The 72,089-nt window shown below is 43.5% G+C and overlaps 1 protein-coding gene across 1 annotated transcript; it reads left to right on the top strand.

Moving 5' to 3' along the window:
- The first annotated feature begins 12,630 nt into the window (after window positions 1-12,630).
- Window positions 12,631-54,592, top strand: LOC126263176 (phospholipid hydroperoxide glutathione peroxidase-like). The gene is made up of 4 exons (XM_049960227.1): window positions 12,631-12,733; window positions 21,998-22,181; window positions 40,332-40,490; window positions 53,778-54,592. The coding sequence occupies exons 2-4, from the start codon at window positions 22,023-22,025 to the stop codon at window positions 53,967-53,969; spliced, it is 510 nt and encodes a 169-aa protein (XP_049816184.1). The 5' UTR covers window positions 12,631-12,733; window positions 21,998-22,022; the 3' UTR covers window positions 53,970-54,592.
- The last annotated feature ends 17,497 nt before the right edge of the window (window positions 54,593-72,089 follow it).

Genomic DNA, 72,089 nt, shown 5'->3' with positions numbered 1-72,089 from the left:
GACAGAATTACAGTGTCATCGGCGAACCTCAAAGTTTTTACTTCTTCTCCATGAATTTTAATACCTACTCCGAATTTTTCTTTTGTTTCCTTTACTGCTTGCTCAATATACAGATTGAATAACATCGGGGAGAGGCTACAACCCTGTCTCACTCCTTTCCCAACCACTGCTTCCCTTTCATGCCCCTCGACTCTTATAACTGCCATCTGGTTTCTGTACAAATTGTAAATAGCCTTTCGCTCCCTGTATTTTACCCCTGCCACCTTTAGAATGTGAAAGAGAGTATTCCAGTCAACATTGTCAAAAGCTTTCTCTAAGTCTTTAAATGCTAGAAATGTAGGTTTGCCTTTTCTTAATCTTTCTTCTAAGATACGTCGTAAGGTTAGTATTGCCTCACGTGTTCAAACATTTCTACGGAATCCAAACTGATCTTCTCCGAGGTCCGCTTCTACCAGTTTTTCCATTCGTCTGTAAAGAATTCGCGTTAGTATTTTGCAGCTGTGGCTTATTAAACTGATAGTTCGGTAATTTTCACAACTGTCAACACCTGCTTTCTTTGGGATTGGAATTATTATATTCTTCTTGAAGTCTGAGGGTATTTCACCTGTCTCATACATCTTGCTCACCAGATGGTAGAGTTTTGTCAGGACTGGGTCTCCCAAGGCCTTTAGTAGTTTTAATGGAATGTTGTCTACTCCCGGGGCCTTGTTTCGACTCAGGTCTTTCAGTGCTCTGTCAAACTCTTCACGCAGTATCGTATCTCCCATTTCATCTTCATCTACATCCTCTTCCATTTCCATAATATTGTCCTCAAGTACATCGCCCTTGTATAAATCCTCTATATATCCATCCCTGCTTAGCCATTTTGCTCTTCCTGTCAATCTCATTTCTGAGACGTTTGTATTCCTTTTTGCCTGCTTCATTTACTGCATTTTTATATTTTCTCCTTTCATCAATTAAATTCAATATTTCTTCTGTTACCCAAGGATTTCTAGCAGCCCTCGCCTTTTAACTACTTGATCGTCTGCTGCTTTCACTACTTCATCCCTCGGAGTTACCCATTCTTCTTCTACTGTATTTCTTTCCCCCATTCCTGTCAATTGTTCCCTTATGCTCTCCCTGAAACTCTCTACAACCTCTCGTTCTTTCAGTTTATCCAGGTCCCATCTCCTTAAATTCCCACCTTTTTGCAGTTTCTTCAGTTTCAATCTGCAGTTCATAACCAAGAGATTGTGGTCAGAATCCATATCTGCCCCTGGAAATGTCTTACAATTTAATACCTGGTTCCTAAATCTCTGTATTACTATTATATAATCTATCTGATACCTTTTAGTATCTCCAGGAGTCTTCCAGGTATACAACATTCTTTTATGATTCTTGAACCAAGTGTTAGCTACGATTAAGTTATGCTCTGTGCAAAATTCTACAAGGCGGCTTCCTCTTTCATTTCTTCCCCCCAATCCATATTCACCTGCTATGTTTCCTTCTCTCCCTTTTCCTACTGACGAATTCCAGTCACCCATGACTATTAAATTTTCGTCTCCCTTCACTACCTGAATAATTTCTTTTATCTCGTCATACATTTCATCAATTTCTTCATCATTTGCAGAGCTAGTTGGCATATAAACTTGTACTACTGTAGTAGGCATGGGCTTTGTGTCTATCTTGGCCACAATAATGCGTTCACTATGCTGTTTGTAGTAGCTAACCCGCACTCCTATTTTTTTATTCATTATTAAACCTACTCCTGCATTACCTCTATTTGATTTTGTATTTATCACCCTGTAATCACCTGACCAAAAGTCTTGTTCCTCCTGCCACCGAACTTCACTAATTCCCACTATATCTAACTTTAACCTATCCATTTCCCTTTTTAAATTTTCTAATCTACCTGCCCGATTAATGGATCTGACATTCCACGCTCCGATCCGTAGAACGCCAGTTTTCTTTCTCCTGATAACGACGTCCTCTTGAGTAGTCCCCGCCCGGAGATCCGAATGGGGGACTATTTTACCTCCGGAATATTTTACCCAAGAGGACGCCATCATCATTTAATCATACTGTAAAGCTGCATGTCCTCGGGAAAAATTACGGCTGTAGTTTCCCCTTGCTTTCAGCCGTTCGCAGTACCAGCACAGCTAGCCCGTTTTGGTTAATGTTACAAGGCCAGATCAGTCAATCATCCAGACTGTTGCCCCTGCAACTACTGAAAAGGCTGCTGCCCCTCTTCAGGAACCACATGTTTGTCTGGCCTCTCAACAGATACCCCTCCGTTGTGGTTGCACCTACGGTACGGCCATCTGTATGGCTGAGGCACGCAAGCCTCCCCACCAACGGCAAGGTCCATGGTTCATGGGGGGTATAGCTCATATGGAGGCATATAGACCGTTGTTTCCCTCGCTCCGTTTGCGAATGGAATAGGAAATGAAATGATTAGTAATGGCACGGAGTAACCTTCGCCAGGCGCCGTACAGTGGATTGCGGAATATCTATGTAGACGTAGATGCAGGTACTGTCATTTTGTTATATAAACCGAGATTCATACGCGAGAAGGATGGTCCTCCACAAACACGCAGTGCTGTGGCTTCGGCGAATGGTTCAAATGGCTCTGAGCACTATGGGACGTAACTTCTGAGGTCATCAGTCCCCTAGAACCTAGAACTACGTAAACCTAACTAACCTAAGGACATCACACAAATCCACGCCCGAGGCAGGATTCGAACCTGCGACTGTAGCGGTCGCGCGGTTCCAGACTGAAGCGCCTAGAACCGCTCGGCCACGCCGGCCGGATTCGGCGAATGCTCCACTCTGAGACAGGCTATTTGCCTCTCATATATGTGGGTAGCTTACTTGACTAAAGAGTGGTGTGCTTGAATTCTGAGTAAAAATTGTCAGCAGTGGCGGTAGAAGTAGAAGAGGATGTGACGTTTCCATTGAGTGAAACAGGGGTGGAGCGCAGTCAGGAAAGAATCATGGTTCGTGCACCTTCGGATATGTAACAAGGTATATTGGTCATTGGCGAGTGTCGTAGCGCCTGATAATCCTCGGCTGCACTTTCTCGATTACAAACTAGTGATTAGTAATTATTGGCGCAAAATAGAGAATAAAGTGGATATTCCGATACTACATGTCAAGTTATGCCAGGATCAAGGCTATGTAATCAACTTGGCGACTATGGCATCATTTAAACCACGAATGAAACAGGCAAGTTTCATAACCCAAATTTTGTAACTCGGAAAAAGATAAAACCACTACAACACTCAGTCACAAAGTAATAAGAGGCGTTTATTGGGAAGACCACTAAATATCGTGGATAAAGATATATACCTAAACTGAAAATGGTTCAAATGGCTCTGAGCACTATGGGACTCAACTGCTGAGGTCATTAGTCCCCTAGAACTTAGAACTAGTTAAACCTAACTAACCTAAGGACATCACAAACATCCATGCCCGAGGCAGGATTCGAACCTGCGACCGTAGCGGTCTTGCGGTTCCAGACTGCAGCGCCTTTAACCGCACGGCCACTTCGGCCGGCACCTAAACTGAACAGCACAAATAAGAGTACGAAGTTTGAAAACAAATTGTCACAAAATAATCAAAACCAGTATCGTAAAACTAACTCAATGACGTACAATTACGAACATAGGCGTGTGTAAGGAGTAAACTTAAAATGTTACTGCAAAAATAAATTTAACTATATTTACCGGAGAGGGAACTCATCTAATATGCAAAAAAGCTCTACAGTTGTGGTGGAAAACACTGTACTGTGTACGATATAAAATAATAACTGTTCCAATATAATTGGAGCTCGTAACGTAAAATAAATATCGCAAAATAAACTTAAGTTAATAAATCAAATAGAGCGTACGACACCCAGATAAGATGTTTTTTCGAAATCGGTGAAAATATGAAATCGATCTTTAGTGCATAACTCATATTCATTTAGAAATACAATGCAAAATACGCACCAGGAAGTTTTCCAGCACAAAATACGGTTACGTCACTGGTGATAGCGAATAAACAGTATCGCAAATTGCTATTGACTGAATCTATGAGCAGGAGAAGGACGTATACTTAAGCCGTTGGCCACCTCCATTAAGCTTGACGTACGCGCAGAGTGCTAGTGGTGTACATCGCATTTCATCCTGTAAAATATTCTTCGGCTTAATACGCCAGCCTAGTCGTCCCACGTAGTTCCTTCTGTGGAATCCAGTTCAGTATAATGTAAACAAAACAGACAGTCAATCAGTGACATGAAAACAGTCAGAAAATGAGAAGGACTTGGAAAGTCACAAGCGAGCTGACAGGCTGCTGACTGCGTGCCAGCCAGGAAAAGGCGTCCAGTCACAAAGTCCCCGTTGACCGTATCTGCTTCCAATGACAAATCTGTCACGGTTCTTGAGTCCGCACGTAGAACCGACAAACCACTGTAACGTGATTAATGCAAGACATAAATGGAAACAACTCCAAAAAGCAAAAAATAGCAGGAACGCCGACTTGGCTGTCCTTAGGCGGAAACGACTGAAAGGAACGACATTCCTCCCTTTTACACCCTATCACAGCCGTTGTCTGCTCATCATTGTTCACAGTCGTTGTTCTGAGTGAAGTGCTACTGATAATGATGAGCGCACACTTCGATTTTATGTCAAGTAAATTTTTATTGTTGTAAGCTGTGCTAAGGCGAAGTATTAAGCTTTAATGTAAACAAATTATTAGATACTTTCTAGAGTTCTGTTGAGCATAGGCGAAGAACAGGCTAATCACACTGGAGAATGCCAAGCTTGTTCCCGGAAAGCAATATCATGCGCCGAACAGATATTCAATCTAAAAAGCATTCTGCGTACAAGAACTCTAAAGAGCTAGAACACTTTGGTGATCTTCGGCTATTATAGAAAGCATACGCCACGAAATACGCTGGAAGAGTTTGGAATTGACAAAAAAACGAGAGAAATCACTGAACAAAAACTGAGAGATACCATCTCGAAAGTCAAGTTCTTCGGAGAAATTTCTGATCAGTCTGAAATTAAGACAGGCATCAGACAAGGTGCTGGATCCTCTTCAACGTCGTACTGGAGAAAATGGTGAAAACCTGAGAAGAGGCTCGTAATTTGGAAGAAATAAGAGGAATGTGCCTTGGGGAGGGGAAGACAGAACCTTTGCGGACGAGCTTGGTCTGTTAGCCAACACCCTAGAAGACGCTCCAGAGATGCTTAACAGTTTTCATGAAATCGCAGAAACATTAAACATCCTACGAAAAGAAAGAATATATGGAGCACAGGCACCGAAGTGAGAGATGCATGGAAGTAAATCATGGGAGAATCAAGAGGAAAAAGAAATTTAAATATCTGGTAGAATGATCCAACTAAACGGACTGGATAAGAAGGCAAACAAAGGAGGACCCAGGAAAAGAGAAGCGAAAGAATGAAGAGGTTCTGAGAGGAGAAGAGAAGAAAAGTCAAGAAATCTTAAGTGCTTTGCGGTACATAGTTCGCTATATTTAGATTGGTTGGTTGGTTGTTTCGGGGAAGGAGACCAGACAGCGAGGTCATCGGTCTCATCGGATTAGGGAAGGACGGGGAAGGAAGTCGGCCGTGCCCTTTCAAAGGAACCATCCCGGCATTTGCCTGGAGCGATTTAGGGAAATCACGGAAAACCTAAATCAGGATGGCCGGACGCGGGATTGAACCGTCGTCCTCCCGAATGCGAGTCCAGTGTCTAACCACTGCGCCACCTCGCTCGGTCGCTATATTTAGAAATAAAAAAGTCCTTTACATATTTCGTTGCTATCATTATTAGTTACTAGGTAACATTATCACCCAGTGAATGATTTGCAGTGTAACACTCCCGTCAAAGTCTGTTTACCTGCTCCATTTGTCTCTTAGCAACCATGATTAAAGCCCTGGTAGCGACCCCCAGAATCTCTTTACTGTTAATGGCCACATTTCATTGATAGGGAAGAAAATTGGTGAAGTATTTTGTAATAGTGATTTGTAAAGTTTTTATATCCGTGGTCTTAAATGCTTTCTTGTCAAAATAAATGTTTGTGACGCTCTAGTTAACATTCTTGTGGCTGGGTCTAACAGTCCCCTTATTTGTCATGCGAATGCTGGACTCAAGTAAAAATTAAATTATAACTAACAAATGTAAAAATAAAAACCAGTCAGTACAAGTTAAGTCACTAACTTCTTTTCTGTGACTATTAATTACGCAGAAAGGTCACAAGAGCTATCAGCGCTGCTCCGAATTGCAAGACGTAACGAAATGGTTCAAATGGCTCTGAGCACTATGGGACTTAGCTTCTGAGGTCATCAGTCCCCTAGAACGTAGAACTACTTAAACCTAACTAACCTAAGGACATCACACACATCCATGCCCGAGGCAGGATTCGAACCTGCGACCGTAGCGGTTGCGCGGTTCTAGACACCGCGGCCGGCCAAGACGTAACGGTTCATCAATTTCTATTGGATCTTTCTCACTGGGGCGATATCTTCGAGAGCTGGCAAGTTGTTATATTTTTGACAGCTAATTTAATCACTAACACAGAAAGGTGGGAAGAAGTGCATTGTCATGATCATGTAAGTAGCTCTCTCACTGTGGCAGATTACGGTCGCCACTGGAAATATTGTGCTTAACCTTTGAGACACTATTAGAAGCAACGACAACGTGCCGACGAGCACGAGCTTCAGAACGAATCACAAAAGATAGACGTCTGCGTTTTCTCAGTATCAGGCAAGTGCGTGAGTCGTCGCACGTAACTGTTGCTAGCTTTTTACCTGATGCAGCGTCATTCCGTTTAAGTGAGGGAAGGTTAGTGTCTCCACCTTGTGCCTTTCCAGAGGGGAAAATTGATTCCATTTTCTGATCTCGGTTTTGACTGCGTTAGACAATCGAATTTGTTCCTTCTTGCAAGGGGTTTGATTAATTGAGAGTCTGAGGAGGTAGATAGAATGTACGACATACAAAGGAAAATGTTACTATTAAGATAGTCATACATTAGAACCTGGATCTTTCACATTGACAATAATAGCCTTTGCAAAAATATTGCTGCAACTAAGAATTCACGGCAGTCGACAATAAGCGAAATATTGACCCTTAAAGAGAAACGGGTATCGTTAATAAATTACTAAACAAGTAATGGTGTAACTTAACCGCTTGTTTGCTTCTTTCTCTCTGAATGAATCTTCCTAAATCTGTCTACCAAAATTTCTCAAAGGAGCTTACCAAGTAAACTAATTCCTGACTTAAACTCGTGCACTGTGCAAATCTCTGACTATACTGAATTGTACAAGAACTTAATATGATTTGCTCACACTGCCTGCAAATTGAAGCTAACTGTTTCCGTCAAAATGTAACGCTACCCGATATGTAACCTGACTTGCGCAACTGAACTTCCAAAGAAATTCCTGTCTCTAGGTAAACTATATTTTCAGATACCTCGTGCCTTCACAAACACTTTTTACAGATATTTTAAAAGCAGCACGAAGCATACAGAAGAAAAGCAAAATTAAAAACTGGAACTGAAAATTCCGTATCACAAAGTGCAATGTGTATACATAGATAATAAACTCAGTGAAGGTGGCAATTTAAACTGGCAAGAAATGACTTCTGAAAAAAATCAGATGAAACTCTATATTCAAAGGTAAGGCTTTAAAACTCAACTGAATGTTCACAATAGTATTTACATAACATGACTTTAAGAAGTAACTTTAAGCAAGGAGAATCTCATCTTCCTATCAGAGGAATCCAAATAACAATCCTAACATCTGAGCTTCGTTACTGCTCTCCATAACTGCGTCAAAAATATTTATGCTTCAATTCTTTCATCACATATCACACTTATAAAGAAAATTTCCCGATCATTCTTCAAAGTATCACCTGCTACTCGACACTGCTTTACTTAGAACACATGTAGCACTGCTAGCGCTCTCAGGCAGAGGTGGTGTAGCAACACAAAGATATTTTAGCAATAGTCAAAGAGTACTCAGCAACATGATTTGTTCAGTCTGAGCTATGCATACCGATATTTACAATTATAGTATTAAATCTACACAGTGACCAAGATAATATGCATACCTCACAGTGCCCGCATCTCGTGGTCGTGCGGTAGCGTTCTCGCTTCCCACGCCCGGGTTCGATTCCCGGCGGGGTCAGGGATTTTCTCTGCCTCATGATGGCTGGGTGTTGTGTGATGTCCTTAGGTTAGTTAGGTTTAAGTAGTTCTAAGTTCTAGGGGACTGATGACCATAGATGTTAAGTCCCATAGTGCTCAGAGCCATTTAGCCATACCTCACAGTGAAACTTTCTGGCAGATTAATACTTTGTGACGGACCGAGACTCGAACTTGGGACCTTTGTGTTTCGCGGGCAAATGCTCTACCATGTGAGCTACCCAAGCACGACTCACGAGAGTTCTGCAAGGTCTGCAGGAGAGCTTATCTGAAGTTTGGGAGGTAGGAGACGAGATAGTGGCGGAATTAAAACTGAGAGGACGGATGGTGTGAGTCGTGCTTGGGTAGGCATAGGGATATGCACATAAACAGATGGCGACAGTGTCGCTTATACGAGCTATGAAACGGCAGTACATTAGCGGAGCTGTCATTTGTACATGCGAAAGGGTTTCCGACGTGATTGTGGCCTCATGACGGGAATTAACGCACTCTGAGCGTGGAATGGTACTCGGAGCTAGACGCTTGGGACATTCCATTTCAGAGACCATTTTCAGCCATTAATGGACTTCATGTTCCCAAACAACGATGGGATTTTATGGATGACGATGCACCATGTCACCAGGCCCAGTTGTTGCGATTGGGTTGAAGGACATTCTGGACAGTTCGAGCGAATAATCTGGCCTCCCAGATCGCCCGACATGAATCCCATCGTACATTGATGGAACATAATCGAGATGTCAGTTAGTGCACAAAATCCTGCATCGGCAACACATTGGCAGTTGTGAGTTGCTGAGGAGGTAGCATGGCTCAATATTTCTGCACAGGACTTCCAACCACTTGTTGAGTCCATGTCACGTCGAGTTGCTGCGCTATGCCGAACAGTATTCCGAGTTATTCACGACTTTTGCCACTTCAGTGTATAAACCTGCGTTTCACAAGAGTCTCTTTTGTCTGGAATTATCGATCTGTACTGGATCCACGGAGGATAATTTAAAAAAGCTGTTTTTGCAGAGACAACACTTGTGTAGTACACCATTAAATGAAAAAGAAACGAGTAAAATTTATCAAGTTCTTTGTTAATAAAACACTAATACGAGATTATATAAAGAAAAATACACCGATCAGGTGGGTTACAGAAACCTGCAATATTCGAATGATTAGAAAGAGAAAGATGTGCACACACGCACACACGCACACACACACACACACACACACACACACACACACACACAAAGACAGAAAAAGAGAGAGAGAGAAAGAGAGAGAGAGAGAGAGAGAGAGAGAGAGAGAGAGAGAGAGATAGAGAGAGAAAGAGAGAGAGAACCCTTCTTTTGCCACGGCAAATGGAAAAGTCTGCCACACGTAAAGGATGTCAGACTTAGTGCTGATCGCAGCCTACATTTGCACACGCGATGAACAAGATGGGCGCTGTCAGTTCATCTGATCATGGCTATGCCCTTCGCATGAGATATCACATTTCGAGGCCATACTTGCACCGGACCGTGCCAAGCTGGTTCCACGGGTACATCGATTTAGGACGCTCCAGTATACAGATGCAAATGCAGTTTTTCTTCTTGCCTGCATATCTTGCACGCTCTCGTTTGTATATTAGATGTACAATAATATCGCGCGTGTATACTGGTCAAGTGCCTTCGAGTGAGCTGATCCAGACTCAGACAGAATCGATAGGGGTGGGGGGTGGGGGGGCACATTAACGCCCCTTGGTCTGTGACGCCGGTCAACCTGAGTGTTTCTATGCGGTTTTCCACGCTCGTTTAGGCAAATGCTGGGCTGTTCCTAAGCCCCCATCTCCGAAAATATGATAGAGAAGCAGTTAAGTACGATTAACACACATAATATTTTTGCAATTCGACAGATGAGGGACACGGCCTCTCTGTCCTCGGTTACTGACGACAGTGTTGACAAGAACAGTATCCGACCACAAAGCTAATGTGAAAGAGATTTTCCAACTCATGAAACCGGCAGGTCCCATACTACAGATAAACGCGAGGTAAGAGAGACACATTACTTGTCAAGTTAAGCCTGCAAGTGTGCTCCCAGAAGTCACAGCAACATCGCTTCGTCACTAGAGAAAGTACACAGACGTTCATGAACAATGTGATTATCCTAGTTATTTAATTGCCTGAGCAAAGAAAGTGACCAGATGAAACGCGTTCATAAAAAGCTGGAACACCTTAACTGCCAAAGCTGTTAGTTAACTGAGATTCAGACAGAAAGACTGCTTAAGAGAAAGGCGACGAACGGTGCTTCAAAGATGATAAAACCGTTGTAAAATGTCACCAGGAACTAGCAGAAGTAGCCGCTCTGTCAGTAGGCAGAACCCCAACGATAATTCTATGAAGGACCGAACTCTCATGTACGTGGGCCATTCCGTAACTCATGGCAACTGTGGCACATCTTACGATAAAGCGACAACATGGGAATTCCACGTTGTGAATTGAAGCGGTAAGGCAGTGTATCTGAACGCCAACATAAAATAGGTTTTCAGTACAGGAGGTCACGGCAAAGGTTGAGATGAAGCACACTCATTGGAACTCAGTGTAGATTTATTGTGCACGAATACAAATGGAACAAAAATGAACTACAATCAACTACAGCCCTTCAAAGTACTCCCTCCCCCAAATTGCCATCAATATGTGCCACCTGTCACCGAAATGCAGTGAAGATTTTGGCCCTGTTTGCAAAGAGCCTCCCATGAAATGGTTTCTCTGTTCTGGAACGAGGTCGAAATCGCGTGGACTGAGGTCTGGTGTTTAGGATGAGTGGGAGAGGATTCCCTCCCCCACCGCTATACACAATTCTTGATGACGCCTTCAGTGTGGGTTGTAGTGTTATCATGGAGTAAAACTGCATTATTCAGCAGTGCCGAGCGTTTTCGTCGAAGTATACATGTCAGATGGCACAGCAGAAAGTTGCAGTAGCGCTGACAATTTGGCCGTCCGTAACAGGGTGACACTCCAGATTGCCGTGGCTGTCAAACGCCAGAATGAACATGATATTCGTTGTTTTTGCCTATAACACACAGCTGCTCGTAGTTCTGTATGACGCTGAGTAGCATTTGTGCCAGCCAGAATGGCAATTTTCACATGTACTCACTGTTCCACTCTGCTTATATGCACGTTGTAGGACGGCCAAGTTTACACTGAATGTTTCATTCGCTGGTACTGAGCCATCCTCGCATGCAGTCACAACCTGTTGGTCCCGGTACTGTTTGTCATTGGCTTTCGGATGTATTTACTGTGATTACGGTGGTGCTACATTTTCGGACCATATACCAAAGTTGCTACGACTTTTGGGATGACCCTCGTATAAGACAGCTGCAAACGCGTGATCACTTTACAAATGAGTTGATGTGTTAAATATCTGCCGCTAAGCCTGTAACCTAGAAAAAGTTTGGAAAAGATTTGGAATTATGTTTAAAGTTTGTTGGAACTCACTGAGTGTTCTCGTTATCAAACATTGAATTTAGTAATTGCCGCTCCGTTTCAAACAAAGCAAAACTTAGTTTCTCATGCATCCCAGTGTTGATGATATCATATCTAGTGATCAACGAAACACCCTCTTGTTCAGAAAAAAGCAGAACACGTTGAACGACTAGACATAGGTTTTCATGTTAATATGTTCTGCAGAAATGATTAACATTTGGACCATGTCGGCCCGGCGGTTCAACATCGATATCTCGACGCAGCACCACCTACCGGCAAAATGTGCCTGCACCTCTCGTTGTCGCTATAAACCGAAGGTAACTGATCAGTGTGAGTTGAGCAGATGTACTTACGCCTCGCAGACGTATACGCGAACCATACCGTCAAATCAATTACTTTGGAAGAGGGTGCATTATAGGCATGAGTGAATGTGAGGCATTCATCTGGGAAATTGCTACTCGTATGGGACGAAGTGTTTCGGCAGTGCAACGGGTGTGTGCAGAATGGTTTACGGAAGGCCGTAGAACACGACGAGATGGGCCAGGTCGCACCACCGAGACCTCTTCCCGAGAAGACCGACACTTCATTACAGTCATCCCCTGTCCAGTGACGTCGCTCTTTACAGCACCTCAAACGTCACGTATCACCGACTGCAGAAAGTGTGACTTATGAGCAGCTGCCCGACCGTTGTACCCCAGTCTATGCAGAGTCATTGCGCTAGCTGGACTTCTGGGAGAACTTTGCAAGTCACGAGTGACTCCTTCCACCGATTTCACGCGATTTTTTACAAACCAACCACAGCAATTTTTTACAGTCTCTGTCTGTTAGTAGCAAAAATGTGGAGAGGCCAACACTGTCAAAATCATAACAAGCTACGTAGCGGAATATGCAATGAAAGAGAAAAAAAGGAGAAGTAGAAATGACAGAGCGTTGCCAGTTGTTACGTAACGGACTTTGATCCCCCCCCTCCAGCGTCTACCGGTCCTGCGTGTCAGCCTGACTATCACATCCTGTTGGCTCACGTGAGACGGCAGCGCTTTTATCTGCCGTCCCGCTGCGTCCAAGCTGTCAGTGAGTAACGCACGCCCCGAGCAGTCGCATCGAATATCATCATTTCCAGGTTAGTGCGTATTTCCGAGTGAAACTGATCTATTTCGTGCGTAGAGGCGTCGCAAAAATATGCTGGAGCAGGCCGTTTCGTAAATGTAGCGCCGCTGAGTACTAGATTTCATTCAGGCTCTATTTATACTAGTCCGATTACCACCAAATTGTGTGTGGCATATAAAAACAGCGTCCTAATTCCAGGTTTCAGCGTCCTACTTATTTGCGGGTTCTACTTCCACTAATTATTCACGGCGAGCGTATGTTTCTTTGAAAATTAAAATTTTGCGGTGTTGAAGGTACCTGAATATGGTCACCAGACCTCCCCCGTGGGCCCACGAAGCGACGCTCTCCTGTGTTGTGTCGATAAATTTCTTATTATTAATGAAACAATCACCGGAATATTTTTTTTGCAAAGTCATCAGGACATGGGTTAGGTATCTTCTAACGCAGAGAACCAGAGAGCTCTTGCGTCAGAAGCTGTGTATTACACTATCTCACCAACTTAAAAGTAATAACAAATATTTAGTTTCTCACACTTTCGCGTACGAGTGGTGCTGTACACGTAAAGCGCATTGTTTTAGTTTGCACGGTTTACAGCAGCAGTTTATTGTTTTCAAGAGCGGATGGTCCTTGTCCGCATCCTTAGTCAAGAAACTTTTATTTTTTCTTCGTGTCCAGTTCTCTTCGAGAGAACGACTTACCTCTTCTCTAAGCGGCAGGTGTGAAAAAACTGTGAATATGAGGTTTTAATTCGCTATTTGTCAGAGACGGCAAAGGATCTAGAATCTACGAATTAGACAGTGTCTTGGAAACAGGTTATACGATGAACCTTACCTGAAGTAAAAAAAGTGTTAATGGAATGCAGTCAAATTAAATCAAATGATGCTGATAGAATTGGAGTAGGAAAGTTAGGAAAGGACACACTAAATGAAGTAAACGAGATTTGCTGATTGGGCAGTAAAGTAACTGACAATGACCGAAGTAGAGAGGATATAAAATGGAGCATGGCAATTGCAAGAAAAGAATTTCTGAAAAAAGAAATTTGTTTATACCGAATATAAATTTGAGTGCTAGGAAGTATTTTCTGGAGTTATTTGTATGGAGTGTAGCTTTTTGCGGAAGTGAAACGTCAGACAAAAAGACAATAGGAACTTTCGAAATGTGCTGTAGAAGAGTCACGAAGATCAGGTGGGTAGATCGAGTAACTAATAAAGAGTTACTGAGTAGAATAGAGGAAAGAAAGAAATTTGTCACACAACTTGACCAAAAGAAGAAATCGATTGATAGCACACAATCTCAGGCATCAATATCTCTTCAATATGGTTTGGTTTGGGAGGTCGGTAGTAAAACATGGATAGAGAGGTCAAGGCTTGATCACCTATCACATACCTGTTTCATACCGCGCCTGTATTAAGGGTTATGTGCTGCCTCAGTACTCACGGCTAGCAGGTAATTACCATTATTGAGTTTCCCGATTAATGTTACCGCGGTTGGGCGACAAGGGGGAACGGTTGTCTGAAATTTATGTAAGTAATCCCTCACAGTATGTGGTTTCTCTTTCAGTTTTTACCACATTTTACATATCTCATGATTCTGATAACATGCGGTTTCCGGTCGTGATGTCGGTTTTTTCGGATTTTTCTAGGTCCCACATTTTATTCTTTTGAGACGGAACATTTGTTCCATGACAATAGGATGAGGATGACCTCAGATGGTTAAGTGGTGTCGTCTATAAGCAATATCCTGTTGTCTTTATAATTTACTTCATTTCATTTTAGAAAATTTAGCTGCATAGTTCATTATCTGAAATTTTTTAAACTTGAGGATCCCCTCCCACAGTCTTGTAGCATAATATTTTCATTGTTTCAGTTTACACCAGATGATGGAATTGTGAGTGTTCAGAAATTGGTCGTGGTCGCGTGCGAAAAAGAAAGGATTGTAGATTCAGCAACTGTTGCACGGTTTCACCATTAACAAAATAAGGTACAAACGGCTGTAGGTTGCAACAGTTACGGAGAGGTGAATAGCCTTGCTCAAGATAGGACTAGCGTGAACAGCTGCAGTGTTATCACTGAAGACGACGATGACGACAACAACGACAAGAACAGCAACAACAACAACAACACAACTCTCTCGCGTGAGGAAATTTCAATACGAGTTAAAATGAAATTAAGCTGATGAAGGCTTAAAATGGTGAGAGTCAGTAGGGACCGTCAGAGGAGGAACGAAGATTTTCTTGCTAGAAACAATGAGATTCAGCGTTCAATTCCCGGCGAGCGTCTCAAATTATCAGGGTCCATGCCATCTTATGAGACATAATGAGAAACTACGTGATTAAACGGGCAACAAAACCTACTACATCCAAGCTGCGGAGGTGACTTCTAATCGTAACGCTTATACCCGTGTGAAAGTCACACAACATTTAATTAACTGCACTGAAGAAAAAGAATCGCAACAGTGAAAGTCACGCAACACTTAAATAACTGCAACGGAGGAAAAAAAATCGCTACACGAAAAGGATCTGTGTGACATGAACGAATGTTGGTAGACGTGTTTGTACATTTGAAAGACGAAGTCTATTCAGATTTCGCAGAATTCGTGTAAGAGTGGTGCTAGTAGCGCCACCATTAGGTTGCAAATCAGGCTTGATTTAAATACACGTTGTAACGGTAGTGAGCGATAGTTACGTTTCAGGCTAGATGCGGTGAGTTGACATTAGTTAAGAATGCCTTTAAAGGGGTAAAGGAGCCATTATCAACACGTCACTGAGTTTGAACGAGATCGGATAATAGAGCTACGATAAGCTGGATGTTCCTTCCGCGATGCTGCAGAAAGACTTGGCAGGAATGTAGCCACTGTGCTCACGAGAATGTTGGGTCGCAAGAAGACGGGGCTCCGAAGGGCCACGTGGCTCAACCGAGAGGGAAGGCCATCGTGCTCTGTGTATGGCTCTAGCGCATCGTACTGCATCTGCAGCAGTAATCTGAGCAGCAGTTGGCACTACAGACAAAACGAACTGTTACAAATCGGTTACTTCAAGGATAGCTCCAAACCAGACGCCCTGTAGCCTGCATTCCACTGACTCCAAACTAGCGCCATTTGCGGCTCCATTGGTGTCAAGCGGAAGCTCATTAGAAGGCGGGATGGAGGTCTGTTGTGTTTTCTAATGAAATCTGGTTCTGCCTCGGTGCCAGTGATGGCCGTGTGTTTTATTGGGAGGAGAAGGCCAGTTGAGGGCCTGAAACCGACGTGTCTGCTTGGTGGACACAATCTGGAGTTATGCTCTGGGATGCGATTTCGTATTACAGCAGGACCACTGTTGTGGTTATCCCAAGCATCTTGACTTCAAAATTGGAAACCAGTCTGGTGATTTGGCCTGTTGTGCTTTCGTTCATGAACAGCACTGTGGGGAATTTTTCCAACAGGACACCGCTCGGCGACGTGCAGCTGTTGTAACCCAACATGCTCTACAGAGTGCCGACATGTTGTCTTGGCTTGATCGATCACCGCATCTGTCTCCAATCTAGCACATATGCGACATCATTCGACGAGGAGCGTCATCCACAAACAGCACTAATCGTCCCTGTATCGCACGAGCAAGTGCAACAGGCATGGGACTCCGTCCCACAAACTGACATCTGTTACCTGTACAACACAATGTGTGTATGTCTGCATGATTGCATTCAACATACTGACTATTACACGTAGAGAAATATATTCCCGAAATTTCATTACTCTCACGACTCATATGTGGAGCTGTTGTGAAGTAAGGGGAATCGACAGGTTGTCTAGGAATTTTGCTCACTGGAGTCATGGGTGAAAAAGGGGCTTAACCTTGCTTGCAAACACGGATATCGTCACTATTTTGGCCAAGTGGTGGGGGAGGGAGGGAGTGTACTATTGACGTATTTATGAGGAAAATCTGTTGTGGATGTGTCACATATACTTCGAAGACGACGACGACGGGTGTGATGATGATATGTAGGAAAGCGAACCGGTGTGTACTGTAGTGTAGCTCACTGCCCAAATAACCGTTGGGCGGGACAGACCTGTATCACCATCCAGCGTTGCCTTTGAACCAGTGGTCGACTGCTTCGTATGCTATAAGACGACTCTGAATCGAAGTTTAACTTTGTTTTCAGCTGAAATGTACTCATATCTCGCGATTTATTTCAGTAGCAGTTGCAAAATATTTCAAGTGATCATAAATTGTTTTGCCCGATTGAGGCCATTGTATCTACGCTTACAGCCGTTTCAAAATTACTGTAGGATTGACAGCTAAGAAGGGGGATGTGGGGTGAGGCTCACGAGGAAGCAGGGTAAGCATTCAGCCAATCCCACGAGACCTGCAGCTACACCAACCACTTGAGGTTGCCAGATCTTCGCCCGACTCTCTACGAGACTTGCTGCTTGCACAATGTTGCAGGCAGCTTGCCGTCCTGTGGAAGCATTCGTTCCTCGCTGAGTTTTAGTTTATTTTATTCGTTACAGTTTTCTGTTGTTTATTGTGTTATACTGAACGATTTCTGATGCAAGTTCGTCGAATATTGTTTCCTGTACATGTTCTACGTCTCTCTCTTTTGCCTACGCGTTTGATATACAAGGTCAGTCGAGGGAAATGGTTTGCACCTTTCGTGCCTACATATACAGCAAGTGTTCTTGATAGTATGACAGGCATTCTGCTGTTGTTGAGAAGACGCCTGCATGACAAACCGAAAGGAGAAGATGATTGGCTTTAACGACAAAACGTCAAAGTAAGAGCTGAATTAAAAAAAAAAAAAAAAAAAAAAAGAGAAATGATGGAGATTATGGATGCAATATCGATCCATCATGACAGTTCTCCATATATGAAATCGATGAGCTGTATAAACATATGACCGTGCAGTTATTAGGTTGTCACCTTTTCAAGAACGTTTCAGCCCAATGGAAATGATCCTGACCAAATTAGAGATTACGTTACCAGTATTAATAAAAAGAAGGGTGTCTACTGACGAGGCACTAGGCGAAGAAGCTGTTGGAGAAATCACCCCTGAAGATTACAAAAAAGCCACCAGAACATGAAGCGCACCATTGTAAAAGCGGTCCAGACAAAGATATTAAAAATATTCGTTACAGGAAATGAAGCGTCATAAAATAACGACAGTGGCAGTATCAATTCAAGAATCTGGATAGCGACAACAGTAATTTCATTCGAGTTTCTCTATTGCTCGCACAAGAAAGACGCACAGAGGGTTCAGCTGGATGTGTAGTGTGTGCTGTCTAAGTATCTGCAGAGCGAAATTATATTTTCTCTAGTTCTGATTATTAATAAGGAGGCTATTATCAGCAACTGAGTCCGTATGAACTTTATCCTAGGAACTCAGTCCTAATCGCACAAAATAAATCCCCTTTGCTGTGTGCGTTATAATTGTTGTGATAATGAGATAGTGCGTTTTGTTATCGCTATTCCTCTTTCTTACAAAACGGAAAGATAATTTTCCTCACCACAATTAACAGGTATGATTTTTTGTAATGTTGAAGATCGGTAGAGAAAGTTTCATCAGAAAATATGATATCAAATTTTCTCAGCTCAGCAAAACAGGTGACCGCCGAGGTTTTAAGGTGCGAGCACAGCGTCATGCATCACATTTAACTCAAATTATCTCCCACAGATTTCCGGTTTGGTGCAGATGAAAAAACTGATGAAGTTTTGGCATTAATTGTTCATCTAAATCTAAAAATGAAAAGTTTTCCCCCCACATGGAGAATTCAGAAACTATCCATACATCGTTTTAAATATTCGTTGCCGTAAAAAAAATTAAAATGAAAACATAAGACACCTCTTTTATAAGACACTTACGAAATACAATTTCGGACAGTAAGTTTCGCCGAGTTGAAGCAGATGTGAGATTACGCATGCGGGGCATGCCAACTCTGCTGTACACGTCCATGTGTTCCTGCCTGAGTGTCAATCCAAAAGGAATTTTGAACAGAGCTATACATCTACATAACTAATCCACAATTAACCGTACAGAAAAAGGCAGATGGTACCTTACACAACTGCTAGTCATCCCCATTCCTGTTCCACTCCAAAATAGGGCTAGGGAGAAACGACCGTCTACATGCTTCTGTACGAGCCCTGATTTCTCATGTCTTCGCGGCCCTTAGGTGACTTCTATGTTGATGGCAGCGGGCTCGTTCTGCAGTCTGTCTCAAATGCTGGTTCCCTGAACTTCCTCTACAGGGGTTCCCAATACGGTTCATAGTGCTTCTTCTTCTTGTGCCTATGTTCGTCATCGGAGCAGGGTCGGCATTATTACTAACGGACTTGTCGCGGTTTTAAGTGATGGCCGGATGGCCTTCCTGCCACCACTCCTTTACCTCCCGGGATGGAATATGTGTACCACAACTCTCTGTGTGTAGTGCAATTCGCGTGAAATGCGAAGTGTGTACCTGAGGAGTGACCTGGGTATCAGCCCGGTATTCACCTACAGGAATGGAGGAAACCGCCTAATAATCAAAACCAGCCTGGCCGGCACATCGATCCCCATCGTCAATCCACCGGGTGGGTTCTATACGAGGTTAGTGAACTCCTCCGTCCTGAAAGCGGCGCTTTAACACGCACGGTTATCCAGGCGGGTTATTTCAGTTCCATGTGCATTTCTGTAGCATTCGGGTGTTGATCGAACCTACTATTAACAAATCTGTATTGCTATGATGTGCTCTCCTTTAAGCAGATCTGTTCGGGATCCCAAACACCCTAGCGGTACTCAAGGATCTAGTAAAATACGACATAAAATATAAAAAAACCCTAGATATTCTAAACATATTTAAATAGACACAAGTAAAGTATCAAATACATTTCTTTAAGAGAAATGATTGTTTTCACAGGTTAAGCGAAATGTCTCACAAATAACAAGTAGGGAACCTTGCTATTTTAGTTTATTTTTAATTTTTATGTTTTATTTTTATGGATCCGAAGATGGCCCTAGCGCACAAAACTCATTTCGCAACTATGACCGACATATCTGAATAAAAATCCTTTCGGCTGTTAGGCCGCGACATTATAAAACACTAACGAAACTACGCAAACGACGTTTGGACCGTCTTTGTAGCCGTCCTATTCAGAGCAGTTAAACTGCTGCTCTCTATGTATGATTCACCCTGTATATAAACCGTCTTATTTTGTGTGACAGGTGACTACCGACGTCATATTCTGCTATGCCGTCGGACAGTTTGAAGTAAGGGTGCCTACGGAGGGGTATCCACCTGTGCTATTCTAGCGGATGACTGCCAGACAACAACGTATCAGCAGTTTATAGCAGAAGGATTTTATTCAAATTGACATTGGCCGTGGAAGCGTACGAACTTGTACATGACTAACATATATGTTACGTTTTGACTCTTTAACAGCTGATGCACCCGTCAGAGACCATACACTGATCAGCCAATTGTTATGACCACCCACTAAACAGCCGGTGTGTCCACCTTTGGAACGGATAACAGTGGCAGCGCGCCGTGACATGGAAGCAGTAAGGCCTTGGTAGGTCGCTGGAGGAAGATGGCACCACATCCCCACACACGAGTCACCTCATTCCCTTAAAATCTGGGGAGGGGGCGATGAGCTCTGACACCACGTTCAGTCACATCCCAGATGTGTTCGATCGGGTTCAGATCTGGCGAGCCAGCACATCAATTGGGACTCGCCACTCTATTCCTCGAACCACTCCATAACACTCCTGGCCTAGTGACCGGCGCATTATCTTGTTGAAAAATGCCGCTGCCGTCGGGAAACATGATCGTCATGAAGGGTGCACGTAGCCTGCAACCAGTGTACGATACTCTTTCGACCGTGATGGTGCCTTGCACGAGCTCCGCTACACCCATGGATACCCACTTGAATGTTCCCTAGAGCATAATGAAGCCGCCGCCATCTTCTTTCTGTCCCACAGTAAAAGGTGTAAAGTAGCTGTTCCCCTGGAAGACGACGAATTTGTGCCCTTCCATTGGCATGGTGAAGAAGGTATCGGAATTCGTCAGACCATGCAACGCTCTGCAACTGCGCCAACGTCTAGTGCCGATGGTCATGTGCTCATTTCAGTGTTCATTGCCGCCGTCGTGATGTTAACATTGGCACATGCGTGGGTCGTCGGCTTTGGAGGCCCATCGTTAGGAGTGTTGGGTGCACTGTGTTTTCAGACACTCTTGCGTTCTGTCCAGCGTTAAAGTCTGTTGTTAGTTTTTCCACAGTTCGCGCGCCTGGCCTGTCTTACAAGTCTGCCCAGCCTACGACGTCCGACATCTGTAATTGGTGGGTGGCCACCCAACCCCACGATGTCTAAGACATCGGCACATGTTAGGGACACTCACGACAGCTCTCCTCGAACACTCGACAATTTGTGCAGTTTGCAAAATGCTCGTGCCGAGCCTCCGAGCCATCACAATCTGTCCTAGGTCAAATGCAGTCATATCGCACGCATTCCCCATTCTACGCATGGTCAGCACTGATACTGCATACACCGTGCCTGAGTCTGACTAGCAGTCATTCCTCGCCAGGTGACGCTGCTGTCGCCTGGACGGGTTTATATCGACAGCAGGTCGGTGGTCATACTATTCTGGCTAATCAGTGTATGTCTGCCCTTATAAAACTCCACAGATATGTTCTGACCCAGTGCAGTAAAAACTGATTGATCAATGGAAACATATCACCTTGTCGTAAGAATGAAGTTTCTTGCTAAAACAAGTCTATAGAGGTGTTCGGGTACGTCGTCTCCAGGTAAACAGCTGCACGAAACATGCAGCGCGCCACGAACGCACGCCGGTGGATGCCATATTATGCTCTTTGCAATATTTACTTGGGCTTCCATGGGATCTGTAGTGCTAATCAAAGGCACCATGATAGTTGTAACTACGTGTACATTATTGGTGACCGGACCTTCCCCGACTGTATACAGGATGCCAACTAAGAGCTCACAAACTAGCGGTCCCTAATTTACGGGAATTGCGTGGCATCTGGTGCAGCATATCTCCGGAAACGTAGCTACGACTTGCCGAATTCAAGCCACAAAGAATCGCTGGTGTATGGCGTATCGAAGGAGGATTAACACACCTTTAACCATGTGGTCATAATGTTTTGTAAGATCAGTGAAGGCTGCTACCACTGTGGAGGTTAATCATTTTATTAAGTGTAAAGCAAAACGTTCTTGTAATTTCCAATGCTGTTGCTTATCGTAAATATTAATAATGCCCACATGCACAACTTGTACTTATGACAGTTCAATAATGACGGAATTACTTTCAGATAAGTACCTGAGTGATCCGTCGATATGTCTGGGAATGCGGACTGGAAGTCAGCCTCCACCATCTACGACTTCACGGCGAGAGACATCAAGGGCGAGGAGGTATCTCTGGAGAAGTACCGCGGACACGTCTGCATCATCGTCAACGTCGCCTCCAAGTGCGGCCTCACTGCCACCAACTACAAAGTATGTCACATTCCGCCCAGTTTACCTTATATTTTAGATGTTGATGTTAGCACCAACACAAGTTCATCAGGTGCCATCATTCTCAGATTGATTCAAGGAAAAGTTATATATATATATATATATATATATATATATATATATATATATATATATATATATATGTGTGTGTGTGTGTGTGTGTTTGTGTGCTTGAGTGTGTGTGTGTGTGTGTGTGTGTGTGTGTGTGTGTGTGTGTGTGTGTGAGAGAGAGAGAGAGAGAGAGAGAGAGAGAGAGAGAGAGAGGGAGAGCGAGATCGAAAGTGGGTGACAGTGGTAGAAAATACGAGGGGTTTAAACAATAATAACAGACCAATTTTATAATTGACAGAGAAACTTGTGAATGAATCGGCGGTACTGGTCACTGGTACAACATTGTTTAATGAAATTCCCAAGACACTGAAGACAGTTTGATATTTACCTTATATTTATTTTATATTCTTTTTATTGCACCAATTTATTGGTGTGCGAACCTAAACAGTAATTTATCCATTATGTATTATTGCTGCATTACAGCGGCACCTTCAGATGGCGAATTAAAGCTTATATACATCTGAATACGACTAATGACGAATAAAAGCCGAATATATCTGATGTACATTGATGGCGTACTAGAACTGAACAATGTGTTCATCGTGTCATTCTTCGGAGAGAGGGAGACAAAGGAAAGAAGGCACAGATGATATCATCTGTAGTCTCTGTAATCTTAGACTGAAGTTACTCATTAGTATTCTCTTTAATATTTTTTGAAAAATTAACGATCTAATTCGTAGTTACCATGGAACCTAAAAATAACGAAGGATTACGCGACTCGTATTGTAGAACTTTAGAACAGCTCGTAAAGTATTTCAGTATAACATTTTGTGCCTTTCTCCTAAAAAAAGTATGTATGTACTTAGACGTGTATAATGGCAACAATATCTAAGAATACTTGTAAAACAATGGTTGATATGCTCTTCAGTACTTCCATAGGTGATCCTAATATTCTGTCATCAAAACAACCCGACTGGATGACGTGGCGAGAGTTTGGAACTCGCGCCGTCAGCGATAGCGAGGCTCGAGCTACATGGAAACAAAGGGAAAACTTTGTGCAATATTAGGATTCATTCAAACGTAAATGACAAATGAAAGAGTACTATTCAACTGAAAGGAGAAGGAGCGGTATGAAAGCTCAATTTCAGGTCGACAAGAGACAAGTGAACAATGACTTGCATATTGGTTGTATTGGTTTTCCACGACAGCGCCATATATAATCCTTAATATAAGCAAATACCGCAACAGCTCACGATGTTTGTATGGCACTGTCTATATTAGTCTATTATGCTGTGTTTCGAGCACCTGGGGCTCATCGTTAGGGAAAAAATCTGTTAAAAACTACTAAAGACTACTTACATTAACAAATTAGCACAAACTGAATTCATGAGGGTCTACTGCAGTCTCCCAAACCGCCGTAACTCTGTACATTCCACGGTAATTTGCAAGGCAATAATTGTAATAAGTATAGTTCAGTCACGATCCCTTTTAAATGTTCTACTTTCCAACACAGTTCATCACAGTAGGATCGCAAGGTGTTCTCTACCTATTCGATATATAGGTGCGTTCAGGAATTCTTGATATATCTTGCTTTCACTGTTTCTCGATCAGGTTTCCTCTTCAGATCAGTTCAAAAACTCCTCTTAAATGTCATACCATTCTGTGGTTCTAACTGCCTAGTTTCGTGTATCGCCACTAAGCTTCACTTCTGCTACCAACACTTTCTGTCTTTCAGGTAATTCTACAGAAAATAACACTTTGCATGCTTTCACAACATTTACAAAATGTGTGTTACATTTTCTTCAGCCACTTGATTGTGGTATGGCCTTCCTAATGGCAAAACAGTGGATTTCAATGCGTTTGTAAGTTACTGATTTTAATTCCTTGACTCCCATGATTTTAATTTCCGTGGTTTGTTGACCTATCTGTGTCTCTAAAGCTTTGCTTTCGCCTTGGACGTTGCCTTTCGCTGCCGATGCAGTACTGACAAATTTGTCATCGTTGCATTTTCGAAGTCTTTTGAACCTCGCTTTAGTGTCGGTCTAAACGTGATCAATCTGATCAATTAACGTAATCACAGACTGATGCAGTTTTGTTCGGCACTCGTTAGTTACAGGGCGTTGTTTGCCATTTACAGTTTATGCTTTACGATGTACTTCCTCATTGACATTTTGATAGAATGCTTCTTGATACTGCGAAAGCTGCTCAAGTTTATCTTTGACTTTATTATGCCTCTTTAAATTAATCTGCTCTTTCGTGAATTTCTTCTATGCTGTCTTTCATTGTCGTTTCCATGTTACTGTTCACCGAATCGATATTGTCGCTCAATGATCTATTCAGCCAACATTCTACTGAATCGATTTTTTCACTTGTCGAATTATTTCGTTGAGTGACCTGTGCTATCAATGCCTGCATCATGTTCATGAACGCACTTAACGACAACTTTAATTCAGTTCTGAATCAATTTTTACCTCAGCTCTGCCAGAAGAGCAATTGTTTCTTCAGACTCTTCCTGTTCGGAATATGTCACTTACTGTTATGTATCCTACATTTCTCTTACCTAATAGATTACCTTCTTCACTGGTAATGTTTGCATTCTCATACGCCAAGTCAACGTTTGGCCCCTAATCTGGTAGCGACCATTCAGCAGTCATTATTTTCGTCATCCAAAATAAACCCAAATTTTTCCTTGATTCGCGACACTAATATGTATTTAATGTCCCGTTACCCACAGTTAGTATGTGCGATGCCATCGCTTTTTTTTTACTTATGCTATCCAATCCCATTTAGAAATGACATTGACGTGGCCGTGATGCAGCGGAGGGACGCGACAGCACTCACGTGTATTAGTTAATTAAAGTTCCATAATGTAACACGTATCTTACGCTAATACAGCGTATTGAAGTCACTACACTTGTGAAATTTATATCGAAAAACAATGGGATTGGGAGGGAGACAAGAGAAACAAGTCAGTACTTGCACTATAACCTTCACTTCAATGACGAAGTGGTTGGGGGAGGGTTGAATGGTTCAAATGGCTCTGAGCACTATGGGACTTAACATCTATGGTCATCAGTCCCCTAGAACTTAGAACTACTTAAACCTAACTAACCTAAGGACAGCACACAACACCCAGCCATCACGAGGCAGAGAAAATCCCTGACCCCGCCGGGAATCGAACCCGGGAACCCGGGCGTGGGAAGCGAGAACGCTACCGCACGACCACGAGATGCGGGCGGAGGGTTGATACCATATGGAGGAGACACTGCTTTTGATAATGCTGCCCACTGCTCAGCATACACATCACGCACATCAAAATAGAAATAACGCAAAATGAAACATAGTAAGTTTACCTATGACTTCAATAATATACACTTTACAAAAGGTACAGTGTATTTTGTGATGGCTGGTTATTAGTTTAATAGAGTAGACAACATTTGGAATCGTAAATAATGTATTTAATTTTAGCATTGTCCATATACAGAGTGGAGAAAAATATTGTCATGAAATGTTAACCCTGGATAGCTGATGCCTGTAGGAACCAAAATTACTAATGTTGTGTAGGTCGACAACGCTCAATTTTTAAACTACGGAAACTTGGTGCCACGCGCTCCGATTGGCCGTGGGGTTGCCCCGTTGCCGTTCGTCGGTTGACGGGCAGCACTATGGTTGTCGGTTCATACATACAAACGTCCTTCGCCACGTCTCTTCCACAAAGTTATATGCACACGTGTCGACTAGGTCTTGCTTGCTGTTTGTCTCCACCTCACGTCAGAGGCATTCGCACGTAAGCTTCGCTTCGGAGCGCACACACGTCACCTGCGATTTAGCCATACAGTAAGCGTGGCGACACAGTATTCGTTTGAAGAATGACGAGATATGGTTTTTGTTTACGGACTAGTCGACGGTAATGCGCATGACGTTCGACGGTTGTATGAGGAACAGTACCCAGCAAGACGCCACCCACACCCGCAAACGTTTACAGCAATTCACCGGCGACTTGGCGAAACAGGCTCGTTAGCGTGATGTCATGGTGATGCTGGGAGACCTAGAACACGACGGGAGGCTGCATTTGAACAGACTGTTCTCGAGCGATTCGGGGAAGCACCTACGACAAGTACTGGAGCGGTTGGACACGACATGGCGGTCACTCATCGGTTAGTGTGGAAGGTTTTGAGGGATGACTGCCAACGTCCATTTACTTTCCACCCTGTCCAAGACCTAAATCCTGTGGCGGACTATGAACACAAGCTAGGTTTTTGCCGGTGGTTTCTGCGACGTGTTGCACGAGATCCCGACTTGCCCGCCACGGTGTTGTTTACCGACGAGTGCACTTACCATCGGGATGGCCTTTACAACATTTGAAACGTTCAGAAATGGGCAAGGGGAAATCCTCATGTCACGTACGTCCACGGGTGGTTGCAACTTGATGGGGCGCCCGTACATTACAGTCGTGCTGTACGCGGATATTTAAATGAACTTTTCGACGGTCAGGTAATTGGCAGAGGTGCTGGTAGGATATGGCCCCTCGCGATCACCAGACCTCATGGTGTTTTTCTCCTGTGCGGATTCTTCAAGGTTCTAATTCAGCCACTCGGACGCAATCCACCTAGAAACGAAGAGGAATTAATGGATCGCATTAAGAGTTCTGCAAAAAAACTGATACCAAGCTTGTGTCCCGTCAGAGGGCGCCAGTTCGAGCACCTGCATTAAGTAAACAATGTCCTAGCTACAAAAGAAGCCATTTTAGGGTCGACACAATTTGTAAAAGACTTCCAGTACGCGAACTAACAGCTGTTGACGGATTTCTTCCTAGTTCATCTTATCATGAAACTACAGTGGATGAGTCGGGACCCCGACGGTGGAAGGCTGAAGGGTGCGGGCCGCCTTGGATACATCCCGATCTCCGGCAGGCAAAGCATTCGCGGTCATGCGTTGTCCAGAGCATCCGGCAACGGGGCAATCCCGCGGCCAATCGGAGCTCGTGGCGCCAAGTTTCCGTAGTTTAAAAATTGTGCGTTGTCGACATATACAACATTAGTACTTTTGGTTTCTGCTGGCATCAGCTATCCAGGGTTAAAATTTCGTGACATAATTTTCTCCACCCTGTATATGTTGTAGAAAGCAGAAACGAAATAATATGATTAACTGAAATGTAAGATTTGGGCACTAGATGGTCCAACTTCAACTCATGTACCTAATAAGTATATCTTGGCTGTAATTAGCTTCCTTACTGTGTATACTTTGAGTATTTACTAATGTGCACAGTGACCTGTAATAGTAGGAGCTACTATATTATTCAACTGCACGTCGTACACTCATTGACAGCCAGCTGATTTTGGACGTATTTGATCAACGCCAGTTATCTGACATTGAATATTACAATATAACTTCTGCCGGCGTTAGCATGCAGGTCTGTGAAATGCGAACAGATTCTAGAAAATAGAACGGATAGAGGAGCGGGTTTCATTCACAGGTTGGAGAATAAGAATATGGAACGGCAGTTCCACTTTTTATGTAAATGATTATTGATATCAGCAGTCCACGTGTGAGGGAGAGTTTGGCTTTACGAATAAAAAGTACTTAATTGTGCGTATTACCGTCGAGTGAACGCTGGCTATCAAATAATTGTAGGACAACTTGGCTACCGTTACACGTGGCGATGGCGTAATTCTGCAGCACTTTCGCCTGTACCAAACTAGAGTTTTCCGGTGACTGTTTATTAGAGCTTCCCTCCACAAGCTATGTCCGTGACTGCTCACCACCGACTCTCAAAGACGAGCGTATTACCGTCGAGTGAAAGCTGGCTATCAAATAATTTTAAGACAACTTGGCTACCGTTACACGTAGCGATGGCGTAATTCTGCAGCACTTTCGCCTGTACCAAACTAGAGTTTTCCGGTGACTGTTTATTAGAGCTTCCCTCCACAAGCTATGTCCGTGACTGCTCACCACCGACTCTCAAAGACGAGCTAGCGAGACACGTCTTGTCTCTAGGGACTCTTGTAACTGTTGCACATCTTTGGTCTACATACTGTCCCCAACCAGGTATCAGTGTTGCTCTCTCTCTATCTAATATACACTGAAGAGTCAAAGAAACTGGTACACCTGCCTACCATTGTGTAGGCCACAGCGAGCACGCAGAGGTGCCGCAACACAACGTGGCATGGACTCGACTAATGTCTGACGTAATGTTGGAGGGAATTGACACCAACAATCCTGCAGCACTGTCCATAAATCCGTAAGAGTACGAGGGGGTGGAGATGTCTTCTGAACAGCGCGTTGCAAGGCATCCCAGATATGCTAACTAATGTTCATGTCTGGGGAGTTTGGTGAGCAGCGGAAATGTTTAAACTCAGAAGTATGCTCCTGAAGCTACTCTGTAGAAATTCTGGACGTGTGGTATGTCGAATTGTGCTGGTGGAGTTGTCGAAACTCACAATGGACATTAATGAAAACAAGTGACCAGGCAACATGCTTATGTACGTGTGACCTGTGTCAGTCGTATCTAGACTTATCAGGGGTCCCATATCACTCCAACTGCACACGCCCCACACCATTACAGAGCCTCCACCGGCTTCAACAGTCCCCCGCTGACATGCAGGGTCCACGGATTCATGAGGTTGTCTCCATACCTCTACTCGTGCAGCCACTGTATACAATTTGAAACGAGACTCTTCCGACCAGGCAACATGTTTACAACCACCAACAGTCCGTTGTCGGTGTCGACGGGCCCAGGCGAGGCATAAAGCTTAGTGTCGTGCAGTCATGATGGGGTATACGAGTGAGCATTCAGCTCCAAAAGCTCATATCGATGATGTTTCGTTGAACGGTTCGCATGCTGACACTTATTGATGGCCCAGCACTGAAATATGCAGCAGTTTGCGGAAGGGTTGCATTTCTGTCACGTTGAACGATTCTCTCCAGTCATCGTTAGTCCCGTTCTTGTAGGATCTTTTTCCGGTCGCAGCGATGTCGGAGATTTGATGTGTTACAGAATTCCTGATATTCACGGTACTCTCGTGAAATGGTCGTACGGGAAAATCTCCCCTTCGTCGTTACCTAGGAGATGCTGTATCCCATTGTTCATGCGCCGACTACAACACCATGCGACAGTAACCATTCTAACAACTGCGACAGACACGTGTTGTCTTATATAAGCGTTGCCGACCGCAGCGCCGTATTCTTTCTGTTTACATATCTCGGTATTTGAATACGCATGCCTATACCAGTTTCTTTGGCCTTCAGTGAACATTAAGTTGTACCTCTAGTAACATTTGTTTGTTTCCACGACACGTACTACTACTTAAGTACCAAATCCTCTCGCAGTTAATAAACATGATTTTAAGTATAATGGTCAGTTTGAAATAAAATTAATTTCACCATTTACACATAGAATAGAAATTGAAATTAAATAATTACAGTAATCGCCTTCAGATGGCAACGGCTCAGAAGGGCTCACGCCACGGGTGTTTCCCGGCTCAGTTAGTCTGTCCCTAGATGCTGTGAACATTCTCGACTCTGAAACTGACACTTAGTTTCTGTCTTGTGAAAAACTAACTCGCTGATTATGCATGTAAAGAACGGAAAATAAATTTGGGATATTATGAAGAAGATAAGTGAGTCGTTACAAGTTGCAGTTTGAATTTAATAGTCCTGAAAGGAGGAAGTGAAAATAAAGCTTTCGAATTGCAGTAAGTATGGCTGTCTTTTTTGTCAGTGCTGTCATACTGTTCTTAACCGAAGTAGTGACATTCTAATACAAATTCCTGTTGCTGGACTGCCAGAAGGATTTGAATCACTGGCCTCCAGAACGAAAGTGCATCACTACGATCACTGCTCACCATGTACAGTCTGAGTAGCGTCGTATAGCTTCTTCTGTAGTGTTTTTTTTCTCTTCTCTCTCTCTCTTTGTCTCTTTTGTATGCCATTCTGCAATGCACGTTGTATGTTACCATACTTCGATACACACAATCTGTTAGTATATTTAAAACAACAAGACCAATTATTTGTCAAATGGTCCTTTAACTAGATGTAGCGTCCATTCACAGGCACGTCACCGTTTGTGGCAGTGGCAACGGTTTGAAGAAAATTCACAAACGGTGTCAGCCTTCGAGGAGACCATGGACTGTCAATAAGGGGATTATAGAGCCGAAGTACGAACATGGGTGGAACTGATCTTTCAGCATATTCGTGTTAGATGTGTATACAATGGACCGAACAGGAGCACTGAAGGTTTTAGTTTTTCTTGCCAAATGGATGCCCATGCGCCGGAGGTGCCCATGTGCCCATGTCTAGTCCATATCAGCCGACGCAAAGCGAGCAAATTCCACTTTATCACAAGGAGCGAAGCGGAAGGTGTAAGGTATACTTCACACATTTTGTGTTTGCAGTATTAACCAGCAAAGCAAACTGAAGAAGACCTGAACTGAGCGGCAGCACCGCCATGTTTGCACCTAAGAAACAGGGGAGGGGAGCAGCAACAGCATACGCCCACCCTCACAAGTGGAACACTGCTGCACGCTACACGTTCATATACCAGTGACCTGTATAGGCACCAATTAAACAGGGATCATCACATTTGTTGGACAGTATCCCTAATACACTTACATTCCGAAAATATTTGTTCACAGGTTAACGTCCGCGAATCCACGTTTCGACTGAACAAACCACCGGCCGCTTATTTTTGTTGATTCATTTTTTCACGAAAGTTGAATGTTGACTCGCTGTCTCTGACATCTCTTAAAACCAAATTCTGAAGACAGAACAAATTTTCTCGGCTTCCTTGGTAACTGCAGTATCGATGACATCTTCCTCGACCGCCCTGGTGCGTCACAAGCCGCTCACAGCTGCGTGAGAGACGGCACTTTACATCTCCCCTCAGTACGCCGCTCTCTCATCGCTCGCTGTTCTCCTTTGATTGGCGCCTCATATGCACGCCATCAGAGGACGCCAGATTCATATGACGCCGCTGCTTGCGACTCTGACTGGAAGACTCGTCTTTTAAAGCCCCTTTTACACCTTCGACTTTATGGTCTAAGTCGACTTCTCGAGAAAGTGACTCTGCTGCAGGGTAATTCACACGCAGGCATAAAAGGCGGACGCATTTCGAGGAGCTGATCCTGAGCAGAAAATCAATTAGTACGGAAGACCCCAGTGAGGACGATTATATCGACGTAGCACGACAATACTAAATATTAATATTCGTCATTAAACATCACCTCCTGTTCTGTTGTTGTTGTTGTGGTCTTCAGTCCTGAGACTGGTTTGATGCAGCTCTCCATGCTACTCTATCCTGTGCAAGCTTCTTCATCTCCCAGTACCTACTGCAACCTACATCCTTCTGAATCTGCTTAGTGTATTCATCTCTTGGTCTCCCTCTACGATTTTTACCCTCCACGCTGCCCTCCAATGCTAAATTTGTGATCCCTTGATGCCTCAAAACATGTCCTACCAACGGATCCCTTCTTATAGTCAAGTTGTGCCACAAACTTCTCTTCTCCCCAATCCTATTCAATACCTCCTCATTAGTTACGTGATCTACCCACCTTATCTTCAGCATTCTTCTGTAGTACCACATTTCGAAAGCTTCTATTCTCTTCTTGTCCACACTAGTTATCGTCCATGTTTCACTTCCATACATGGCTACACTCCATACAAATACTTTCAGAAAAGACTTCCTGACACTTAAATCTATACTCGATGTTAACAAATTTCTCTTCTTCAGAAACGATTTCCTTGCCATTGCCAGTTTACATTTTATATTCTCTCTACTTCGACAATCATCAGTTATTTTACTCCCTAAATAGCAAAACTCCTTTACTACTTTAAGTGTCTCATTTCCTAATCTAATTCCCTCAGCATCACCCGATTTAATTTGATCACATTCCATTATCCTCGTTTTGCTTTTGTTGATGTTCATCTTATATCGTCCTTTCAAGACACTGTCGATTCGGTTCAACTGCTCTTCCAAGTCCTTTGCTGTCTCTGACAGAATTACAATGTCGTCAGCGAACCTCAAAGTTTTTACTTCTTCTCCATGAATTTTAATACCTACTCCGAATTTTTCTTTTGTTTCCTTTACTGCTTGCTCAATATACAGAATAAATAACACCTGGGAGAGGCTACAACCCTGTCTCACTCCTTTCCCAACCACTGCTTCCCTTTCATGCCCCTCGACTCTTATAACTGCCATCTGGTTTCTGTACAAATTGTAAATAGCCTTTCGCTCCCTGTATTTTACCCCTGCCACCTTCAGAATTTGAAAGAGAGTATTCCAGTTAACATTGTCAAAAGCTTTCTCTAAGTCTACAAATGCTAGAAACGTAGGTTTGCCTTTTCTTAATCTTTCTTCTAAGATAAGTCGTAAGGTTAGTATTACCTCACGTGTTCCAATATTTCTACGGAATCCAAACTGATCTTCCCCGAGGTCCGCTTCTACCAGTTTTTCCATTCGTCTGTAAAGAATTCGCGTTAGTATTTTGCAGCTGTGACTTATTAAACTGATAGTTCGGTAATTTTCACATCTGTCAACACCTGCTTTCTTTGGGATTGGAATTATTATATTCTTCTTGAAGTCTGAGGGTATTTCGCCTGTCTCATACATCTTTCTCACCAGATGGTAGAGTTTTGTCATGACTGGCTCTCCCAAGCCCATCAGTAGTTCTAATGGAATGTTGTCTACTCCCGGGGCCTTGTTTCGACTCAGGTCTTTTAGTGCTCTGTCAAACTCTTCACGCAGTATCTTATCTCCCTTTTCGTCTTCATCTAAATCCTCTTCCATTTCCATAATATTGTCCTCAAGAACATCGCCCCTGTATAGACCGTCTATATACTCCTTCCACCTTTCTGCTTTCCCTTCTTTGCTTAGAACTGGGTTGCCATCTGAGCTCTTGATATTCATGCAAGTGGTTCTCTTCTCTCTAAAGGTCTCTTTAATTTTCCTGTAGGCAGTATCTATCTTACCCCTAGTGAGACAGGCCTCTACATCCTTACATTTGTCTTCTAGCCATCCCTGCTTAGCCATTTTGCACTTCCTGTCGATCTCATTTTTGAGACGTTTGTATTCCTTTTTGCCTGCTTCATTTACTGCATTTTTATATTTTCTCCTTTCATCAATTAAATTCAATATTTCTTCTGTTACCCAAGGATTTCTATTAGCCCTCGCCTTTTTACCTACTTGATCGTCTGCTGCCTTCACTACTTCATCCCTCAGAGTTACCCATTCTTCTTCTACTGTATTTCTTTCCCCCATTCCTGACAATTGTTCCCTTATGCTCTCCCTGAAACTCCCTACAACCTCTGGTTCTTTCAGTTTATCCAGGTCCCATCTCCTTAAATTCCCACCTTTTTGCAGTTTCTTCAGTTTCAATCTGCAGTTCATAACCAATAGATTGTGGTCAGAATCCACATCTGCCCCTGGAAATGTCTTACAATTTAAAACCTGGTTCCTAAATCTCTGTCTTACCATTATATAATCTATCTGACACCTTTTAGTATCTCCAAGATTCTTCCAGGTATACAACCTTCTTTTATGATTCTTGAACCAAGTGTTAGCTATGATTAAGTTATGCTCTGTGCAAAATTCTACAAGGCGGCTTCCTCTTTCATTTCTTCCCCCCAGTCCATATTCACCTACTATGTTTCTTTCTCTCCCTTTTCCTACTGACGAATTCCAGTCACCCATGACTATTAAATTTTCGTCTCCCTTCACTACCTGAATAATTTCTTTTACCTCGTCATACATTTCATCAATTTCTTCATCATCTGCAGAGCTAGTTGGCATATAAACTTGTACTACTGTAGTAGACATGGGCTTTATGTCTATCTTGGCCACAATAATGCGTTCACTATGCTGTTTGTCGTAGCTAACCCGCACTCCTATTTTTTTATTCATTATTAAACCTACTCCTGCATTACCCCTATTTGATTTTGTATTTATAACCCTGTAATCACCTGACCAAAAGTCTTGTTCCTCCTGCCAGCGAACTTCACTAATTCCCACTATATCTAACTTTAACCTATCCATTTCCCTTTTTAAATTTTCTAATCTACCTGCCCGATTAAGGAATCTGACATTCCACGCTCCGATCCGTAGAACGACAGTTTTCTTTCTCCTGTTCTATGCAATACGAACTGTGAAGTTTCCTTGCTAATCTAGACGCCAGTTTCAATATGAGAAATAGTATCAAATTGATATGAGGTTCTGAAGTGACAACGTGAGTAAATAATACTGTGTACCAATAAAGTACTTGTAATACAACAGGTGATGCCACTATCAGTGACAATAATAATAATAATAATGGCTGATTTAAAAAGAATTTTATTGGTATACAAGACAGATGTTTTCTGCTGTGGCGAGTGCTGGGGAAGAGAAATTAAGGAGACTACATCACTTAAGAATATTGGGAAATGAGGAAGCTCTGGCTGCAAAGAAGAATGTACAAGGGTAATGAATGCGTACGGGGACAATGGTAATCATTATTGTTACTTTAGTACATGTAATTAACTGTCTTCTGAAGCTGGACATGTTATTCAGTTATGTAAGTTAATGCGAGAGGTCTTCCAGGGTCGGGTTCCTGTTACTCAGAAGGACTTCAGGAATGTGACAGAACGATGGAGTGGTACAGAAAGGTTGAGGAGACATATGAGGGACAGAGTACGTTGATAAGACAGTAGGGAAGACAGAGGATTTGGAAATCTCTACACCTGTCTCCACAAAGCCAAGATAGATGTGTACATGATGACGACATATGATCAAAGAATCGAACACCTCAGATATAAGGAACACATGCATTCATACGAAGCACCAGGCGCCGTGAGCTCTCCAGAGAAAGGCCTTGAGGATAGCATCGCTGTGTGGTATGTCCAATTGTAGAGTACTGCTCAAGTGTTTGGAATTCTCAGGACGTGGATTAAAGAAAGACGACGATGCAATTCAGAGACGGACTGCTGATTCTGTTGCCGGTAGATTCGATGAACACGTGAGTATTACGGACATGATTCCTGAACTTAAGTGGGAATTCCTGGAGGGAAGACGACTTTCTTTTCGCGAAACACTACTGAGAAAATTTAGAGAATCGGCGTCTGAAGCCGACCGCAGAACGATTCTACTGCTGCCAACGTGCATTCCGTGTAAGATAAGAGAAATTAGGGTTCATATTGAGGCACATAGTCGTTTTTCCCTCGCTCTATTTGCGAGTGGAAGAGGTAGGGAAATGACTAGTAGCGGTGTAACGTACCCTCCGCCATCCAGTGGCTTGCGGAGTAATGTATGTCGATGTAGATAACACTAGACGCAGACAGATGGGGTGCACAAATTTCGTGCTTGGAGGTACGCCGTGGCAACTGGGAGGGGATCCGGCTTCCCTGTGCCCCTAACAGATAGATACACATGCAGACTAACATGCAGACTTCATGGAGATACGGGATAAGACCAGGAAAAAGAAAAACACATTTATCCATAACTCAAGCGGATGCTTTATTCCTTATGCTTCTTTTTTTCTTCTTATGTTTTGGAGTACATACTTGAATCCTACGCCGCTCGGCATGGTGTCCCTCATACAATCAGCTTACAAAGTTCCGTCTCCAGAACGAGATTTTCACTCTGCAGCGGAGTGTGCGCTGATATGAAACTTCCTGGCAGATTAAAAATGTGTGCCGGACCGATACTCGAACTCGGGACCTATGCCTTTCGCGTGCAAGTGCTCTACCAACTGAGCTACCCAAGCACGACTCACGCCCTATCTTCACAGCTTTACTTCTGCCAGTACCTCGTCTCCTACCTTCCAAACTTTATAGAAGTAAAGCTTTGAGGACGGGGCGTGAGTCGTGCTTGGGTAGCTCAGTTGGTAGAGCACTTGCCCGCGCAAGGAAAAGGTCCCGAGTTCGAGTCTCGGTCCGGCACACAGTTTTAATCTGCCAGGAAGTTTCAAACTCCCGTCTGCCTGCACGTTCCGTCGTGTTTTCCATTAGCTCTGTCACTCCTTTCGCCTCCTCGCTGTCTTTTAAAGTGGCTACGCGCGAACACATTACTAGCGGTCACTTTCCGTCCTCGCAGCGTGAGGAACCTCTACTTGGACCTGAAACTTGATTGTTTCTAATCACGTGATAAAGTTAGTTCTCACAAAGGCCGATCTGCAGTTTGCATAATCATCATATATCTGGGGAAAACAACTGACTCGGAGTATAAGTTCGAGAAGCTTAAGCTTTTTGTGAGACACATTGGTCGCAAGAGGGTAGAAAAGTACGAGCACGCAGCAGTGCCGATTCCCCTGACGTTGGCTGGGTAAACCGACTGAAGGTGACCCGCACCGAACACCTCAGGAGCCACTCCGATCGCAGGTGTGTACGTCCCTCCTGAGAAATGGAACCAATATCTGTGTGCTTTGCACTGGAGACAATTACGCACATAAGACGGGCTGGGTCGTGTGTGTGTGTGTGGGGGGGGGGGGGGGGGGAGAGAGGGAGGTAAGACAAGTTATTAGTTACTGAAGATTTGTTAACTGTGTACAGTGTTCTATTAGAAGGATTGCTGATAAGTAATGAGTTATGACAGCAACGTTGCACACATATGATGTTTATGCTGATATTGCAGTAAATGTCAAAAATATGTACCGTGTGTCCACCTCAGTAAGGCAAGTTCGGTTACAGCCAGTGTGGCAACATTATCAGTTTCGCACAGCTATTGCTGCAAGTAGAGTGTTCTCACGCACTAAATCCTTAACAGCAGCTCAACGTTAATCGGCGCAGCGCCAGATTTCTTCACAGAATACTCATTTCGTGGATGTAATATTATAGCTACGTGCAGTTTTCCCTTTTCTTATCAATGTAGAACGCATATGGAGGAAGTTTCATTCATATCTGATGATCGTCTCGTGATATTACTGTAGTGTAGAGAGTGAACTGTTCCTGGTATCTTATTGCGTTCACAGGCGTAAGCGTGTAGTTAAGTTTGAAGTCTCTACGATTAGAGAACGCAGGAAGAGGTGAGGTTGGGGGAATAATTGTGAAGTGTCTAAACTCCACTCCCGTATATAGATCTGTGGTCTTCAATCGGTTTTATTCTTTCTTACTGCAGGAAAATAGTCTCTCTCTTACGGTACTGTCCTACAGTTAAGCATATTCAAGAAAGGAGAGCATCTTTTCGCTACATGGAAAGGTGGAAGATTAGGTTTTAGCGTCCCATTAAGAACGAAATTATTTGGGAAACTTCGAACTAGGAAAGGAAATCGGGGGTGGGGGGGGGGGGTGGGGGTGCCCTTTCGAAATAACCATCCAGACATTTGCCTTATGCTATTTAGGGAAACCACGGAAAACTTGAATTAGAACGGGCGGACGTGGACCTGAACCGTCTTCCTCTGTTTCCGCTACAGGAAGACGGGAGAGCTACAGTACAAGCTAAAGCTTAATCACACTTTGTTTAACTTACTTTGTTACCCAGAATGTGTATTTAGAAAAGGTATGAAGATATGTCTTCCAAAGAACTCCTGAAACCGGAAGATCCTTTCCAAAACAACGAAATAAGAAATAGTGGACGCTACTCCATTACCGTGAAAGAGACACACATATTATCAATGCCAGAAACTGCGGAGTGTTCTGTACCTCTAAGCACTGTTGACAGCCGACTTGTAGATATCATTGTGTTTTGTCGTCATGTAGTTAAGCTTAGACCCAGCCCAGGTAAGGAGAGTTTACTTCTTGTCGACTATGCACTGGCCTACGACGAACATTTCCTGTGTTTCGGATCCGTACTGCAAATCTTGAGATTAAACATTGTGGCCAATGTCTCTATAGCTCATGGCTATCCTCATTCAAGACAACTTTCTAACGTCCCATGTTCCTTTCCTCGCGTCACATACTCAGTAACATGTTCAATATTGTTTCCGTATTATTAGTTTCCTTGCCCGGTCTTGACTATCTTTGTGACTGAGCACATTCAGCAAGTTTCTTTATACAATATGAAAAAAGACTTATGGATAATGATTCTCATGCAATAAGAGTCTTTTATTCATACCGTACCACTGAAGATCGGCACAATGCTCAATAATAGTTCGTTAGAACTGAGCTGCTTTAGCCACTATTATTAAATTAAAATTATCTTCATTGAGAGTTTTAAAATTCAACTATAAATTACGGATAAATACAAAATAAAATAAAAGCGACAGACATATTCGATTACGCAAAAGCCGCGCGGAATTAGCCGAGCGGTCTGAGGCTGGTCCCAGCGGAGGTTCTCTCTCGGGCATGGAAGTGTGTGTTTGTCCTTAGGATAATTTAGGTTAAGTATTGTGTAAGCTTAGGGACTGATGACCTTAGCAGTTAAGTCCCATAAGATTTCAAACACATTTGAACATTTTTGATTACGCAAAAATTTGTATATCAGAAAGAAACTTTGCTTATATTCATTTCATGAAGAATAAAAATGAATTGTTTTTAAAAAAATGGAAGCATACGCATCCGAAATAAATCAAAGCGAGTATTATCAAGTAAAGCACAGCTATGTCACTAAAAATACTTCACGGTTCACCTCACATCAGCTCTTGCCAAAGACGAAATATATACCTCAGCGTCTCTGCAGCTATAAGAATAACAGGTTTATGTAATAAGCGTACTTCATAAAAATAATACAACAAAAACAAAACGAAACAAAACTGGCAGAAACAACTCTAGACGCCACTAAAAAAAAATCCGCAGAATCTTAATGGTGTTCATGTAACGTCTCCTAAGGCACATCAAGGTTGACCATGAAAACGTAACAAGAAGGAAGATAACAAAAACTGCAATATATATCGCCAAAACAGGAATGAAACAATTCCACGAACACTAACAAACTTCCAGTACAACACTGACAATAAATTACTTACAAATACTTTTTCGATGTATGAGGACTTCAAATGATGTATTTACTAAACTATCAATTGCGTTAGCACTGTTTCAATATTCTTGATACATAATTTCAGTTTTTCATTTCGTTAACAGTGTATCACGTGAGCTACGTTTTGTAAACAAAATTATGTTTTGACGTTAGTTGATGAAATGTCTTATTGCGCATTACTTTGACTGACTTAATAACAATTGCACCGAATTCGTAGCATGAAGTTATCAAAGCCGACTCGTCATACCACAATCTACATCACACCCCGTATTGTATTTTAATTCAAATAATCGGAGCATTGAACAAAGCGGAGAAAGTATGCTCACCGGAAGAAGAACCGTATCCCATCAGATTATGAGCCTTGCGTTCGTTCTCACAGACACTTCGCTCAGTAAGCCACATCATGTAAAACCGACTACCGAAATCTGAACTAACAATTTAATTTATTTTGACGGGGAGAACAGATTCCTACAAGTGCTATCTTTTTTCCACCCTTTGATCGGTCGCGGCATGGAAACCACAGCGAAAATCAGAAATGTTTTATTTGCAACATTTACTTCTCTACATAGTCGCCTCTCCTACATAGGTTTTTGTCGTAGTGTGGTACCAACTTTCCAGTACCTTAGTTACAGAATGCAGCCGTCTGTGAATTCCTGCTGTTCCCTAAGCCGGTCTGCAGCTCGTTATCTGTGTCAAAACTCTATCGTTATATCGAGCGGTTCATGTGATAAAAGAGATGAAAATCAGAGGGAGCCAAGTTCGCGTTGTATGGTGGGTGATCAAACACTTCCCATCGAAAACGCTGCAGAAGCGTCTACATTGCACCTGCAGTGTGCGGCCGAGGGTTGTCATGAAGAAAGAAACATATGACAGTTACTTTATGTGGGCTGTATAAAAGCAGGCACTGCGCTCTTGAGGGGAGACACTTGTTCTAAGCATCTTTATGGGCTCACTGTGAGCTCAGAATTGAAAATGGTGACGTGACGCAATAGACGGGCATACCAGAAACACCGTGACACAGATCTGTGCAAAGCTTCACCGGATTTTCTCTGTGGTTTCAATTTCGCGACAGACTGGAGGTTGAAAAGAAATAGCCATCGTTTTATAAGATGTGAAGTACAGACTATCTGAAATTATCTTTGTGTGTCCCAGGCTAAATGATTTAACTGAGTGGCTCCTAATGATTTAATCACCCTTCTGTGCAGGAACTGGAGGATCTGAAGAAGGCTTATGGCGAGAGTCAGGGCTTGCGCATCCTGGCGTTCCCGTGCAACCAGTTCAACGGCCAGGAGCCGGGAGACAGCGAGCAAATCGCCTGCTTCGCCCTCAGGACCATGGGTGCCACTTTTGACCTCTTCGAGAAGGTATGTTTAGTGTCAAGGTAGTTTATTGAACAGTAATAACTACAGCTATGCAACGACAGTAGTCAGATAAACCAGAGCCATTGAGAACGGCCATCGGCTTTCTTAAATGACGTTTAAACAAACCCCGAAATGCAACAAATACATGATTTCAAGATGACGACCATGACACCGGAAATTGGGGTTCTGAGCGGGGAAACACTGAAATTTAAAATAATAACCACAAAATCACCGCAACAACCACAGAAATACGATACAGTGGTTGGTGCGAAGAACACACTCAGCTGAAAATTCTGATACCAACGCAGAAAGTCATAACGCAATACCAACACAGATAATGAAAAATCACACCAATTAACGGAACGTGGTATCGACAACATCACTTGATCTATATATACTGCCTGACAATAAATTAAGTTAGGTCATGTTGCTCAAGGGGAATTAAGTCAAATTTACGAAGAGCTTGCTAGTTGGTTGTTGGTGCTTACGGACGCTGAACGCCGAAGTTATCAGCAAAGAGCTTGCTAGTATGAAGCCACTTATCACAATGATGTTGTAGACCTTCTCACCCCGATGCATTCACTGATGCGGGTGGGAAGGGTGTCATAAAGCCGTTCTATCCTGTCCTGAGATAAGTTGGCCCGAAACTGTTGTAACTGGTTCTTGACATCCTGGATACTGCTACTGGGACACAGTTGACGTCCAGGCTGACCCCACACACGTTCTGTCAGCGACTGGTTCGAGGATTTTGCTGGTCACGGGAGTAACTCAACTTCTAGCAGACAAGTCGTAGAGATCAGTGTCATATGTGAACGAGCATTTCGCCATTGAAAAATGGCACCACTATACTGCCATATGAGAGGCAGGATGCTCCGACATACTGTTGAGCCGTCAGAATTTCCTCAGTCACAACCAAAGAGTAACACCGCTGCCTCTCCAAAACATTTGAAGAATAAGATCCCTCCAAAGGTCGCCACCATGCTTAGCGTTAGCGCTGAAACGGCAGGTAGCGTGGGAGTGGGGAGTGGATGGAGCTTGTGGTTTTATTGGAAAATTCAACTTCATCATTCATTAATAAAAACAAAAATTGAACATTACACATCACTGAACAGCGAACTCACGCTGGCTGATGGCAACACTTAGATATCGAAATATATTTGTTAAATTTGGCTGTAAGACAGCTAATCTTTAACCTCATAACTGATATCGAAACGTAGGGCTGCAATCTCTAATGCGCATTATGTTAAAACACTAAATACGAGGGCGGTTCAGAAAGTAACCTCCGATTGGTCACAGTGCGGGTTGTGGGGGGAGTAGCGACGCCATCTGTGCGTTCACGCACTCAACAGGTCAGTCGGCATCAAGCCGTGGTCGAGTGAACGTCGTACCTGCGCTAGTTTAGTTTTTGTGGCAGTTTGAAATGTGTGCTGCAATAGAAAACCCCGCCAAATGTGAAGTGCGTGCTGTCATAAGGTTTTTTACAGCCAAAGGATATTCTGCAGCAGCTGTTCATTGTGAGCTTTGTGCCGTGTATGGACCAAGAGTTATGAGTGAAGGAGTTGTCCGTGAATGGGTACGTTTATTTAAAAGTGGACGAGAAAACGTTCATGATGAAGAGAGGAGTGGTAGACCATCATTGGTGACTGACGAACTCGTTCAGACAGTTGATGCAAAAGTTCGTGAAAATCGACGTTTCTCAATGTCGGAGTTGTCTACTGGTTTTCCACAGATTTCTAAGACTCTCTTGTACGAGATAGTGACAGCAAGATTGGGTTACCGTAAGTTCTGTGCACGATGGGTGCCCAAAATTCTTACCGACCACCACAAAACTCAAAGAATGGCCTCTGCATTAGACTTTCTGTCACGTTATGAGGACGAAGGAGAACCATTGTTAAACAGAATCGTGACCGGTGACGAAACCTGGATTAAGTACGTGAACCCTGAGACAAAAGAACAATCAAAGATGTGGGCACATTCAAATTCGCCTACCAAACCAAGAAAAGCCTCGCAAGATTTTTCTGCCAGAAAACTGATGGCAACGGTGTTTTGGGATGCCAAAGGGGTGTTGTTGGTTGAATTCATGGAACGTGGTACGACCATTAATCAAGATGTGTACTGTGAAACAATAAAAAAGTTACGACGGGCTATACAGAACAAACGCCGTGGTATGCTGACTTCCGGTATCGTTTTTTTGCACGATAACGCCCGTCCTCACTCTGCTCGCAGAACAACGGCCCTTCTTGAGTCCTTCAAGTGGGACGTTATCAACCATCCACCTTACAGCCCAGACCTGGCGCCAAGTGATTATCACCTCTTCATGCATTTGAAGAAATGGCTCGGGTCACAGCGGTTTGATGACGACGAAGAGCTCAAAGATGCGGTCACAGGCTGGCTCCAGGCACAAGCGGGTGATTTTTATGCAGAAGGAATTTCAAAGCTTGTGAAGAGATACGATAAGTGCCTCAATCGCTATGGAGACTATGTATTAAAATAGTGCAAAGATGTAGTTGTAAGATGTATATATTAAAATATTTTTATTTAACTTGGTGTATTTTTTTAAATCAACCGGAGGTTACTTTCTGAACGGCCCTCGTAACAAACTCAGGTATACACATATTATCAGAACACAAGGATACAGAAAAGACGATAACTGAGTGCTGACGGCTAATATTAACACTCAAAATATTAAGACAAATGTTTCAGATAATTCTGTAAAGTGACTATTCACGCAAAATTTTACACAAGAACACGCAAGATAGAGTCACATTGATGTGACCACCGCCTATGTTTTACGTCAACGCGCAGTAACCACTCACAGACGGCAAGTCGCAGCACTGGTTATGAGGGTAGTACAAATGGTTCAAATGGCTCTGAGCACTATGGGACTTAACGTCTGAGGTCATCATTCCCCTAGAACTTAGAACTACTTAAACCTAACTAACCTAAGGACAGCACACACATCCATGCCCGAGGCAGGATTCGAACCTGCGACCGTAGTGGTCTTGCGGGTCCAGATTGTAGCGCCTAGAACCGCTCGGCCACTCCGGCCGGCAGGGTAGTACATAGAGCGTGTCGTGGTGGGGTGGTAGGGTTGGGAGGGGCGAAGGGGGCGGACGCGGTACACAGTGCAGTCGTTGTCGTAATATGAAAAAGGAGCGATTTCTCTGACGTCCAAAAGGGCGTGATTATTAGCTCTTGCGCCAGTGTATGTGGACCAAAACTTTAGGCATTGGATGTATTAATTATGCTTTATGCGCATACATTTTAGTATATCAGCAAACATTTAACACAGAATGCTTCGCAGGTTGATATTCGAGTTCTATCTGCCATATCGGTGAAGGGAGGGAGGAGAGTTAACGGTGATGTTCTAAAGTCTGGCACTCCTCCGGTAACACATTTACTGGAAGTCAGCAGCGGCCTTGACGGACAAGTCTCACATCATGGGTTTGGATAACTTTTTGGGACTCGTGGAATTGTAAAAGTCGGATCTAAGCTATTGCTCTAAGTTTTGGGCCTCAGAGGCTTCTCGATCCACCTAAAGTAAAATGGTACATTTTATATTCTAAAATGTGTAATTGTTTTATTGCCATTAATTTTGACCAGTTTATCTGTCGGAGCGACTAGCAAGATGCACCCTACAGCTGCTATCGATGTCAGGTAGCAGTAACAGATTTGTGAGAATTCTGACAGCCGTATCTTTGCTTTCCTCGGGCAACTTTCTTACCAGACCGACACGAGCTAAAAAAGAGAATGCGGAGTCGTCAATAACAGACGTAGTGTCACACTTTTCTTTAGTTCATGGTACTGAAAAGCGTTTAGGAAGACTGAGAATTGTATTATTGAACAAAAAGCACTTTAACTATGTAATGTCCAGTTACATTTCCAAATAATATTTTCAACGCATCTTCCTCACCCATGTGGACGTAGCTACGAATAGGTCCTTTTAAGGCCTGTCTGAATACCAACTTTTCGTAAACTTCTAAGTGAAGTATGGCAGTACGGTTCAAGATTTGTCTCGAGACATAGTAGTTTCGTTGTTGGTGAATTTTGTTTTATGGACATTAGGCCGTGGCCCAAAGCGCACCACGTCGAGTTGCTGCACTACGCTCAGCAAAAGGAGGTCCGACACGATACTCCGAAGTATCCCATGTCTTTCGTCACTTCAGTGTACTTACAGTACACAATCGAGAGCCAGGTCATGGTTCTTAGTTGTCCCTGCGGCAGTTCATGTGCCATCTTTTTCTTCGTTCGGGGTCACTTGAAAATTTAAACATGCAAAAACCATTTTAGTACAGTTCACAACTATTCGGTACTCTTCATGCTTGAAATATCAAATATTTTGTAAGAAATATTCGCCTCCGGCTGGGAACAAGTAACTGTTTCAGAGGGGTCTAATAATTCCTAACTGCGCTTTTAAATGCATACAAGTTCTCGACAGCACACGACAAAATTAGGAGCTTTTCAACGTAATATTGATTTCCCATGTACTCTGCAAGGAGCCGAAAGTTCGCGAGTGTGGCGGACAAGCCTACTCGACGTCAACTAGATGTACAGGCCCTGAAACGAACTTGTGACGTCACACTAGTAGGCTTGTCTGCCACACTTTGGGAACGCTCGGCTCCGTGCAGGGCCCACAAGAAATCCATACTTAATTGAAGAGGTACTGACTAGAGGTCTTTATTTTGCCGTGTGCTATGGAGAGCGTGTGTGCATGCATTTAAATGCGCAATCAAAAATTATTAAATTCGTCTGAAACAGTTACTCGCTCTCTGCCGGAGACTGCTGCAGACGTTCGTAAGACCTGCAGAGTCACGTGCTGTGACGTACGCTACATGTCCTGTCTTTCTGGTGGGCCTGGAACCTACTAGTGTGACGTCACAACTTCGTTACAGTGTCGTATATCTTGTTGGCGACGCCAGCGAGTCCTGTGGCGTAGTACCCGAACTCCCCGTCTCGTGGGCGCATAGATTCCACTCGTGATTCTCCGCCGCAGCGCACGCGTCACCCGTCACCTGAATGTGCTGTCGGAGACTCCCTCAGAAAGGAAAGGTAGCACAAGAGTTCTCAACTGTAGACTCTCAGCATTTCCGCTACATACGCAACGGTTTTGAAAGAAATTTCCGCCATTAGACTGGAAATTACTACAAGTTGTATAGGTTAAATACTGTCTTTCACAACTATGATAAAAGTCTTATTAAGACGAGACGCGTTTCGCGTTATTTAAAAGCATCTTCAGTGGTTAGGTTTTGTTGTTGTTGCTTATTGCATTCTTCTTCGTCTTCTGTGTGTATGTGTTGAGTTTTTGAACACAACGATTACACTGCACTTAATAAATTCACATTTCTATGTTGGGAAATATCACTATCCTCTAGCATGGCTCCACATTCCACCCACCGATGTTTGAATGCGAGGAGGCGGAAGAGGGGGAAGTTGCGAAAGCGTGGCATCTGAAGGGCAATGCTGCCGCACTCCATATGACTTTGTTTTATAGTTCACATTTCCCAAGAACACAGAACACAAACAAAAGTAGTTTTCAGTATTATTTCAATATTTTTGGCGCACTGAAGACGCAATATAATTTTAATCTGGTACAAACTGTCGCCATATAGACAGGCGCAGGCAGTTTCGCAGATTTTCGGGCTGAGGTTGTCACGTATTCGTGACTTACTTAATTTCATAGTGGGAAAAAGTATTTCATACACAAGTATTGGTTGAAATATTGTAGCACTTTTGCAAACTCATTACGGACACTTGGGAAATCTACATGAAGAAAGCAGTGTAGACGTCTTGAGCAGTTTAAAGTAAAATGATTTGTCTTTAAAACTGGAATTACAGTGCAGATCAGTCAGCTACACCTGAACTGGGGCGCTTTTAACGGAAACGGCAAACGGTCACGCAAAGAGCACGAAGACTGGTATAAGACTGGAAGTGTCCTCAAGGTTCAAATGGTTCAAATGGCTCTGAGCACTATGCGACTTAACTTCTGAGGTCATCAGTCGCCTAGAACTTAGAACTAATTAAGCCTAACTAACCTAAGGACGTCACACACATAATTGCCCGAGGCAGGATTCGAACCTGCGACCGTAGGGGTCACGGGGTTCCAGACTGTAGCGCCTAGAACCGCACGGCCACTCCGGCTGGCGTCATCAAGGCATTAGAAAACTATTCTTTTAATTCTTTGAACGCACAATAAATTCTTCAGACCGCATGTTTTCTTTGATGCCAGTGAGCTTACGCAACTGGTCGGTGTTTGTCAGAATTTGTACCTTCTATAGTGGAGTCGTTTTTCTTAAATGCATCCCTATCAAATAAGAAATAAGTTGTTTGTTACCTCACGATATCTTACTTTGTTCAGTGTACACTCAAGTTCACTTAAAATGAGAGATCTGCAATCCATTCCGGATGTTCTAATTTTCGTCCCTGCACTCTTGTTTCCTTAATAAATTCAACAATAGAGGGTTTTAAATCGAAAAATAGTTCCAGCATGCTCCTTGACTTAATCAATGTACTTTTCAGTAATATATAAAGTCTTCAACACTTGCAACTGACAGTGCTGTTCTTATCGCCAATTTCTTCACGGGCTCCATGCCTGCAAATTCATAGCAAAGTGCTGCTTGAAGTAAAAACAAAGAATCCTGTCTGTTGATCGCTGAAATATTTTTTTTTCATTGTCAAATAAGCGTTTAAATTCTTCTGCCTTTATAGCAAATTTGCAGTACCAATCGAATATACACTCCTGGAAATTGAAATAAGAACACCGCGAATTCATTGTCCCAGGAAGGGGAAACTTTATTGACACATTCCTGGGGTCAGATACATCACATGATCACACTGACAGAACCACAGGCACATAGACACAGGCAACAGAGCATGCACAATGTCGGCACTAGTACAGTGTATATCCACCTTTCGCAGCAATGCAGGCTGCTATTCTCCCATGGAGACGATCGTAGAGATGCTGGATGTAGTCCTGTGGAACGGCTTGAGCCGGCCGCGGTGGTCTCGTGGTTCTAGGCGCGCAGTCCGGAACCGTGGGACTGCTACGGTCGCAGGTTCGAATCCTGCCTCGGGCATGGATGTGTGTGATGTCCTTAGGTTAGTTAGGTTTAAGTAGTTCTAAGTTCTAGGGGACTGATAACCACAGCAGTTGAGTCCCATAGTGCTCAGAGCCATTTGAACCATTTTTTTTGGAACGGCTTGCCATGCCATTTCCACCTGGCGCCTCAGTTGGACCAGCGTTCGTGCTGGACGTGCAGACCGCGTGAGACGACGCTTCATCCAGTCCCAAACATGCTCAATGGGGGACGGATCCGGAGATCTTGCTGGCCAGGGTAGTTGACTTACACCTTGTAGAGCACGTTGGGTGGCACGGGATACATGCGGACGTGCATTGTCCTGTTGGAACAGCAAGTTCCCTTGCCGGTCTAGGAATGGTAGAACGATGGGTTCGATGACGGTTTGGATGTACCGTGCACTATTCAGTGTCCCCTCGACGATCACCAGTGGTGTACGGCCAGTGTAGGAGATCGCTCGCCACACCATGATGCCGGGTGTTGGCCCTGTGTGCCTCGGTCGTATGCAGTCCTGATTGTGGCGCTCACCTGCACGGCGCCAAACACGCATACGACCATCATTGGCACCAAGGCAGAAGCGACTCTCATCGCTGAAGACGACACGTCTCCATTCGTCCCTCCATTCACGCCTGTCGCGACACCACTGGAGGCGGGCTGCACGATGTTGGGGCGTGAGCGGAAGACGGCCTAACGGTGTGCGGGACCGTAGCCCAGCTTCATGGAGACGGTTGCGAATGGTCCTCGCCGATACCCCAGGAGCAACAGTGTCCCTAATTTGCTGGGAAGTGGCGGTGCGGTCCCCTACGGTACTGCGTAGGATCCTACGGTCTTGGCGTGCATCCGTGCGTCGCTGCGGTCCGGTCCCAGGTCGACGGGCACGTGCACCTTCCGCCGACCACTGGCGACAACATCGATGTACTGTGGAGACCTCACGCCCCACGTGTTGAGCAATTCGGCGGTACGTCCACCCGGCCTCCCGCATGCCCACTATACGCCCTCGCTCAAAGTCCGTCAACTGCACATACGGTTCACGTCCACGCTGTCGCGGCATGCTACCAGTGTTAAAGACTGCGATGGAGCTCCGTATGCCACGGCAAACTGGCTGACACTGACGGCGGCGGTGCACAAATGCTGCGCAGCTAGCGCCATTCGACGGCCAACACCGCGGTTCCTGGTGTGTCCGCTGTGCCGTGCGTGTGATCATTGCTTGTACAGCCCTCTCGCAGTGTCCGGAGCAAGTATGGTGGGTCTGACACACCGGTGTCAATGTGTTCTTTTTTCCATTTCCAGGAGTGTATAACTGCGTGATAGATATTGAGAATTGTCATTCCTCTCTTCTGTCATTCCCATTCAGTTTTAAAGGCTTGTGCAGACAGCCACTTGACTTTTGAACGTCCTTCATACCACGAGCTAATAGCAAATGCTGAACAGCGCTGACACCACGATTATGCCGAACAGAAGAGAGTTGTGCCGTCCGAAAAACGCCACTCCGCAATAGTAAGTGAAAAGTGGCGCTGTAAAGGGCACTCCCGAGAAGGTCCGTACAAAGCCGAGACAGGGCGAGCCACTGCCTGCACGCGATCGTCACACCCGGCCGCCAACTGTCCTGCATCCACCGAAATAAAACGTGATGCGCTAAGAGAAGTTCCTCGAATACCAGGCAGTCCACAAGACTAGTGAAATGGCACGATAATAAGAACGGTGGGAAAATTCGGTTCTGCCGTTAAAACCTTCTTATACGATCGACTTTCCTGTCTCAATTAACTACTCAAGAGAAGTGAGTCTACTGCAGAGACCTTGTCCTTTCATTCTTTTACTGAAAATAATCTGTTTTGAGTGATTATTTTCGTTTGCACGTGATCGCCATAACTGAGTGTGTTCTGAGAGCCGTGGCACGTTAAGTTGTGAAAGTAAGGTAATGGGGAGCTATATGTTTTTAAGAAAAGATCGAAATATAAGGAACAAAACTTAGTAACAAGCAATCATAATAGAGTTTATTAATGATCAAAGCAGAAATCATACTGGAAATTCTTGTCGGAGGTCGTGTGGTAAATTATTTACACCCATGGAAACTGAAAGAACGGGACAGGTGTTATCCAAATATTTCAAGAAATGTTTATCTATTTGGTAGAGAAAACATAAACTTACAAACTCATCGAACAACATCTGGAACGCAATAAACGGCGCATTTTTGCTTTATCCTTTGTGTACTGTTTTCTTCCTAATTACCAAGTAGCATCGAAAATTATTTTTCTCGTCAAATAGTTCCGATTTTTTCATTGTTGAAATAATTTTCATTAAAACACGGTTATCTATTTATATCCTTATTTATGCATAGTGTATAAATGGCTCTGAGCACTATGGGACTTAACTTCTGAGGCCATCAGTCCCCTAGAACTTAGAACTACTTAAACCTAACTAAGGACATGAAACACATCCATGCCCGAGGCAGGATTCGAACCTGCGACCGTAGCGGTCGCGCGGTTCCAGACTGTAGCGCCTAGAACCGCTCTGCCACCCTGGCCGGCCATAGTGTATACCTTTTCTCTGTAAAACGTGAATACCTTCTTGCTTCCAGGTATTACGTCTCCCTTGTAGGCGAACACCAGTAGAAAAAATACCAGGACGTTGTGCAACTTTTCAGTGTTTCAGGAAAACAAAGGACAGAATACAATAAAGATTACGAAGACACGAAAGCACAAAATTCATTTCAGTAGTAGGAGTTAGCTCGGCCAGAACTGGTTTACGTCTGGTGTCAGCAGACGCTGCCACGGTCCCCTGTTTCTGCATATGCCCAGGGTGCAGCATGATCGGAAATTTAGAACTCCAGACTCAACACAGTCTACAGATCGTGGACGCCATAGAAACACTCGCATCGTGGTCGGTTGCTGATTTACAAGCGGGCACGAAAGGTACACGTACTTCTGCTCGTGTGGATCGGGTTTAAGATGCAGCCCATCCAACTAAGTAAGGAAAGCCGAACGATGTCTCCCTGGTCTCTCACGGAGAGAAGAAAGAAAGCGTCTACTGGGTACCTAGTCCACTGTCATGAAGTTAGTCAATTAAATGCAACATATTTATTTAAATACTATAACAATACTGGTTCTGAATAATGAAACAGAAGTTTCTTTTCAGCAGTACAAGCGGGATTCCCGCCTTAGAAATATTTTTTCAGCGTGGATTCCATCTTCTTGGGCTCGGTGGTAGGAGCGAATCTTTCCCATTTAATGCAGGCTACCAATCCAGGATTTAGTACAGCATGCGGCATGCGGCTGCTGATCACAAATGGCTACAGAGAATAAAAAAACTCCTACGGAAAACCCCCTACAAGCATCGGAACGTGAAAGAAAGGCGTATCAGATTACCATTATTACTATACAATACTGATAAGTCAGTGAATGAAATTGTAGAAGAGGTTCGAAAATAACGCACCTCTTTCGAAGACTTTTAGCAGTTACAGAGCTGTGTTAATGTGCGCAATATGATGTTATTTTTCACATTATAATACGCATTGAACTGTATGTACTAAGTAGGATATGTATTTAACAGATGGATGCTTTTCCCCTTGCCTCTTGAGCCTGGACAGTTTTGGTTTATTCGTTTCAATGTTGCAAGGCATCCTAAGGTTAATGGCATAATTAGGTAATTTAGTACTTCAAGGAAGTAGCGACAGTTAATGTGCAAACTTAAGTCCAGCAGCAGCAGCAGGTATTTACTTTCAGTTTCCAAGAGCACTTGGGCCGCATCAGGGCTTGTGAGTAGTTGCATATCGTATTGCCCGACTGCATATTGAGATCACGTTTCGAATGCTAACTTCAACATTGCTCCTGCCTTTTTTTGTAAAACGCAAAACTTAAACTCAATTGATTTTGTCACAAGAGTCCACTTGAATTTTGCCGGCTGGAGTGGCAGAGCGGTTCTAGGCGCTACAGTCTGGAACAGCGCGACCGCTACGGTCGCAGGTTCGAATCCTGCCTCGGGCATGGATGAGTGTGATGTCCTTAGGTTAGTTAGGTTTAAGTAGTTCTAGGGGACTGATGACCTTAGCAGTTAAGTCCCATAGTGCTCAGAGCCATTTGAACCATTTGAACCACTTGAATTTTGGTTTAAAATTCTTGCATTACTTACTTGAAGAATTAATGATATTGTCTACAATATTTATGTTTCTGGTTCTTTTGCAGCAACTTTAATTAAATGAAGCGACAACGGATTTATGGCTCCACGTGGAAATGGTATTATTTTCTCAGACAAAAGTATATAATAATCCAACAACCTTTCAAAAAAATATCTCTAAAGCAATTCACATTGACTACACCATTCTTACTACAAGTATGAATGTCTGTCATTTACTGGTATGCCAAGTCATAAAATAAACAAAATAAATCGAGTTATCAGATAAGGAATAGCTGATCATGTTTTGTTCCGCCGATGCTTGGCCGTCGCCTGCAGTGCCCTTCGTGATCAGTTGTGTAATTTTAGAAACCAGACGTACTGGAACAGCCATCTCACAATCCATGGCGCCCAGCCTGTTTTGCCAGCAGCGAGATTTGTTACTAAAAAAGAAGATGCAAGTAGAAAAATATAACAAAATTTTCTTCAAAAAAATTTGGTCGCTCAAATCAGATATTTTATTCCCGAAAAAAAAAAAAAAAACCACCTGGACTCAACCACTTGTGAGGCAAACTGCGGAGCTATTTGACTGAGAAGTAGCGGCTCCGGTGTGCTGACCACATGCCCCTCCATATCCGCATCCAGTGACACCTGTGAGCTGAGGATGACACGGCGGCCGGTCGTTGAGCCTTCATGACCTGTTCGGGCGGAGTTCAGTTTTTGAAAAAACCCACCAGGGAGAACCGAAGCTAACACACATAATGTAATAGCGTTTACTCTGTACGAACTTGTGCTCTGTCTCTAATAAGCTATTTGTCGATGGGAGGTTAAGCCATAATTTTGTTTTTCCTTCTGAAGTTACGTTTCCGTATGTTCTGCTTCCAGCTTTCTCATGAGTGATTTTTATTGTTTGTGTGAATATGCATCGCTACGTTGAAAATAAAAATTTAGAAATTAGAACGGTTCTGCATTTCTGCATAAAATAAATCACTGTTTACATTTCCTCGAGAAGAATTCTTTTGTGCTTTGCCGGTTAGTTAAATTACATTAATAGTCGATTTAGCTCAATCAAATATTAAAGAGATGTCAGTATACTTTCCTGGTCAGCCTAAAGAGAACATTCGTTATGAGCAACTACTGTTATTATTCAATTCGTTGCTAAAACTAAGTATGGTTTACCACATTTTGTTTAGGCTCCGTGAGTGGTTTTAAACCACTGTGCAATTTGCAGGGGGGGATGGGGGGGATTTCCCCCCCTCTGCATCAGACCATCCCCTCCTCTGGTTTTAGTTTATGCATCCCAACCTGGGATGTTTATTTCCCACGCACTCGAGTAAAACTTTAAATACAATTTAAATTTGTGGAGCCGAACACTGAAAGCTTTTAATAAGTCTTACTATTAATGCTATTAATATGTTTCAGTTTTCTATCATCAGAAAAAGTACAGCTTTTCACAAATGTGCCTCTACTTTTTGAATTCCCCTCGTATACCTGTATGTAGATGATTTTGTAATTAAGCTTTACCTATAATGTACTTTTAAAGATATAACAAGGGATGGCTTTTCTGATAGTGCATATGCCTGAATAGTGAGTTTCGGCATTAACGTCTATTTATAAATAGTTGTTTAACCATGTGTAACGCCACGGTCCAAGCTAGTAACACGTATAATTCTACTAACCCCCTAAGACATCCCCCCCTCCCACTGGTAAAAGCACAAATCGCACCCTGTTTTAAACCAAATTTGCATTGCGGAGATGTTACTTTCACAGTTATTTGGTGAGCTGTACAACTTGGAAACGAAATGTTCTCTAGCTCTTGTACATTATCGAACAACTGAATACTGCTTTATTTGCAAGAGTGTGAAACAGTCGTAAAATTTGCATTCGCTGCTTTTATAGCTGTATTATTGTGCTGACCCGTCTAATAAACCACATCAAACAGCTCTCGAGTTCATATTACAAACACTCTTATTTACCTCTGCGTCTGCGTCATCTGGAAAACGATGGGAAGGAATGAGTTTAGAGCAATAACTTGGAGGGGAATTAATGGAAGGTAGTGTCTGCTGGAGAATAATATTGGTGCTAACTTGTGTTTTCTGTTATAAAGGTTGACGTCAATGGCGATGACGCGCACCCCTTGTGGAAGTTCCTGAAGAAGAAACAACCTGGAACACTGGGAAACGCTATAAAGTGGAATTACACCAAGTTCGTCGTGGATCGGAACGGAATACCCGTGGAAAGATTCGCTCCTACCACCGAGCCCAAGAAGATGGAATCCACGCTGAAAAAATATTTCTAAGGCGGGAATCCCGCTTGTACTGCTGAAAAGAAACTTCTGTTTCATTATTCAGAACCAGTATTGTTATAGTATTTAAATAAATATGTTGCATTTAATTGACTAACTTCATCGTATTCAGTTTCGTACAGGTTCGTACCCCAGAGGAGTTATGCCCGTACTCACCTGAATAAGCAATGTTTTACTTCTCTTGGCCCTTCGTGTAGTAGAAGGGAAGGAGTTTGTACCTCGCAATCGTATATTAGGCGAAGGTGAGAGGGAGAGATTCCTACTTATCATGACAGGGCATTGGTAAAAAGTCCGAAGGTAGAAGGAAGAGCTCTTGCTTGGAATTATAGGATCACTTTAGCGGGTATTAGTCATGTATGTAAGTATAATGCTTAACATTTAGTAGAAAATCATACAGAACGGGAGAAGCTTCCAGTTTTTACCATCTGTTCTAATCATTGGAGACAAAAGCTTTGAGATACAGTTTGTTCCGGGTACCATCAGAAAAAATACAGGATTCACTATTCATAGCACATAAACGCAAAGCCAGATGTCTGTGCACGTTCCGTAATTTGCGTAAGTCCATAGGCTAGGATCTCCTTCCGGCTGTAACTCTGCTCGAGTGTCTGATATCATACTGCTGTCCACTAATAATTCCCGTCATCAATACTGAGTCTATTTTCACTCTTTTTTTTTTAAATTCAGGGTAGATCCTTTGCACCCATTGTATGATACGGGATTTGGCACCTTAAGTGTGACGTGAAACTTCTAATGACGTGATAAGGCCTCGAAAATTTCTTCGTTGTCCGCCTTGTAAGCAATTCTCTGTTGCATACTGCTAACTATGCCGGTGGCTGTATGAGAATTCCCTTGTCGCAATGCCTGTTACAAGTTAGCTCCGATGTAACAAACCACTTCTTATCTGCTATGAGTAAACGCTACTGGTAACCACATGATACTAGCAGAGTTGAGAGAGTTCATGAATCGAAAGATATTCGCTAGTGTTAATATTGTACATGTCACACATGAATGTATGGCTATTTGCCTATGTTGGAAATCAGTTTATCTATAGATGATACAGGACATTTTGAGCACAATATGTCCAGGTGAACTGTAATGGTACGAGACTGAAATAGTCTCTGGCAAAAAAAGACTGAATGAATACGTTAGTTTCTGAAAATACTGCATTGCTTATGTATCTTCATGTGAAATCTATTGTAAAAAAATTCTCGAAGCCTCCGACCAAGTGCAAAAGAAATTTATTAAGAAAGAAAGTCACTGTACGAGATTCTGAGACGTAGAAATAGTTTAATGAATTCGTCTGCACAAACATATGTGTGGCTTAAGTATACGCCTTTTTATAGTGACAAAGCTTGCTTAAAGTATTTCCTACATACAACTGTTACTTTTAAATGTGAAGACATATAACATTAATTATGTAACATGACTGCTTCGATATTACTTGCCATGTATGTAAATTAAAGACTGTGAAAAATATTTCAGAATAAAATTTTCTGTCATAGAACTTGATTGCTACTAGGGCAACTCGGATGGTAAGTCCAATCGGCACGAAATGGAAATTGCAGTGAAAATTCGATGCAGCTTTGCACAGATGTCTTGGGCAATGTCTCTAGTACGCCCGTCGATCGCGTCACGTCACTCTTTTCAGTTATGAGAACGCAGTGAGGGATGTCACCTGATGCCGTGCAGCCCACATAACATAACTGTCATGAGTTTCCTTATTCACGACAACCGTCAGCTGCACTCTGCAGGGGTAATGAAGGTGCTGCTGCAGCGTCTTGGATGGGAAGTGTTTGATCAGCCACAATACAGTCCGTAAGTGGCTCCCCCTCAATTTCATCTCTGCTCGCATGAACCGCTGGCTATGAAGACAACATTTTGGCAATATGACCAGAGTATTGGAAAGCTGGCACAACGCAACGACAAATGTCTAAGTCGGCGCGGCGACTATGTAGAGAAGTAGCTGCACGGTGCAGCTAATTGTCACAAATAAAACATTTCTGATTTTCACTGTGGTTTCCATTTTACCACCAATCGAACCTTACTTCCCGAACAGCCCTCATGTATTAATTAGATTTACGCCAACAAGGCCAGAAGTTTCCTATTTTAAAAGTATTCTGGGCAATGGCGTTGCTAGACTTGAGCTGCCTGTAATGCTGTAACATCGTCAGCGATATCTGCTGTGACTGCAAATACACTCACAATGTAATCCAAACACTGAAAATATATTTTACAGGACTGCTATGAATGACTGATGCCTTTCCAGTGTTAAATGTGGAAATATGATCAATGCATGAACAGAAACGTTAAGTCGCCGTGTTTGCATTGAGCCCATTAGTTGGCATTACGAGTACAGTGCCCCGACAAGATGGCGACAAAGCAAGGGAAGATTTTAGGGTGTTGTAATACACGAGATTTAAAACACGAATTTAAGGATATGAGACCTGGATAAACTGTCTAAATCAGAGGTTGTAGGGAGTTTCAGGGAGAGCATAAGGAAAAAACTGACAAGAATGGGGGAAAGAAATACAGTAGAAGAAGAATGGATAGCTTTGAGGGACGAAGTAGTGAAGGCAACAGAGGATCAATTAGGTAAAAAGACGAGGGCTAGTAGAAATCTGTGGGTAACAGAAGAAATATTGAATTTAATTAATGAAAGGAGAAAATATAAAAATGCAGTAAATGTAGCAGTCAAAAAGGAATACAAACGTCTCAAAAAAGAGATCAACAGGAAATGCAAAATGGCTAAGCAGGGACGGCTAGAGGACAAATGTAAGGATGTAGAGGCTTATCTCACTAGGGGGAAGATAGACACTGCCAACAGGAAAATTAAAGAGACCTTTGGAGAAAAGAGAACCACTTGCATGAATATCAAGAGCTTTGATGGAAACCCAGTTCTAAGCAAAGAACGGAAAACAGAAAGGTGGAAGGAGTATGTAGAGGGTCTATACAAGGGCAATGTACTTGAGGGCAATATTATGGAAATGGAGGAGGATGTAGATGAAGATGAAATGGGAGATATGATTGGTTGGTTGGTTGGTTGGTTGGTTTGGGGAAGGAGACCAGACAGCGTGGTCATCGGTCTCATCGGATTAGGGAAGGATTGGGAAGGAAGTCGGCCGTGCCCTTTCAGAGGAACCATCCCGGCATTTGTCTGGAGTGATTTAGGGAAATCACGGAAAACCTAAATCAGGATGGCCGGACGCGGGAAGGGAGATATGATACTGCGTGAAAAGTTTGACAGAGCACTGAAAGACCTATGTCGAAACAAGTCCTCGGGAGTAGACAACATTCCATTAGAACTACTAACAGCCTTGGGACAGCCAGTCCTGACAAATATCTACAATCTGGTGAGCAAAATGTATGAGACAGGCGAAATACCCTCAGACTTCAAGAAGAATATAATAATTCCAATCCCAACGAAAGCAGGTGTTGACAGATGTGAAAATTACCGAACTATCAGTTTAATAAGCCACTGCTGCAAATTACTAACACGAATTCTTTACAGACGAATGGAAAAACTGGTAGAAGCCGACCCCGGGGAAGATCAGTTTGGATTCCGTACAAATTTTGGAACACGTGAGGCAATACTGACCCTACGGCTTATCTTAGAAGCTAGATTACGAAAAGACAAATCTACGTTTCTAGCATTTGTAGAGTTAGAGAAAGCTTTTGACAATGTTGACTGGAATACTCTCTTTCAAATTCTGAAGGAGGCAAGGGTAAAATAATGGGAGAGAAAGGTTATTTACAATTTCTACAAAAACCAGATGGCAGTTATAAGAGTCGAGGGACATGAAAGAGAAGCAGTGGTTGGGAAGGGAGTGAGACAGGGTTGTATCCTCTCCCCGACGTTATTCGATCTGTATATTGAGCAAGCAGTAAAGGAAACAAAAGAAAAATTCGGAGTAGGTACTAAAATCCATGGAGAAAAAATAAAAACTTTAAGGTTCGCCGATGACATTGTAATTCTGTCAGAGACAGCAAAGGACTTGGAAGAGCAGTTGAACCGAATCGACAGTGTCTTGAAAGGAGGATATACGATGAACATCAGCAAAAGCAAACCGAGGATAATGGAATGTAGTCGAATGAACTCAGGCGATGCTGAGGGAATTAGATTAGGAAATGAGACACTTAAAGTAGTAAAGGAGTTTTGCTATTCGGGGAGCAAAATAACTGATGATGGTCGAAGTAGAGAGGATATAAAATGTAGACTGACAATGGCAAGGAAAGCGTTTCTGAAGAAGAGGAATTTGTTAACGTCGAGTATATTTAAGTATCAGGAAGTCGTTTCTGAAAGTATTTGTATGGAGTGTAGCCATGTATGGAAGTGAAACATGGACGATAAATAGTTTGGACAAGAAGAGAATAGAAGCTTTCGAAATGTGGTGCTACAGAAGAATGCTGAAGATTAGATGGGTAGATCACATAACTAATGAGGAGGTACTGAATAGAATTGGGGAGAAGAGGAGTTTGTGGCACAACTTGACTAGAAGAAGGGATCGGTTCGTAGGACATGTTCTGAGGCATCAAGGGATCACTAATTTCGTATTGGAGGGCAGCGTGGAGGGTAAAAATCGTAGAGGGAGACCAAGAGATGAATGTACTAAGCGGGTTCAGAAGGATGTAGGCTGCAGTACGTACTGGGAGATGGAGCAGCTTGCACAGGATAGAGTAGCATGGAGAGCTGCATCAATCCAGTCCCAGGACTGAAGACTACAACAACAACAATACACGAGATGTTTATTTGTTTTAACAGTGCAGCGTGCGTTAAGAAGGAATTATGGAAAGTAGCCGCAATGCAACTAAAGAACTGTGAATCGTACGTTGGTATCGACACGGACGTTGCTTGTCCTGTAAACAGAAAGGTGCCTCTCGGCCAGTGGTGCTAGATACAACAGTGAAGACGGTGAGGGAAGTTCCGTCCGCAATAAAAAGAACAGGGTTTCGGACAAGCCACGAACTTCGACGAATACCGCAGAAAACTGTGAAAGGATATTGCGATGGAGCTTACACTTGAAGCCGCACCGTCTGCAGCTCGTGCCTCAGTTATAGTCGGATGATGATGATGATGTCTGCTTTGTGGGGCGCTCAACTACGCGATTATCAGCGCCCGCACAAAGTCCCAATTTTGTCTCAGTCCAGTTCTTGTACACGGTCCAATCTATTGTCACGAATGATGATGATGATGAATGATGAGGACAACACAAACAGCCATTCCCCGGGCAGGGAAAATCCTCATGCCGCCCGGGAATGGAACCTGGGACCCCGTGATCCTGAGGCAGCAACACTAGCCACTAGACACGAGCTGCGCACATTATAGTTGGAAGATTATGGTCAGCGCCTTCAGTTTTGCATGATAATTCAGGAAGCACTTGAGGATGAGCATTTTTGCCTCGAAGCTGATATTCGGCGACGAAGCAACCTTCCATTTATCTGGGAAGATTAATCGCCACGATTTGAGAGTGTGGAGTAGAACATTGTCAGAAAACTGTGGCGCAAGAATGAGATTCGCCGAAGGTAAATGTTTTCTCCGGTTTGTCACAGACGAAGCTGTATGGGTTGTTTCACTCCTGTGGGAATACTGTGATGGGTAACTCGTACATTGATATGTTGTGATTGTTTCCACAAATAACTGCTCATTCCGAGTATTTCATCTTCCAACAAGACGGGCCACCCCCTCGATGGAGCACCGATGTTCGACGCTACCTAAACTACGAACTTCCGCAGTGTTGGATTAGATGAAACGGTGAAGATAATGTGGCTCTGTTTCCTTGGCCCCGCAGGTCACCTAACCTAACACCCTGCGTCTTTTTCCTGTGGGTGGCGGAAGAGAGAGGGTAAAGTACGGACTTAAAGAACATTTGTAGTGTGCACATTGCAAACATGGCGAGTTTACGGTTCTATTCACGCATCAGTGACATTAGCACTTGTAATACTTTGGAAAATATAGAGTTCTGAGCATGAATAAATCATCTAAAGTAGCCACTATGATAAACAAACATTGTTGATATGGAAAAAAGTGGAGTACATTCATAAAAGCAAATGGTACATGGTAACTTTATTGAAAGAACGATTGTCCCTGTGTAAAAAAAAACCGAATTGCATTTATTTTTCTACCTTGGTCATCACACATCAGGTGGAGAGAATGATCAGTTTCTTGTATTGGACAGGGAATCAGCTCCGGCATACTAGACGTCGGCAGCTGGCATCGTCATTGGGCCAGATTTAAGGCTGAAATAGTCTATAGTCATCTTTTTAGACTATCTGGTAGCCACAGGCGAAGCCTGTTGCAGGAGATATTGTGGCGGGGACTGTGGGATGGACTGAGGAGGAGGAGGAGGGAGGGGTAGGAATGCGAGCGAATTCAGTCGTGTCGCCTCGGGCTCTCTGCCGCCTGTAGTGCGAAATACCGGCCAGGCTGGTGCGCGGCTAGCTTGAGTAACCCGTGACAGACAATAGTAATTGCACAAACGGACTGGCGACCGAGGCGAACGCGAATTCCCTGGAATGCGCAGCGCTAACTGCCATATGCCCTGCGGTGGAGCGCATCCGTCCATACGGCTTTAGGTACGCATTGCTACTGGTCACCGGTTGATCGCACACTGTCTATTGATGTTGCAGGCCCATTCCGTGCCGCTTCCTATTCGGTACACCACGGCGCGACGGGAAGGCCGGATTATAACGGAACCTAACGCTAAGACGTCATAAGTAAATAAACACAGAACAGCCTCATTAGAGACATTCTTGTCACGCAGTTTGGGGCGTTTCTTCATTTTAACTCGATATCGCATATTTTCAACGTAAACTGTTCATTTTACAGGACTCTAATTACTGTTTTCGCACACGGATGTGAAGACTCATTTTCCTCCTCTTATTTGTACCCAAGGTAGATAATGAATAAGTTTCAATAATTACAGAACTTGATTGCGCCGTTCACTGCGGCTTATCGAAGTATGACTGCGCAATAAATCACGTAACCGTTACAAATCATAAGCGATTGAGAAGCCATAATTTTCACAATAACGAGTTATTAGTATCTGAGTGTGATTTTAGCCTTAATTAGACTGTGCGCTTTCTATTTTACTGCGTCCATTCTAGGATGGAATTCATTGTTATTTTGACTGGTCTCAAGAACAGTATAAGTCACAATTAACAACTAGAAGTAGCATCATAATATTCAACACTGTATGCCATCTGTAACCATCTTTGTACTTGGTTTTACGTAACTTGTGTCCCACGCTATCGACATACAAGAAGGTGATCCTGACAAGTAATCGCCTTTACAGAAGAGAGCATATAACTTATGTTGCGTTGACAGATATTCCAGTTGGCAGATCAGCTTACAAGTGCCTGTTATTTGTGAAACTAACTACGGCGATAAAAAAACTAAAATTTCAATGTTTGTGGACTGCGGAAGAGTACAGATTGTGAATTCGTAAAATGTGATTTAAAACTATGACATTAACAGAAATCACTGTTATCGGAAAGTCACATATTAGTCCATCTCTATCTCCAGGTTACCAGCTCGCCCAAAAAAAAAAGAGGGGGGGGGGGGGGGGCTTGATTTCTGAAGTGGCCGCATACACAGGGAGCAGGCTTTACTGTAGAGACTGACTTGTTCAGTTGCAAAGAATGTGCTAGTTGATCCTGTAAGAGGAAAATCTGAGTGAGAAAGCTCAACAAATTCTCACTCTAAAATGAATCTTCTTGTTTCAACAACTGAGCGCAAATTTAAAACTACAAACTGAAAAAAGTTAATTAAGAACCAAGGAAAACAATAAAAATAACGAATTTGTTAATAAAAATAAATATTACTAACGCAAGATCAAGGCATATGAAATGTGAAAGGCACTAACGTTTAAGGCGCACAAAAGGCCTTACTCCGTCTTCGACCAGGCTTTATAGTGATAGCCCATCCCACGCAGCTGAGAAGGACGACACTGCTTTACTCTAGATGGTGGAAGTTGACCCGTGATTTGAATTGCAGACTGTGATTTCAGCCTAAAGAAAGGATGATTACATTATGGTCAGACAAAGATCCCGAAATCAAATACTGGACTTTAAGGTGTACGCAGGAACAGAAACAGACTCTGATTCCTATTTAGTAATGAAGAAGTGCAGAATAAAGTTTAGGACTGCAGATTCTTGTACCGCAACGAAGCAAGGGAGTGGATGCTGTTATGGGTGGTCACTATCCTCTTTCTACAACACAAATGCGCACGTGGATTAATAAGGTTATTTATTTACATGAAAATTTACGTAACTGGAATAGAGCTCATGTGTTGTGGTACGAGCGCATGAGTAATAGTCCTCTTCAAGACAACATCGGTAATCTTGGTATAGTCACTAATCCGGTCGCTATGTACTGTTGTAACTTACGAACTTAGCTTGCTCTGTGAATGTATGACGGACGCCAAACTGGAAGAGTAAGTCAGTCAGCGAGGCCCTCTGGCCAGCGGCGTATATACATGCCGTCGAGAGGGCGTTGGCGGTCAGTTGCTTGTCCGTGCATCTCTGGCCTCTCTCGTGATAGGCGCGTTTGGTCCGGCACCTACTATCGATCTTCTCCCTATGTCTTTGTCGACCAGTACTCTGGCGACAGCTTACGCCAGTACATTCCCCCCCCCCCCCCCCCCCTGCCACCTCCCCCAGGAAATGCCGCACCGTTGTCAAGGAAGGAGAATGCGATCGTCAATGGGGGAGAGGGGGGGGGAGGCGAGGCAGGACGCTGGACATAGAGATTAGCCGGGAGCCGTGACTGTGGAGGACAGTGTACTCCTGACGGCACTGCGCCATCTGGCTTGCGAGGCAGCAGGAACGTCCTCTAGAAAACTGCTGCCAGGGCACACGTGCAGGCCTGAGGACGTGTCCTGGATCGATGACGGCGACGGCGACGACCGGTCTACGTACATCGGGTCGGCGAGCGGGGTCGGCGGATGGCGAGGGCGCATCGCCCATCCGTTCCTCCTGGGATGCCCTGGTGGCACCAGCGGGCGGCTGCCAATGCGTTCCTGGAACACGCTTCTTTCCCTGCGCCCACGGTTGCCATAAACCCTGAAAAGAACAAGAACGTGCGGCGCAAAGTGATACTTGCGGACCATTGTCGGCGCAGGATGCTGCGGTAGGTGTAGCAAGTGCAGCAGCGTCCAATGGCGGCGGCCATGCATAAGTTCCGCTGGTGATGTCCGTCCCGTGGGTGGGAGCGATAGGAGGCGAGAAAGAGTTGCGGTGGCTGTGCGCAATGCCAAGCTTGGCCCTCTGTTGTTTAAAAGTGCGTACGAATCGTTCTGCTTCTCCGTTGGACTGTGGGTGAAACGGAGCGAATGCCATTTCGTTCACAAAACTGTTTAAAATCACGTGATGTGAACTGTGGTCTGCTGTCCGACCCAAATACTTCCGGCAAACTTTCTATACAAAATATGGAGGGCAGCGCTTGAATAGTGCTACTTGAAGCTATAGGCACCGCAAATAGGAACTTAATAAAAAAGTCTTTCACTATCAGCCAAAGAGAGTTCGAAAATGGCTCTGTACATTCTGTGTACAATCGTTGCCTTGACGATTGAATCTTAGGAAAAGCTGGGAATGTCTGTGGCTGAGCGCATTGGTTTTCCGCCCATGCACAACACCTTGACGTCATCAGTTCAATGTGGATGTTCATGCCCTGCCAAGCACAGTGCTGTCACGCTGACTGTTTAATGCGGACAATTCCCCAATGTCCTTGGAGGAGCAATCTAAAACATCCTTTTAAAACACTTTGGGGAATAGCACACTCGATTGTTCACTGTTATTTAGAACTAGAATAACACCCTGTTGAACTGAATGTAATGCCGAACGTTGAACCGAAAGATTATGACGGCGTGCAAAATATCGGCGCACAACTGAGTTCTGGATACTGTTCAAAGAGCGATGACACGACGTTCGAATGTACTGCAACGAAATCTTGATATCTGGGTCTGTTTCCGTGGCCTGTAAGATTTTTCTGTAGTGCAAGAGAAAAATTCAGAGTCCTGCGCATCGATCCGTCAATAATATGTCGATACTCTAGACTCACAGTCTAGGCTTAATGGAACGCCTTAGTTCAGCTACATTTGCAGTACGCATGATAGCAGAAATAGGAGATTTAAAAAAGAAGAAGTTAGTTTATTCGGCGTACTTTCATTCACTAATGAGTTATGGAATTTTGAGGAAACAAAGAGAACATTTTCAAAATTCAGAAACGAGTCATTAGAATTATATCTGGTGTCGGTCCTAGATCATCATGCAGAGACCTCTTTAAAAAACTTGGTATTCTAAATACTACTTCTCAGTACATATACTCATTGATGTCCTTTGTCATTTCCTACATGTCTCTTTTTACACAAATAGTGCTAAACATGATTATAATGCCAAAACCAAAAACAATCTGTATAAGGACTATAAATGTTTAACATTAGTACAAAAACGAGTCAAATACATGGGTACTCATGTATTCAGTAACTTACCAGAGCATAACAAAGGTCTTGTAAGAGATAAAGATCGATTTCAGAGAGAATTAAAGAACTTCCTGTTGGCCGACTCCTACTCCATCGATGAATATTTTCACAAGGATTATAGATCATAGCTCATAACTCTGTCTGCATTACAGTTGCCCCCCCCCCCCCCTCCAAAAAAAAACAAAACACCTTGACTCTTTCCACATCCCAGATACTCCTCTCCAAGGGATCCATGAAAACGAAAAAGTAATGTAAAAAACGTAATGTATGCAGCAAATACATCAAAATCAGAGCCTGCGCCAATCGGAAGGCGAGATAGGACGTCTGTATTACCATGCTTTCCCGTAGGTCTGTACATAATTGCATACCATTATTGCGAAAGCAACGAAGCCGAACTTGCAATTTTTGTGCACTGCGTATAGGAACCGGCTCTGAGGGACGAAACATGGACTGCAAAGGCTTGTGATCTTTCACTAAAAAAACCACTTGCAACTAAACAGAAGTGATGGAATTTTGTTACACCGTACATAATAGCGAGAGCTTCTTGTTCTATTTGAGAATTATTGCACTGAGTTTGAGTTAACAACTTCGAGGCAAAAGCAATGGGTCTGTCATGTGCATCAATTATGTTCGAAAGCACAGCGCCGATACCCTAGGAAGGAGCGTCGACTTGCAATACTAAAGGCTTGGCAGAGTCAAAATGCACTAAATATCTGTCACTAAGCAAAGCATTTTTGAGTTTCTGAAATGCGTCGTGACACTCTTTGGTCCACACGAGAGGCTCATTTTTGAAACGCAAGCGCTGCAATGGAACCGCGATCTGAGCGGCATTCTGCATGAACCGAAAGTAGTATGTCATCTTGCCTAGTACTGACTGCAGTTCAGACACATTTCGAGGAAGAGGCAAGTTGGTTCAAATCGCTCTGAGCACTATGGGACTTCACTTCTAAGGCCATCAGTCCCCTAGAACTAGTTAAACCTAACTAACCTAAGGACATCACACACATCCATGCCCGAGGCAGGATTCGAACCTGCGACCGTAGCGGTCGCGCTGTTCCAGACTGAAGCGCCTAGAACCGCTCGGCCACCCCGGCCGGCAACAGGCAGGTCACGGATTGCAAGCGTATGACTGGAGGGGGTGCATGTCCTGACTGTTGATCACACGACTCAAGTTTGAAAAAAGTCACACTTTTGAGACGACACTTAAAGCCTGCTTCTGACAACACTCGAAAAAGGTACGCAAATTGGCAGTATCTTACTCTGGAGTGCGACCTAAGACGACAATATTGTCAAGGTAGTTTGAAGAAAATGGCACTTTTGCAGTCAGCTGTGCCAAGTAGCTTTGAAAAATGGCGGGTACGAAAGCACTGCCGAAGGGCAAACTCAAGAACAGTCCTAAGTATGTATTTACAAGAAACACTTTCTGTGGTTCTTCATCAAATGGAATTTGCAAATAAGCATCACGCAAATCTATCTTGTATGTTGTATGTTAACCGGGGGCCTAGAAACGACGGAGAGGCTCCGTCTCCGCCGCAGCCGCAGTGGTCCACAACCCCACGACGACTAACGCAGTCGACTTCACCCCTCCGCCGCCCCATACCGAACCCAGGCTTATTGTGCGGTTCGGCCTCCGGGGGACTCCCCAGGGAACGTCTCACACCAGACGAGTGTAACCCCTATGTTTGCGTGGTAGAGTAATGGTGGTGTACGCGTACGTGGAGAACTTGCTTGCGCAGCAATCGCCGAAATACTGTAGCTGAGACGGAATAAGGGGATCCAGCCCTCATTCGCCGTAGCAGATGGAAAACCACCTAAAAGCTATCCACAGACTGGCCGTCTCACCGGACCTCGACAGAAGTCCGCCGGGCGGATTCGTCCCGGGGACCAGGCGCTCCTTCCCGCCCGGAAAAATCTTAGAAAATTAACGTCCTGCACCAAGCCCGTCCATGAATTCCTCCGGGCGAGTAACGGATAAGAGTCAACCGCTATCTGTGGTATGACTGTAGACTTGAAATCAACACAAATGCGAATGAGACCAGAAAGCTTAGGCAACAAAACGAGAGGACTGGTCCACTGACTAGGTTGAATGGGAGCATTTGCAGCATTATCTTGAATTTTTTTCAATTCACTGGCTACTTTGTCTCTTGAAGCAATTGGAAGGGGCGAGCCCGGAAATCCTTATGCTGTGCATTGTCTTTCATCGTAAGACGCACTACAAAGTTATTAACTTTTCCCATTCCTTCTGAAAATAGTTCAGGAACTTCATTAAGCACGCTAGCTACATTGTCTTTTGGATCTAAAGCAGACACTGAATGTACATTGTCTTGGTTGCTAAGTCTAAACAAATCAAAGACATCGAAACTGAATATGTTTTTACTGTCTCTTTATTTCAACGCAGTAAAATTCACCGCCCTAGTGAGAGATTTGTAAGTGGCAGGTAAACTACACTGTCCAAGCACTGGAATTTCCTATCCGTTGTAAGCAGTGAGGTGCTTCCTAGATTTAGAAAGGCGTGGTGAGACTAACTGTTCGTACATTTCAGGATTAAGCACCTGTGTCTACTCTGCCGGCCGGGGTGGCCGAGCAGTTCTAGGCGCTACAGTCTGGAAACGTACGACCGCTACGGTCGCAGGTTCGAATCCTGCCTCGGGAATGGATGTGTGTGATGTCTTTAGGTTAGTTAGGTTTAAGTAGTTCTAAGTTCTAGGGGACTGGTGACCTCAGCAGTTAAGTCTCATAGTGCTCAGAGCCATTTGAACCAATTTTTTGAACCTGTGTCTAACTGAAAGTTCACACGACGGTCAGCAATTCAAATGTTCAAATGTGTGTGAAATCTTATGGGACTTAACTGCTAAGGTCATCAGTCCCTAAGCTTACACACTACTTAACCTAAATTATCCTAAGGACAAACACACACACCCATGCCCGCGGGAGGACTCGAACCACCGCCGGGATTAGCCGCACAGTCCATGACTGCAGCGCCCAAGACCGCTCGGCTAATCCCGCGCGGCGGTCAGCAATTCGTAATGAGACAGATAGTTTGTTATAAGGTCGCTGCACAGCACTAGGGTGAGACGGAAGTACAACCTTAATGTTACTTTCGTCAGAACCTGTTTTCGATTTTGAAAACACAGGGTTCACTGCATGTGCAAAAGCCTGTTTTTCCTGGGAGCTGGCAAAATTGGCGATTTTGTTCCGTTGTTAGCAAATTGCTTGGACATGGCTTATTTTTCTACACGTGTAACACGTTGCGTTATGTGATGGGCAGTCCTATCTTTTATGGCGAGCAAAAAATGTAGGGCAAGACTTCACCAAATTCACAGGCCTGTTTACCTGTGTGCGTGGCTGTCAGCGCGCCTGTGTAAGTGCTCGTTGTTGTGGCTGCTTGGGGCGGTCGCGAACGTGGGGAGACTCGACCCGACGAATCAAGGCTTCGTCAAACTTATTGGCACCCAAATCATGTTACTCAAAGATCTGTAATGCTTGGGAAAGTGATGGATCAGAGCATTTTAAGGTATGTTCCATTATTCTAATATCTGGGACATTGAATGTTATTGCATCAAGTATCATCAAACCACTGTAAAAGTTGCCACAACTACACTTAAATTTACGCTTCCTAGCTACGCGGGATCGGTCTAATGCGCCTTTTCATGGTCCGTGCGGCTATCCCCGTCGGAGGTTCGAGTCCTCCCTAGGGCATGGGTGTCTGTGTTGTCCTTAGCGTAAGTTAGTTTAAGTTAGATTAAGTAGTGTGTAAGCTTACCACAAATTTCCAAAAAACATCCTAGTCTTGTCCGTTAATTCTGTGTACCACTGGCGGAACGTCGGTTCCGGGTTTTTCTGCAAGCGAAATAACTGATAATTAGTCGCAGCTGTTTGGACTTGCTGGTCACAGTATTTAGTTAGTGCTGCGATCACTTGGTCATTGCTGAGTTCGCGGGAGACGCAGCTGGGAATAGTTTTTATATTAACGTGAATAATTAACGTGAACATTGCGAACCCCGCAATCGAAAGGATGTGTATTAACTTTACAGTACCTTGAACACGATGATCTTGACAATGTGCTTGGAACTGAGTCACGTATCAATCCATTCCTCTTCTGTTTTGTTAAATTCCCGGAACTTTGGGATTCTGGTCGGCGGCATTTGTTGGCCTGGTTGGTTGGTCGGTTGTCGTTGTGCGCTCAACGCAGCTTGTGAAGCCAGTAGTTGTTGTTCCGTTGTCAGTAAGGCAGCGATTTGTTGGTTCTGTAAGTGGAAAGCTTGTGTTACATCCAGGATGATTATGTCTGATCGTCAATGAATTATCCTTGTTCGCCACTGTAGTGTCCTCGTCGCCACTGTAGTTTCCTCATTGCCACTGTAGAATCTTGTACCGCAAGGAAGCAAGGGAGAGGATGATGTTGTGGGTGGCCGGTTTCCTCTTTCTACAACACAAATGCGAACGTGGATTAATACGATTCTTTATTTACATTAACGTTTACTTAAGTTGAATAGAGTCCACATGATGTGGAAAACGTTCATCGGTAATAGTACTCTTGTAGACAACATCGATAATCTTGCTACAGTCACTAATATGGTCGCTATGTGCCGTCCTAGCCTGTTACGAACTCAGCGTGCTCTGCGAATGAATGATAGACGCCAAACTAGAAGAGTGAGTCAGTCAGTGAGGCTCTCCGGTCAGAGGGCGTTGGCGGCCGGTTGCTTGTCAGTGTGTCTCTGGCCTCTCTCGTGATAGCCACACTTGATCCAGTGCCTACTATCGATCTTCGCGCTATATCTTTGCCGACCGGTGTGCTGGCAGCAGCTTACACCAGCACAAAGACAATAGCGTGGAAGAATCAGTGTACAACGAAGTGGGATATTGAAGTACTGAAGAGTAATGAGACGCATGTAAATTTTCGTAAAGATGTGGATACTGCAATAAGGAAAACAGCAGTACACAGTTTAAGTGAAGAGGGGTGTACATTTCTAAGAAGTGTGATCACAGATCTTGTAAAGACACTATAGTTAATTGCGAGAAAACCTTGGGTAACAGTAGAAATACTTCAACTGGTAGATGAAAGAAGGAAGTACAAGCATGTTAAGCAAAAGATGGGAGTATAGGAATATAAAACACTTAGGAATGAAATAAATAGGAATTTAAGGGAAGCTAAGGCGAAATGGCTGCTGGGAAAACGTGGAAAAATCGAATAAGAAATGAACTTTTTAAGGATTGATCAGCATATAGAAAAGTCAAAACCGCCTTCGGTTAAATTAAAAGCAAGCAATGAGTATTCCAGTGTTAAACACAGAGGAGAGAGCGAATAAATGGGAAGAGTACATCTAAGGCCTCAATGAGGAGGAAGAATTGGCTGATTGTAGGAAAAGTTGGAGTCGACTTGGAGGAGATAGGGGATACTGCATTAGAGCAGTATTTAGTTTTGGGAAATCTGAGACGAAATAAGGTGGACGGGACGCATAACACTCCGTCGCAATTTCTAAAATCGTTGGGATAGTGGCAACCAAACGAAAATTCATGTTGGTGTGTCGAATCTACGAAACTGGCGACATACCATCAGCCAGGTAACTGGGAGAACTATTAAAAAATCAACTTAGCGGCTCATCCATGCAAGTTGGTGAACAGAATAATACACAAAATAATGGGAAAGAAAACAGAATTTGTGAGATGACGATCAGTTTGGCTGTAGGGAAGGTGAAGGTACCAGAGAGAAGGTTCTGATGTTTCGCTTCATAGTATAAGCAAGACTGAAGATTTGTCGACCCGGAACCGTTCGAGAATGTAAAATGATGCAAAATGTTCGACATTATGAGAAAAAAGGAAGCTATGGAGAAAGACGGACATTATAGAACACGTACAAGAACTAAGAGCGAATAATAAGACTTAAGACCAAGAGCAAAGTGCTCGGATTAAAATGGTTCTAAGACAGAGATGCAGTCTTTCGCCCGTGCTGTTCCACCTGTACATCGAATAAGCAGTGCCATAAATAAAAGGGAGGTTCAAGAGTGGAATTAATATTCAGGACATGAGGATATCGATGATAAGATTCCCTGATGACATTGCTATCTTTAGTGAGAGTGAAGAAGAATTACAGACTGTATTGAATATTATGATCAGTGGAATGAGTGAGCATATGGACTGAGAGTAAATCGAAGCAAGTCGTAAGTAATGAGAAGTAACAGAAATGAGAATAGCGAGAAACGTAACACCAAAATTGGTGATTACGAAGTAAAAGAAGTTAAGTAATTCTGCTACCTGGACGTATGAGGAAAGGGACATATAAAAACCAAACTATAACATGCAAAGAGGGCTTTCCTGACCCAAAAAAGCCAAGCACTATAAAACGTAGGCCTAAATTTGAGGAAGAAATTTCTGAGAATTTACATTTGAAGCACAGCATTGCATGGCGTGAATCAGGGACTGCGGGAGAATCGGAACAGAAGAGAGTCGAAGCATGGTGCAGCACAATAGTGTTGAAAAGTAGGTGGACTGGTAAGGAAAGGAATGAGGAGGTTTTCCACAGAATCGGGGACGAAAGGAACATATGGATAAACTGACAAGAAGAAAGGATTAGATGTTGAGGACGTAGTGTGCAGAGGTTAGCACGGGAATGGAATTTGTGACGGGCCGCATCAAACCAGTCATGAAACTGACGACCGAGAAAAAATAAAATAAAAACTAAAATATGCCACTGTGATCCCTACACGACAAGCACGAGTCATTAGAGGATCCTGTCGCTTAAGCAAGAAGTCATGAGTTACAGGGCTGTGTCCTATGGGAAGACGACTGAGAAAACCTCATCCTGTCAGTGAGACAGGGAGTTGGGGACTTAAACAGACGCAGGTTTTTGTTTGTCGCTTCCAGCCACTCTTCTCCCCATCTACGCAGACTCTACGCCCCGACAATGATGTGGTAGCACTCTTTGCCGAGACGAGTTATGAGACATGCGGGAAGTATTTGGTGCGTCATGTGAGAGGGAGGGTAGGTTGCTGTGGAAAGTGGCCCAGAAACAGTTTCATCAATGACATTAGATTCACAGCAAGGGTCACCACTGGGACGCATGACTGAACGAGAATTTTGCCACAAAAATACACATTTACTGACATGCCCATCAAATATATATTCAAATCACACAAAGACTCACGTCTGGGTAGCAAAGAAAACACGACGTACTGAAAATGTTAAATGTGATACTGATACACTAAATGATTTAATGAAAACACGGACCAACATGACAAATCGTTAGCTAAGACTGCCAATAATGGCTGAGTCTTTTCTCTTTGCCGTCAGTCTGAAGCACGTCCTTCTCCATCCAGATTACGAAGCCAAGTGATCGCTCTAGTCGTTCTAAACGGTCCTTTCTTTTCTCTCAGGAAACAAGGTGTCATCTCGCCAACCAGAATTCATAAATTTAGCTACCTACCGTTTCTTTAATTTTCATTATTTGATTGAGGTACTTGCGATAACTTCAGAGTTGAACATGTGAGAACCACAATGCATCCATCCTCCACGCCCTTACCACGCAGCGTCTGGCCTTTTCCTTAACGTTTATGATGTCTATATCCTTAACTATGTATTGTACAATGGTATAATTTTGGAGGAACATTCAGTGGATATGTGAATACTGTCTGCAAAATAT

Source organism: Schistocerca nitens, chromosome 1 (genome assembly GCF_023898315.1).
Source record: "Schistocerca nitens isolate TAMUIC-IGC-003100 chromosome 1, iqSchNite1.1, whole genome shotgun sequence".
NCBI lineage: Eukaryota > Metazoa > Arthropoda > Insecta > Orthoptera > Acrididae > Schistocerca > Schistocerca nitens.
The sequence above is the reverse complement of the archived record's forward strand: the minus strand, read 5'-3'. Positions and strand labels throughout refer to the sequence as shown.

Bases quoted from the DNA above. Each gene is read 5' to 3' on its own strand.
- LOC126263176 (XM_049960227.1), top strand. From the start codon at position 22,023: ATGTCTGGGAATGCGGACTGGAAGTCAGCCTCCACCATCTACGACTTC. The intron at 22,182-40,331 runs GTATGTCACATT...CCTTCTGTGCAG, and splicing joins TCACTGCCACCAACTACAAA to GAACTGGAGGATCTGAAGAA. The intron at 40,491-53,777 runs GTATGTTTAGTG...TCTGTTATAAAG, and splicing joins CTTTTGACCTCTTCGAGAAG to GTTGACGTCAATGGCGATGA.